This window comes from Anomaloglossus baeobatrachus, chromosome 4 (genome assembly GCF_048569485.1).
Source record: "Anomaloglossus baeobatrachus isolate aAnoBae1 chromosome 4, aAnoBae1.hap1, whole genome shotgun sequence".
NCBI classification, from domain to species: domain Eukaryota; kingdom Metazoa; phylum Chordata; class Amphibia; order Anura; family Aromobatidae; genus Anomaloglossus; species Anomaloglossus baeobatrachus.
This window is the reverse complement of record NC_134356.1, coordinates 35,781,908-35,853,996: the sequence shown is the minus strand read 5'-3', so window position 1 is coordinate 35,853,996 and position 72,089 is coordinate 35,781,908. Positions and strand designations below refer to the sequence as shown.

At 48.2% G+C, this 72,089-nt stretch overlaps 1 protein-coding gene across 1 annotated transcript; it reads left to right on the top strand.

Annotated features, from left to right (window-relative positions):
* Window positions 1-19,832: 19,832 nt before the first annotated feature.
* Window positions 19,833-43,304, top strand: BPGM (bisphosphoglycerate mutase). The gene is made up of 3 exons (XM_075344244.1): window positions 19,833-20,183; window positions 27,007-27,662; window positions 40,350-43,304. Exons 2-3 carry the CDS (start codon window positions 27,062-27,064, stop codon window positions 40,526-40,528), a joined length of 780 nt encoding a protein of 259 aa, XP_075200359.1. The 5' UTR covers window positions 19,833-20,183; window positions 27,007-27,061; the 3' UTR covers window positions 40,529-43,304.
* The last annotated feature ends 28,785 nt before the right edge of the window (window positions 43,305-72,089 follow it).

Sequence of the window (72,089 nt, the reverse complement as noted above, 5' to 3'; positions counted from 1 at the left end):
TAAACCAACTCCTTCACTGCCCTAGACTACAAGGAATACAAAAATCAACTCCTTTGCTGCCCTAGACTACAAGGAATACATAAATCAACTCCCTCACTGCCCTAGAGTTACTAAGAAAACTAAATAACTCCTGCACTGCCTTAGACCACTCAAATCCTTTACTGTCCTAGATCCTTACACTTCCCTCCACGATGGATCATAAATTAACCCTTTGGCTGAATACAAGGGATTATTTTTTTTTATTAAACCTTTTACAGCCCTCGATCACCAGAAAAAACAAAATCAACTCCCTCACTGCCCTAGATTACTAAGAATACCTAAATCAACTCCCTCAATGCCCTAGACCACTAAGAATACATAAATTGACTCCTTTATTGCACTAGATCACCAGAAAAACCTAAATCAGCTCCATCAGTGCCCTAGACTACTAGGAATACCTAAATTGACTCCCTTTTTGCTCTAGAGCACCAGTAAAGCCTAAATCAACTCCCTCAATGCCCTAGACTACAAGGACCATCTAAATCAAGTCTCTCACTGCCCCAGACCACTAGGCTAGCCTAAATAAATCAACTCCATCACTGTCCTAGACTGCAAGGAATACCTAAATCAATTCCCTCACTGCCCTAGACCACTAAGAATACATAAATTGGCTCTTATTGCTCTAGACCACCAGAAAAACCTAAATCAACTCCCTCAATGCTCTGCATCACTATGAATACCTAAATCAACTCCATCAATGCCCTAGACCACTAAGAGTACCTAAATCAACTTCCTCACCGCCCTAGACCACTAGGAATACTTAAATCAACTCCCTCACTACCCTAGACTACAAGGAATACCTAAATCAACTCCCTCACTGCCCCCAGACCACTAGGATAACCTAAATCAACTCCCTCACTACTCTAGACTACAAGGAACACCTAAATCAACTCCCTCACTGCCCCAGACCACTAGGATAACCTAAATCAACTCCCTCACTGCCCCAGACCACTAGGATAACCTAAATCAATTCCCTCACTGCCCTAGACTGCACGGCATACCTAAATCAACTTCCTCACAGCCCTAGACTGCAAGGCATACCTAAATCAACTCCCTCACAGCCCTAGACTGCAAGGCATACCTAAATCAACTCCCTCTCTGCCCTAGACTGCAATGAATACCTAAATCAATTCCCTCACTGCCCTAGACTGCAAGGCATACCTAAATCAACTCCCTCACAGCCCTAGACTGCAAGGCATACCTAAATCAATTCCCTCACTACCCTAGACTGCAAGGAATACCTAATTCAATTCCCTCACTGCCCTAGACTGCAAGGCATACCTAAATCAACTCCCTCACAGCCCTAGACTGCAAGGCATACCTAAATCATTTCCCTCACTGCCCTAGACTGCAAGGAATACCTAATTCAATTCCCTCACTGCCCTAGACTGCACGGCATACCTAAATCAACTTCCTCACAGCCCTAGACTGCAAGGCATACCTAAATCAACTCCCTCACAGCCCTAGACTGCAAGGCATACCTAAATCAACTCCCTATCTGCCCTAGACTGCAATGAATACCTAAATCAATTCCCTCACTGCCCTAGACTGCACGGCATACCTAAATCAACTTCCTCACAGCCCTAGACTGCAAGGCATACCTAAATCAACTCCCTCACAGCCCTAGACTGCAAGGCATACCTAAATCAACTCCCTATCTGCCCTAGACTGCAATGAATACCTAAATCAATTCCCTCACTGCCCTAGACTGCACGGCATACCTAAATCAACTTCCTCACAGCCCTAGACTGCAAGGCATACCTAAATCAACTCCCTCACAGCCCTAGACTGCAAGGCATACCTAAATCAACTCCCTCTCTGCCCTAGACTGCAATGAATACCTAAATCAATTCCGTCACTGCCCTAGACTGCAAGGCATACCTAAATCAACTCCCTCACAGCCCTAGACTGCAAGGCATACCTAAATCAATTCCCTCACTGCCCTAGACTGCAAGGAATACCTAAAGCAACTCCCTCACTGCCCTAGACCACTAAGAATACATAAATTGACTCTTATTGCTCTAGACCACCAGAAAAACCTAAATCAACTCCCTCAATGCTCTGCAGCACTATGAATACCTAAATCAACTCCATCAATGCCCTAGACCACTAGGAATACTTAAATCAACTCCCTCACTACCCTAGTCTACATGGAACACCTAAATCAACTCCCTCACTGCCCCAGACCACTAGGATAACCTAAATCAACTCCCTCACTGCCCTAGACTGCAATGAATACCTAAATCAATTCCCTCACTGCCCTAGACTGCACGGCATACCTAAATCAACTTCCTCACAGCCCTAGACTGCAAGGCATACCTAAATCAACTCCCTCACAGCCCTAGACTGCAAGGCATACCTAAATCAACTCCCTCTCTGCCCTAGACTGCAATGAATACCTAAATCAATTCCCTCACTGCCCTAGACTGCAAGGCATACCTAAATCAACTCCCTCACAGCCCTAGACTGCAAGGCATACCTAAATCATTTCCCTCACTGCCCTAGACTGCAAGGAATACCTAATTCAATTCCCTCACTGCCCTAGACTGCACGGCATACCTAAATCAACTTCCTCACAGCCCTAGACTGCAAGGCATACCTAAATCAACTCCCTCACAGCCCTAGACTGCAAGGCATACCTAAATCAACTCCCTATCTGCCCTAGACTGCAATGAATACCTAAATCAATTCCCTCACTGCCCTAGACTGCACGGCATACCTAAATCAACTTCCTCACAGCCCTAGACTGCAAGGCATACCTAAATCAACTCCCTCACAGCCCTAGACTGCAAGGCATACCTAAATCAACTCCCTCTCTGCCCTAGACTGCAATGAATACCTAAATCAATTCCGTCACTGCCCTAGACTGCAAGGCATACCTAAATCAACTCCCTCACAGCCCTAGACTGCAAGGCATACCTAAATCAATTCCCTCACTGCCCTAGACTGCAAGGAATACCTAAAGCAACTCCCTCACTGCCCTAGACCACTAAGAATACATAAATTGACTCATTGCTCTAGACCACCAGAAAAACCTAAATCAACTCCCTCAATGCTCTGCAGCACTATGAATACCTAAATCAACTCCATCAATGCCCTAGACCACTAGGAATACTTAAATCAACTCCCTCACTACCCTAGTCTACATGGAACACCTAAATCAACTCCCTCACTTCCCCAGACCACTAGGATAACCTAAATCAACTCCCTCACTGCCCTAGACTGCAATGAATACCTAAATCAATTCCCTCACTGCCCTAGACTGCAAGGCATACCTAAATCAACTCCCTCACAGCCCTAGACTGCAAGGCATTCCTAAATCAACTCCCTCTCTGCCCTAGACTGCAATGAATACCTAAATCAATTCCCTCACTGCCCTAGACTGCAAGGCATACCTAAATCAACTCCCTCACAGCCCTAGACTGCAAGGCATACCTAAATCAACTCCCTCACTGCCCTAGACTGCAATGAATACCTAAATCAACTCCCTCACTGCCCTAGACTGCAATGAATACCTAAATCAATTCCCTCACTGCCCTAGACTGCAAGGCATACCTAAATCAACTCCCTCTCTGCCCTAGCTCACCAGGAAACATAAATCAGCTGCATCAATGCCTGGGACCACTAGGAATACCTAAATCAATTCTGAAACTGCCCTGGAGCTCCAGACCTATGGTTTAATAGACCTATTGTTTAATACTTTTGCATGAATGCTATGTGGTCCTGTATCTCTGGCAGTTCTATAGCCAATTATTCAGGTGCTGTACATTGATATTACATATATTTAATGCGGTTAGGTACAGCTGTGATTACCCGGAACTGTACACAGGAACCTAGCTGTCCAAAATTTTTTGTGCCGAAATCATTGTAAAATAAAGAATTGAAAGTGGCACTTACCGCTCATTACTCAAGCGCCACCACTGTCCCCTTACTGCATAGGCCACTGATTGGCTGCAGTGGTCAGGTGACTGATGAACTGGATGTCATCACACCGAAAACGATGTCACCTGACCACTTCAGCCAATCAGTAGCCTTGTATTGTCACGTATGTCCTGATGGACAGGACATTATCAGCTCTGGTCCCAGCAAAGACCTGTGTAGTGGAAAGTGATCCTGGTGGTAAGTAAAACTTAGGTATGGAGTCTCAGGAATCTTCAGGGCAACTCGAATTTAAAGGGGTATTCCATTAAACAAAAATGATTGCCTTAGACAAGTTAATAATAATCAACAAACTGATACTCACCTGCATCAGCCCCTTGCGGAGCCAGTTCTGGACCATCACTGGTCTGGTGCTCAAAACATAGGAATTTGCCTTGATAGATGGTCATTTTTCCACTTACAATGATGCCATGTTGGAGGGTTGGACCTCCCATGGTAATGTCGTGCCCAGGGATATGAGGTACTTGGTTATTATTATTATTATTATTTATTATTATAGCGCCATTTATTCCATGGCGCTTTACAAGTGAAAGAGGGTATACGTACAACAATCATTAACAGTACAAGACAGACTGGTATAGGAGGAGAGAGGACCCTGCCCGCGAGGGCTCACAGTCTACAGGGAATGGGTGATGGTACAATAGGTGAGGACAGAGCTGGTTGCGCAGTGGTCTACTGGGCTGAAGGCTATTGTAGGTTGTAGGCTTGTTGGAAGAGGTGGGTCTTGAGGTTCCTCTTGAAGCTTTCCACGGTCGTGGAGAGTCTGATGTGCTGAGGTAGAGCGTTCCAGAGTATGGGGGATGCACGGGAGAAATCTTGTACACGATTGTGGGAAGAGGAGATAAGAGAGGAGCAGAGAAGGGCGGTATGCGTCTTGGGAATGTCACGGTGGTGGCCGTTACCCGGGTCTGTGCCCTGGGGCTTTTTTGTAATGGGGGATATTTACAGGGAAGAATAAAATAATGGTCACTTGTGACGCCACTTGTGGTGTTGTGGCTAAGTGTAGGGAGCCACCGCTGCAGAATGTCTCTACTGGGGCTGGTGGTATTGGCAGCTAGAATGGTAGTCCCTCCGTAAGTAGGGTTTTGCCCCAGAGGGTGCGGTGGGCGTCGGAAGAAGGAGTCCACGCAGGTGTTCAGTGCAACTGGTTTACTCACTGCTGGTAGGTGTTGACTCGTTGCCCGAGGCCGGCTGATTTCGCTTCCAGGTTCCCTTCGTCCCAGTGCCAGTCTGGTTCTCTGGTACCTTCTTCCCCTGCACCTGTCTCTGGTAAATGGGTCCCCGTGGTATGGAACAACTGGGGGTCCCCGTTCTGTGGTTTGTCCACCTGACAGTAGGGTGAACCCTGTGGGGTTGGAGTCTCTGGTCCTGTCCCTGGTTCTCCCTTTGCTACTGAGTCTTCGGATTCTTTAGGGTCAGCAAGATCCTTGATGGTCCCCTTGCTGTGCAAGTGTTTACAGGTCGGCTTGAAGCTCTTTCCTGTCCTAGGGTCATGTACCCCGTCGGTACGTAGTTCCGTAGGGAATACTCCACCGGCAACCACTTCTCCTGGGTACCAGGTCACCGTCAACCCGAGTCAGGACGTCACTTTGCTTCCACCTTCACACTCCTGCTGTCTGAAAAATTCTGACTACTCTTGATAGTCTGCCCCTCCCTCCTGGTCAACTAGTGGACTGGAGTGGCTCCACCTCTAGGCGGCCATCCATTGGTCCCACCCTAGCTGGGTACCATTCTATGGGGGATTGTTAGGTAAAAACTGGGATTACCTGGGTTCTTGGTGGTATGGCACTGGGTTTCTGGGTCCCTATGGGGGTAGGCCCTGCATTCTTGTGGGGATGCAGAACCTTGTAGCACCCTGATGGTTTCAGGGGCGCTACAGTAATGTTACGTTATTTTCCATTTTCTGCCATGTTGGGGCTGTTCTATAATATCTTATTTAGTAGTTTTATACCACTATCATGTGTGTGTTTTTTGGTACAGTGTATTGAGCTGTGGTAGTGCTTGGATGGTGGCGCTTGGCCTAATAGCTCCGGACAGTATTCCGGGTTGAAAGGGAAATGGGGAAGTGGTGACCTCTGACAATAACCTACAGCATGTCCATGGTGTCCCTCACCACCAATGCACCGAGCTGGAGACCTGACCCTAGTGCTGGACCCTATAGGGAACGGATGGGATGAGCTCTTCTTCACCCCCCCTAAACAACAATATAAGACACAAGGGGTACACATAGGGGGAAAAGCATAAATTACTTATCATTGGATGAGTCAGGTAGAAGTTCAGCAGAGTTTTCAGCAACAATACCATAGAGGAGTACAAGACACCTGCTTGCAACCAGAGCTTGAATGAAATGAATATCACCAGCACCAGTCCAGGGAAGATGGGAGTATTTAAGCACCAAGAGAATACTGTGGATGGAAGTTTAGCTCCCCTGTGTCCTAAAGGAGAAGAGATGAAAATCCAGAAGGAAAGCTACCTAATCGAATGAATACTAACAGCAGAAACAACAGAAAGTCACACAGCCAAATGCTGTGACCTTCTATTGCCAGAAATCATATGACTGTCTGTCACCTGTGACACACCCGTGACATCACCACCACAGGACTTATTATACCTCTCTGTGAGTACTGATATGCTTTAGTTCACCATAACTAACACATTGTACTGTGCTGCCATGATTAATACATTTGCACAATTCTGCCCTACTGTACACATAATAAATGGAACCATACAGTATAAATGTTTATTGCTAGCCTATAGGCCTAATACCACCATACCATAGAAATTAATAATGACGCCATACTTTAATGCTACTATACAGTGTACATAGTCAATGTCACTATACTGTAGAAATAACTAATACTAACATATAGCAAATATAAATAATGCTGCCATACTGTGCACTTTTCGAAGACCAACAAACACCAACAAATTTTTGGTGACACAATGGACTCAAAGTGCACTCATGAATAACGCCGAGCTGTGAGGTATTACACTCTGGTGCCTCCTCAGACGATATTGGGGGACAAGTTGTTACCCCGCTGCCTTATACAATACACCTCTGGGCACTATCGCTTCTGGTTCCTCACTTTATAAGCTGCCATTACCCGTCTGTCTACAACACCTTATATACACACAACAAAAGTAGTTCAGAATGGTCGTCAACGAAGTAGAAGAGTCAGAAGTCCAAAGCGGTGGTGAAAGCGGTGAGCAAACAGAGAGTGAAAAATGTAGGTGCAAGGCCAAAGGCAAAGTGCAAACTCGAGGATCTCCACAAACAGGCTGCGGAGAGATACATGGAGGATAAGGCAGGATCCAGACACAGAAAACTGGCAAGATAGAGCATGTAACAAAATCATGAAGTGTCCGATATAGGGAGATAAAAAAAAATAAAACATGGACCCCATTCGCTCCATTATCTCCCCCAAGGGAAGGGAAGGGAAAGATTGCACTGTCCTTCTCCATAACAGCCCCAGGGTCAAAGGAAGAGAGGTCAGGAAGATTAGCAGAGAAATCCACTCCAGGACCCCTTCCACAAAAAGGTCCACCATGAGCGGTTTTACAGTTGGAACAGTGCGTCCCGAAGGACGTGGAAAAACCGGCTTAGGAACGGAGAAGGATGTGTATCACCGCCATTTGCCGTAGATGGTGTGATCGGCACCGAGGGAAATAGAGCGTCAACAGTAAAGTCCTGGTCGCCCCGCTAAAAGCGACCAGAACAGTGCGGGTTCTTTGGAGGGGAGAACTGCCTAGGACGAGCAGAGGATGCGCCAATAAAGAGACCCTCACGACCACAATAAAAACAGTTCCTTGTCCCACGGCGGACCGAAACCGACTGGACGCGGGAGGAGAGCACCCCCACCTACATGGACTCATCTTCCTCAATCTGTGGGACCTACACCTCCGGCATGGCTAAGGGAACCAAGGTTTTGGTGGATCTCTCCCTGAGGTGTCTGTTCACCATGATATCAATGGACATGGCGGCATCCAGTGACGTGGTTGTGGAGTACTGCAGCAAGGAGTCTCTCAGCCGAACAGATAACCTGCGGACAAACTGACTCTGGAGATCCGGGTCGTTCCATAAGGTGTCCGTGGCCTACCTTCGGATCGCCGAGCAGTACTCCTCCGCCGGGGGTGCCCCCTGATGGATCTTGCGGAGCTGGGATTCCACCAGGAAGACGCCATCAGACTCACCGTAAACCAGTTATCATTAAGGCTAATTTAAGAGGCTTTGCTTTACTTATTCATGCGCTATATGTACCCATTTATCATACTGCGTTTTGTATGGAGGCTGTGCGCATGAGCTGACTGACCGTTCCTCGGTCCTTTTTTGATGTGCTCTGTATTTGCGCGCTATTGATAAGTTCCACTTTGTGAGCCTCGGTAGAACAGCTCATGCGCCACTGTTTGTCCTCTTCATTTATATTAAGTACCTTGCTTGGTGACTATGCGCATGCGTCCCTCGCCAGCCTTTGGAATCTCTGGGCTGTTTTTTGTGGTTGCTTGCGGTCCATCACAATGAGCTTGCGTTGCATACACATGGCGAGGGAAATATACGTCAGAGGCTGTTACGTACTTCCCCGTTTGTCCATTTTGGAAATGACGCGCCTCACAGCTGACCAGCATTTAATCAGTCAGTATGTATTATAAAAGGCTAGTAATCCCCCACTATGACATGCCCCCTGGAAGAAGCCTGGGGCGAAACGATCGTCGGGGTGGAGGGACAGACCTGATTGCTGCTGTATACCAATATTCCTCACCACTAAGGTATAATTTCAATTTGCCGTATTTACTCTCATTAGCTCTATCCTCAGAACTTCATTTAACTTGTGCCTCCATGCTGACTAGCATCTAGCCATATAGCATATAACATGTGTTTTCAACATTTAGGGGCACTTTGCACACTACGACATCGCAAGCCGATGCTGCGATACCGAGCGCGATAGTCCCCGCCCCCGTCACAGCTGCGATATCATGGTGATAGCTGCCGTAGCGAACAATATCGCTACGCCAGCTTCACATGCACTCACCTGCCCTGAGACGTCGCTCTGGCCGGCGACCCGCATACTTCCTATGGGGGCGGGTCGTGCGGCGTCACACGGCAGGCGGCCAATAGAAGCGGAGGGGCGGAGAAGAGCGGGACGTAAACATCCCGCCCACCTCCTTCCTTCCGCATTGCCGGCCGGGACGCAGGTAGGAGATGTTCCTCGCTCCTGCGGCTTCACACACAGCAATGTGTGCTGCCGCAGGAACGAGGAACAACATCGGAACATCGGTTTTTCCCAATTCATGGAAATGACCGACGCTACACCGATGATACGATTACGACGCTTTTGCGCTCGTTAACCGTATCAAATATGCTTTGCAGACTCCGATGTCGACAGCGATGCCGGATGTGCGTCACTTTCGATTTGACCACACCGACATCGCACCTGCGATGTCGTAGTGTGCAAAGTACCCCTTACCCTTGTAACCTGAGCGGGAATAACACGTGCATGATGTTTAGCGGGTATGTTAGATAATTGTCAACTCAGCCGGTATTACGCGAACAACTAAGTTTGCTGGTGTGTATTTTATATACATTAATTCAGCGGATTTTGAGAGCTAGACTTATCAGCTAAAAAATAGAATTTACCGCTGTATATTTTCTACACACTAGTATGCATCGACCCATATAACAATATATTGTGATATACCTATATACAGTTAGGTCCAGAAATATTTGGACAGTGACACAAGTTTTGTTATTTTAGCTGTTTACAAAAACATGTTCAGAAATACAATTATATATATATAATATGGGCTGAAAGTGCACACTCCCAGCTGCAATATGAGAGTTTTCACATCCAAATCGGAGAAAGGGTAGCCGGATGAATTCTGAAGTGTACCGGCATATACTTTCAGCCCAGATTCAGCCAAATGCCGCAAAGTTGATCGGACGGCGCTTCATAGTACAGATGGACAATGACCCCAAGCATACAGCCAAAGCTACCCAGGAGTTCATGAGTGCAAAAAAGTGGAACATTCTGCAATGGCCAAGTCAATCACCAGATCTTAACCCAATTGAGCATGCATTTCACTTGCTCAAATCCAGACTTAAGACGGAAAGACCCACAAACAAGCAAGACCTGAAGGCTGCGGCTGTAAAGGCCTGGCAAAGCATTAAGAAGGAGGAAACCCAGCGTTTGGTGATGTCCATGGGTTCCAGACTTAAGGCAGTGATTGCCTCCAAAGGATTCACAACAAAATATTGAAAATAAAAATATTTTGTTTGGGTTTGGTTTATTTGTCCAATTACTTTTGACCTCCTAAAATGTGGAGTGTTTGTAAAGAAATGTGACAATTCCTACAATTTCTATCAGATATTTTTGTTCAAACCTTCAAATTAAACGTTACAATCTGCACTTGAATTCTGTTGTAGAGGTTTCATTTCAAATCCAATGTGGTGGCATGCAGAGCCCAACTCGCCAAAATTGTGTCACTGTCCAAATATTTCTGGACCTAACTGTATAATGATGCGCTTTTTTGCTGTTGTTTTTTCACACTTATAATACTTCCTCATTTTGACATTGAATGCCGTTGTATTTCTATATACTAATGTAGCGGCTTCAGAGCGATAATTATCAGTTAAATATCCAAATCTGTGGCTCTGTATGTGTTCCATTTTTTTTATATTTATTTTTGGTGGTATTATCATTGGCTGGAGAGCGACAGTATTATACTGTATTCATATATGTATCTTTTTGCTCTTAGCGATATTAATATATGGTTATTAAATTTCCATCAATTAATTATTAGAGTTTACAACCATGCTGTTAATTTGCCTAGCCATATGATTAATACCATTGAATAATGCTGTTTCCGGAGGTTTTATATCTAATGCTCCTTATTTAGATTGATCTCATGGGATACTACTTGCATGGCACTTGAGGCTTAATTTGCTTCCCAAGGGCATATCTTTGCTTATTCATTTTGTACATTAGCCATGATTATCCCTACTACGGCGATGATTTCCGCTGATACCTTTTAAGCATACAATGATTTTGTGGAATACCATCGCAGCTTTTTTTGCTTGGTAAAGTATGTGTATATGTGCATGTAGCACAGCCTCGCCACTCTGCCAATCCCTTCACTGGCTTCCCATCGCCCAACGACTGCAGTTCAAAACACTAACCATGACCTACAAAGCCATCCACAACCTGTCTCCTCCTTACATCTGTGACCTGGCCTCCCGGTACCTACCTGCACGCAACCTCAGATCCTCACAAGATCTCCTTCTCTGCTCCCCTCTTATCTCCTCTTCCCACAATCGCGAACAAGATTTCTCCCGTGCCTCCCCCATACTCTGGAATGCTCTACCTCAGCATATCAAATGCTCCCCTACCGTGGAAAGCTTCAAGAGGAACCTCAAGACCCACCTCTTCCAACCAGACTACAACCTAATATAACCCTCAGTCCAGTATACCACTGCGTAGTCAGCTCTGTCCTCACCTATTGTACCATCACCCATTCCCTGTAGACTGTGAGCCCTCGCGGGCAGGGTCCTCTCTCCTCCTGTAGACTGTGAGCCCTCGCGAGCAGGGTCCTCTCTCCTCCTGTAGACTGTGAGCCCTCACGGGCAGAGTCCTCTCTCCTCCTGTAGACTGTGAGCCTTCGCAGGCAGGGTCCTCTCTCCTCCTGTAGACTGTGAGCCCTCGCGGGCAGTGTCCTCTCTCCTCCTGTAGACTGTGAGCCCTCGCGGGCAGGGTCCTCTCTCCTCCTGTAGACTGTGAGCCCTCGTGGGCAGGGTCCTCTCTCCTCCTGTAGACTGTGAGCCCTCGGGGGCAGGGTCCTCTCTCCTCCTGTAGACTGTGAGCCCTCACGGGCAGGGTCCTCTCTCCTCCTGTAGACTGTGAGCCCTCGTGGGCAGTGTCCTCTCTTCTCCTGTAGACTGTGAGCCCTCGGGGGCAGGGTCCTCTCTCCTCCTGTAGACTGTGAGCCCTCGCGGGCAGGGTCCTCTCTCCTCCTGTAGACTGTGAGCCCTCACGGGCAGGGTCCTCTCTCCTCCTGTAGACTGTGAGCCCTCGTGGGCAGGGTCCTCTCTCCTCCTGTAGACTGTGAGCCCTCACGGGCAGGGTCCTCTCTCCTCCTGTAGACTGTGAGCCCTCGTGGGCAGTGTCCTCTCTTCTCCTGTAGACTGTGAGCCCTCGGGGGCAGGGTCCTCTTTCCTCCTGTAGACTGTGAGCCCTCGCGGGCAGGGTCCTCTCTCCTCCTGTAGACTGTGAGCCCTCACGGGCAGGGTCCTCTCTCCTCCTGTAGACTGTGAGCCCTCGTGGGCAGGGTCCTCTCTCCTCCTGTAGACTGTGAGCCCTCGGGGGCAGGGTCCTCTCTCCTCCTGTAGACTGTGAGCCCTCGCGGGAAGGGTCTTCTCTCCTCCTGTAGACTGTGAGCCCTCGCGGGCAGGGTCTTCTCTCCTCCTGTAGACTGTGAGCCCTCACGGGCAGGGTCCGCTCTCCTCCTGTACTCACGGGCAGGGTTCTCTCTCCTCCTGTAGACTGTGAGCCCTCGCGGGCAGGGTCCTCACTCCTCCTGTAGACTGTGAGCCCTCACGGCAGGGTCCTCTCTCCTCCTGTAGACTGTGAGCCCTCACGGGCAGGGTCCTCTCTCCTCCTATAGACTGTGAGCCCTCACGGGCAGGGTCCTCTCTCCTCCTATACCAGTCTGTTTTGTACTGTTAATGATTGTTGTACGTACACCCTCTTTCACTTGTAAAGCGCCATGGCATAAATGGTGCTATAATAATAAATAATAATAATAGTAATAATAATAATGTGTATATATATATATATATATATTTTTTTTTTTATTTTTTTTTCTGTAGAAATCTATTCCTTGTAGTAAAGCAATTTGATGAGAAATACATTTTTGCATTGGATATATATATTACTTGCCGCCTTGTGTAAAGCAAATTATTAATTTGTCAACTGTTTCTGGCGGCATCTAAACTGTCTCTCTATGGAATGTCCTTGTTTTTACTCACTTATTTCTATGTTTGAGAAATCACAATAAAAAAAATTTCAATTTTGCATGAATCTCCTGTTTCCATTGTCTTATTGGCATAATGGAGTTGTTGTTAGATCACCGTAAACCAGGGCTACAGGCACAAAAAAAAAATCGTCCATCGACTGCATAGCCTTCAAATCGGTCGGTAGAGAGAAGGTCCAGAATTGAGGATTGTCCCGAAATGACGACCCCCACATGCTGGGCCTCAGTCCCAGAAGAATGGGGATAGAGCCTAAAATACCGCTGACAGGCCCCCTCAAAAACTCGGAACCTATTCCACCCCCTGAAAACTTGTCAGGGAGGGTCACCTTAGGTTCTGGTCATGCTTGGGCCGCCACAAAAATGCCCACCACCTGTTGCAGCTGCTGCGCCATCTCCGATCGCAGACCCCTCAGCTTGTCTGCAATCTTCTGGGCAAGATGGGCCCACCCAGCAGCCTGAGTCATACCAATTTTTACAAAAAAAGGGAAAAGGTAGGGGCTGGATATTATGTGACGGGGAGACAAGAATGGCACAGGGATCCCTAAGACTGTGGACCCTGTACTGTCCCTTATCCTGACAGCAGATCTGAAGGTAGTCAGGATCGAGCCTCCAACGTGGCCCTGTCTCCTATTCTGGCCCTGATAACTCTGTCCCCACCATCCAAGGGGCTGACTGGGACGGAGATTCCAAAAAACCTACCAACACAGCACAACAGACAGGCGTAAACAAAAACTCATACACATCAAAACCTGCACCAGGTAACCCAAAGGTGGACAGGTAAGAGTATCAAGAAAAGGGGGTAATAGAAACAACTTACCACAAACACAGCTGATAGCAACAGACACGAAATACAGCAGAAAGCAACTGAAACGTCCTCACTGCTCCTGGGCTAGCACCAACTGAGTTGAATATACAGCAACCTCTCCAGGAAGCAGAGAGATTAAATGGGGCGCCCCTGACCTGGTGAGGCACCACTGAGTACTGCACTCAAGCTGAGTGAGCACAATACAGGTAATCCTAAAGGCTGACTAGGGTGTGGACACACAAACACGAAGTAACTAGGAACACACACACAGCTAGAGGGGACCCCTGAGCAGACTCAGGGAGGGGGAGGAGCGCTCGCCTCCCAGCTAGTGGTGGGTGGTGGGACTAGAAACAGGAGTTGTGCAGAGGCAGTCAGAGGAGGAGGACGTGGAACAGCTGTGTCTGGAGGGTAGAGCGGAGGAGCAGGACCCTGTCAGACCCTGCACCTGTAGTGGCTGCTGGCGGGGGAGAACGGTTACCTTGCAGTGCCGCCTGAAAACCACCTAATGCCAAAGTGCTGAGAGGTGGCTGAGTAAGGGGACTGCCGGTAGACCAGGCCCGCACGGGAAAACAGGTTCCCAGAGCAGGAGCCCATCTACTTGGCCTGCTAAACTTGCTGGTGGGGGTGCTGTATGTGTACCGCCCCGCGCTCAGCTGCAGCCGAGCCGCTCGGATCCAGGCTGGTTTGTGGGTGGCTTGAGCGCCTCCGGACCGGGGGTCACTTCGCTCTGAAAGGAGCTGGCGCTTTGAAGGGGTTTTTATGGGTACGGCCGAGGCCGTGGTTTTCGTGTTAGAGTTCGTGACGCCACCCACAGGTTGTGGTGAATGTGGGCACCACTGCTGCGGTTCACTAGGCACCCGGGGAAGATGTTGCGCAGCAAAGGTGTTAACCCCTCCGCGGGCAGGGGTGATGGTCCCGGGGCCCATTTGCGATGGTATTTGGGTGCTTGGCGGTGCAGGGCGGTGCGCAGCCCGAGGGCACAGTTGTACTCACTATTAAAGATGCACAAGAGTCTCTGGTAAACCAAAAAGATGGTGGCCGGTGCCCACAGCCGGCTGCGTCTGGTCCCCCACTCGGGTTGGTGGTCTCCGCCTTTCTCCTGCACCTTCTTTGTTGCTGTGGACAGCCCGTGCTTCAGCAACGGGAATCCGCTCCCCAGCTTTGTGGATGTCGGGAGAGCCCGTTTGCCCGCAGACGCTGGACCGTGGGATCTCTAAGCCTGAGCTGTGGCGTTTATCCCCCTCGGTGGGCTGTTGTCTTCGGGACTTGGGTGGGAAAGGACCTAAAGTCCAGACCTCAATCAGTTAATTAACTTAGTCCGGTAGTTTCGGGACCAAGTTTCAGGGTCTGAGTACTCCCCTTTGTGCTTCGGTTTCCGGTCGGTTCCCCGGTACGGTACCGGCGGGCCCCTACCCTGCCCCGGTCCCTTACGGTTCCACCTGGCTGTCTTCCCGGCTCCTGCAGGCTGAGGCCACCGTATGCCTCCTAGCCAGAGGTGACTGGGCTCCAACCCAGACACCTGGTTGTTAGACTGCGGCAGACCTGGGCAAAGGCCCGCCTCTGCACTTAAACTTCACTCCTCTCCACTTCACTGTCAAAACTATATAACTGGTTTTTCCTGCCTCAGGGCCTGTGAACTCCTCGGTGGGCATGTCCAACCCCCTGGTGTGAACATCAAACCCTGAGGGAGGTGACTAGGGTTTTAAGGGTGGCTGGTGTTACCCTTTTTAGGGGACGGGTGTTTGTGCAAGGGCCTACCTGTGACTACCTGGCTAGTCCAGGGCGTCATATATGCACTTCACCAAACCACACAGAGTCCGGAGCCATGCAGCAACGAGGGGATCCATAACTGACAGAAGGCAGCAGCCGGAATTACTTGGTCCACGCTGCCATCAAACGGGCCAGAAAGGGGAGAACAGGCGGAAGCAACTTCCCTGGGTGATTCCTACAAGACTTCAAGTCGGGGTCACCCCAAACAAAGACGGCTAGGAAGGCGAGTCAGCAGTCACCCCTAAGTCAGCCTGAAGGTTCCTGGTTCCTCTCTTGGAGTATCACAGCATCGCCCGGGTTGTCTCACTTCACCAACTAACAGTGAGTAAAAACCCTGAAAGACATTACTGGACTGTGTGTGAATCACTCTGCGACCTGCTGCAGTACACACCTACACCTGGGCCCTGGGGCCAGCCCCACTCTCGGGGAGCCACATCGTCTACCATCAGCCCCAGGCGCTTCCCAAACTGACTCACTGACCGCAATACCGAGAGTGGCGTCACGACTAATAACAAAACCTACCTACCTGTTGTCCTGCTGACCGAGCACTGTGGCGTCACCGAACAGGATCACCGATCACAGGCCGTAATGAGCAACTGCCGGCAGCTGAGTAAGTCTGCTGCTGCACCAGAGAAGAAGTTTAACTCAAAAGTGCCCAAAGAAAAACATCACCGTTTAAATGTGCATGGTGTAGGTGGTAATAGAGAACTCTGATCCTGAATACAGGTGACACCAATGTAATGTATATACAGCAGTCTCTATGTCTCCTATGTAATGTATATATAGCAGTCTCAGTATATCCTATGTGATGTATATACAGCAGTCTCAGTGTCTCCTATGTGATATATATATTTAAACGGCCAGCACAAACTTGTGCTCTTTGTATATAGTTGCGCCCAGTGCGCCCACCAGAGTCGTCTTTTATGCCTCTAGGACTTCAACCCTGTCACGGAACCAAGTAGGAAGTGGTGGGCTTCAGATTGTTTTGGTGGCGGGTTGAAGGGAGAGGGACATTGGTAACGGACAGTCGAAGGAATGTGCTGCAGTGGAGTAGGCTGAGCCACCGAATACCGCTACAACCGATAGCGTTCCCAGGGTTCTACTAATAAAAATGAACTCTAAAGGCTCTGTCACACACACAGATAAATATTTGGCAGATCTGTGGTTGCAGTAAAATCATGGACATATTGTTCCATTTGTACACAGCCACAAACCTGGCACTGATTGTCCACAATTTCACTGCAACCACAGATCTGCCGCATAGTTATCTCTGTGTGTGACAGGGCCTTAAGAGTTTAAATGTAACGTTTGAGTAATGTGCCTCCCCTGTGTTAAGAGAAATTGTTGATTAAACTTGTTATTTTTCTCTTTTTCTAGTTAACAAAATAAACCTCTGGATGTCCTGTAGCTCGGGGACAAGCTACGTTTAACCAAGGGGGAATGTGACGCTCCTGGACTATTTAGGTCGTCACAGGGTACTGCACGCTCTTTCTCTCCCAATGCAGGACTCAACCCCCATGGTTCTGGGTCTCCATCATGCAGTACTGCTTCCACCAGCATTCACAAATCCTAGTGACATTTCGCACCACACCCTGTCAGGCACACCAGTGGGCTGCTAAGCTGGAATAGGGCCGCCCACCTAGGAGTCAGGCAGGGAGGTGGGAGGTTTCAAGTTAGAAGGGTGTAGCCCTCAAGCTGTGAGGAGCTCGGAGGAAGCTGGGTGTTGGAGCTCCCAGGGGAGAAACAGAACCACTTGAACACTTTAAAATATGGTGCCAGGAGGCAGGCCACAGACCACCAAGCAGTGCTGCAGGAGACGGGACCCGGACGAGCTCCCCCAAGAGGGCAGCAGCACCCAGAGACTTGATTTACCACGTTGTCAGCGTCTGCTTTTGTGCTGAGAGAGTACCTGATTAACCCCTGCAACCACCGAGCCTGCGCTCCCCCTGCACTCCATGCCACCATCCAAAGTCCCGGGGCCTTTCCCTACCCGTGGAGGGTAACGTCATCTAGCTGCCCCACTCCATCACCCCGGGTATTCCCAACGGCAGCGGCGGTACTCCCTATTACCGCACACCACAGGTGGCATCACAAACTATCTAACTCCCCTTTTTACATTTAAGAGTTTCCCCTAGCCCCCGGGTCTGGAGACCCTCGAGCCACGAGTAATCACCCCCGGATCCGAGAGGTTCGACCGCTGCAGTGGCGGCACATATAAAGCAGTCTCAGTGCCTCCTATATGATATATATATAGCAGTCTCTGTGTCTATGTAATGTATATACAACAGTCTCAATGTTTCTTATGTGATATACTGTATATACAGCAGTCTGTCTCCTATGTGATGTATATATAGCAGTCTTTGTGTCTCTTATGTGATGTATATACATCAGTTTCAGGGTTTCTTATGTGATGTATATACAGCAGTCTCAATGTCTCCTATGTGATGTATATATAGCAGTCTCTGTCTCCTATGTGATGTATATACAGCAATCTCAGTGTCTCCTATGTGATGTATATATCAGTCTATTTCCTATGTAATATATATGCAGCAGTCTCAGTGTATCCTGTGATGTATATACAGCAGTCTCTGTCTCTTATGTGATGTATATACAGCGGTCTCAGTCTCTTCTATGTGATGTATATACAGCAGTCTCAATGTTTCTAATGTGATGTATATACAACAGTCTCAGTGTCTCCTATGTGATGTATATACAGCAACATCATCAATTCCACCTAACATCACACCCGCACCAAAGAGAAGCAGCTCGGCCATCACATTAGAGGGAGTTTATTAAATCTTTGACTAAATATAGCAGGATACATTTCAAGTTGATAATTTTGTGCGGCCCCAGAATCATTGCTATGAATTATCCAAATGGCCATTGACAGAAAAAAAAGTTCCCCACCTCAGATTTAGGGGGTCTGGTCTATATTAACCTAGGAGTCTGATGTTTTATGTTCGGGGGTCTTCTCTATTGTTTGTACTAATTTCAGAGGCCTCTGGAGTCTATATCATCTTAGGGGGTCTGAGAAAGTTTATGGCGGGGGGGGGGGGGGTGTCTATGTTTATTTAAGTGGTCTGGTTCTTGGTCTGTATTAATTGGGGTGGGGGTGTCTGTGGCCTGTAATACCTTAGAGCCTGCTCTGGGGTCTTCGTTTATTTAGGGGCCTGTATTCATTTAGCTGTCCTGCTCCGGGGTCTGTATTAATTTAGGAGTTCTGCTCTGGGGTCTGTATTCATTTAGGAGTTCTGCTCTGGGGTCTGTATTCATTTAGGAGTTCTGCTTCAGGGTCTGTATTCATTTAGGAGTTCTGCTCTGGGGTCTGTATTCATTTAGGAGTTCTGCTCTGGGGTCTGTATTCATTTAGGAGTTCTGCTTCAGGGTCTGTATTCATTTAGTTCTGCTCCAGGGTCTGTATTCATTTAGGAGTTCTGCTCCGGGGTCTGTATTCATTTAGGAGTTCTGCTCTGGGGTCTGTATTCATTTAGGAGTTCTGCTTCAGGGTCTGTATTCATTTAGGAGTTCTGCTCTGGGGTCTGTATTCATTTAGGAGTTCTGCTCCGGGGTCTGTATTCATTTAGGAGTTCTGCTCCAGGGTCTGTATTCATTTAGGAGTTCTTCTCCGGGGTCTTCATTCATTTAGGAGTTCTGCTCCGGGGTCTGTATTCATTTAGGAGTCCTGCTACGGGGTCTGTATTCATTTAGGAGTTCTGCTCCGGGGTCTGTATTCATTTAGGAGTTCTGCTCTGGAGTCTTCATTCATTTAGGAGTTCTGCTCCGGGGTCTGTATTCATTTAGGAGTTCTGCTCCGGGTTCTGTATTCATTTAGGAGTTCTCCGGGGTCTTCATTCATTTAGGAGTTCTGCTCTGGGGTCTGTATTCATTTAGGAGTTCTGCTCCGGGGTCTGTATTCATTTAGGAGTTCTGCTCCGGGTTCTGTATTCATTTAGGAGTTCTTCTCCGGGGTCTTCATTCATTTAGGAGTTCTGCTCCGGGGTCTGTATTCATTTAGGAGTCCTGCTCCGGGGTCTGTGTTCATTTAGAGCTTCTTGGTCCATTATTCAGCCGCCTGCTCGTCTGTAATCATTTCGGGGGTCCCTGTGAGGAGGCTCGGTCACACTGCGCGGCTTCCTCTCTGCTGCTCCATTGAAATGTGACAACAACAACACCGCGGCCGTTATCTTCCTGGGCGCCCGCAGCCCTCGCACGCCATTGGCTGACCGCGCTGTCTATCAAAGGGACAGTGGGGCGGGGCTAGAGCAGCACGTAGGACAGAGCAGACGCCGAGGCTGCAGAGCAGGAGGAGGAGAGAGAGCGGGTCCTGCAGCGCAACAACCCCGGCTCTGCAGCGCAATACCACGGCTCTGCAGCGCAACAACCCCGGCTCTGCAGCGCAATACCACGGCTCTGCAGCGCAACAACCCCGGCTCTGCAGCGCAACAATTCGGGCTCTCAGCGCAACAACCCCGGCTCTGCAGCACACAGCCTGCTCCGGTCCCCGAGCACCGGGCGCGTGCACTGCAGCCGCACAGCCCTGCTCCCCGCACAGCCCGGGCCGATCTGTGAGCCGGAGATCCCTCCACCTGTGCTGATCCGGCTGCAGGAGGTGAGTGACCCGGAGCTGCTGTCTGCTCTGCTGGATGTGTCTGCGTAATAAGGCTCTGTGGAGGTCATCAGCGACCACATTATCTGTATCTATTTAGGAGTTCTGCTCCGGGGTCTGCATTAATTTAGGAGTTCTGCTCCGGGGTTAGTATTCAATTAAGAGTTCTGCTCTGAGGGTCTGCTTTTAGTTAGGGGTTCTGCTTCTTGAGCCTGTTTTCAGTTAGGGGTTTTGCTCTGGGAGCCTGCTTTCAGTTAGGGCTTCTGCTCCGGGAGCCTGCTTTCAGTTAGGGCTTCTGCTCCGGGAGCCTGCTTTCAGTTAGGGCTTCTGCTCCGGGAGCCTGCTTTCAGTTAGGGCTTCTGCTCCGGGAGCCTGCTTTCAGTTAGGGCTTCTGCTCCGGGAGCCTGCTTTCAGTTAGGGCTTCTGCTCCGGGAGCCTGCTTTCAGTTAGGGCTTCTGCTCCGGTAGCCTGCTTTCAGTTAGGGGTTCTTCTCCGGGGGTCTGCTTTCAGTTAGGGGTTCTTCTCCGGGGGTCTGCTTTCAGTTAGGGGTTCTTCTCCGGGGGTCTGCTTTCAGTTAGGGCTTCTGCTCCGGGAGCCTGCTTTCAGTTAGGGCTTCTGCTCCGGGAGCCTGCTTTCAGTTAGGGCTTCTGCTCCGGCAGCCTGCTTTCAGTTAGGGGTTCTTCTCTGGGGGTCTGTTTTCAGTTAGGGGTTCTTCTCCGGGGGTCTGCTGTCAGTTAGGGGTTCTTCTCCGGGGGTCTGCTTTCAGTTAGGGGTTCTTCTCCGGGGGTCTGCTTTCAGTTAGGGGTTCTTCTCGGGGGTCTGCTTTCAGTTAGGGGTTCTTCTCCGGGGGTCTGCTTTCAGTTAGGGGTTCTTCTCCGGGGGTCTGCTTTCAGTTAGGGGTTCTTCTCCGGGGGTCTGCTTTCAGTTAGGGGTTCTTCTCCGGGGGTCTGCTTTCAGTTAGGGGTTCTTCTCCGGGGGTCTGCTTTCAGTTAGGGGTTCTTCTCCGGGGGTCTGCTTTCAGTTAGGGGTTCTTCTCCGGGGGGTCTGCTTTCAGTTAGGGGTTCTTCTCCGGGGGTCTGCTTTCAGTTAGGGGTTCTTCTCTGGGGGTCTGCTTTCAGTTAGGGGTTCTTCTCTGGGGGTCTGCTTTCAGTTAGGGGTTCTTCTCCGGGGGTCTGCTTTCAGTTAGGGGTTCTGCTTCGGGAGAATGCTTTCAGTCAGGGGTTCTGCTCTGAGAGAATGCTTTCAAATAGGGGTTCTTCTCCGGGGATCTGCTTTCAGTTAGGGGTTCTTCTCCGGGGGTCTGCTTTCAGTTAGGGGATCTGCTTCGGGAGAATGCTTTGTCAGGGGTTCTGCTCTGAGAGAATGCTTTCAAATAGGGGTTCTTCTCTGGGGATCTGCTTTCAGTTAGGGGTTCTTCTCTGGGGGTCTTTCAGTTAGGGGTTCTTCTCTGGGGATCTGCTTTCAGTTAGGGGTTCTTCTCTGGGGGTCTTCTTTCAGTTAGGGGTTCTGTTCCTGGGGTCTGCTTTCAGTTAGGGGTTCTGCTCCTGGGGTCTGCTTTCAGGTAGGAGTTCTGCTCCTGGGGTCTGCTTTCAGGTAGGAGTTCTGCTCCTGGGGTCTGCTTTCAGGTAGGAGTTCTGCTCCTGGGGTCTGCTTTCAGTTAGGAGTTCTGCTCCTGGGGTCTGCTTTCAGTTAGGAGTTCTGCTCCTGGGGTCTGCTTTCAGTTAGGAGCTCTGTTGCTGCAGGGGTCTGCCTTCAGTTAGGAGCACTGTTGCTGCGGGGGTCTGCCTTCAGTTAGGAGCACTGTTGCTGCGGGGGTCTGCCTTCAGTTAGGAGCACTGTTGCTGCGGGGGTCTGCCTTCAGTTAGGAGCACTGTTGCTGCGGGGGTCTGCCTTCAGTTAGGAGCACTGTTGCTGCGGGGGTCTGCCTTCAGTTAGGAGCACTGTTGCTGCGGGGGTCTGCCTTCAGTTAGGAGCATTGTTGCTGCGGGGGTCTGCCTTCAGTTAGGAGCACTGTTTGCTGCGGGGGTCTGCCTTCAGTTAGGAGCACTGTTTGCTGCGGGGGTCTGCCTTTAGTTAGGAGCACTGTTTGCTGCGGGGGTCTGCCTTCAGTTAGGAGCATTGTTGCTGCGGGGGTCTGCCTTCAGTTAGGAGCATTGTTGCTGCGGGGGTCTGCCTTCAGTTAGGAGCATTGTTGCTGCGGGGGTCTGCCTTCAGTTAGGAGCATTGTTGCTGCGGGGGTCTGCCTTCAGTTAGGAGCATTGTTGCTACGGGGGTCTGCCTTCAGTTAGGAGCACTGTTGCTGCGGGGGTCTGCCTTCAGTTAGGGGCTCTGCTCCGGGAGCCTGCTTTCAGTTAGGGGCTCTGCTCCGGGGGGGGAGGGGGGAGGTCTGCGTTCATTGGGGGGTCCTATCTATCTGTTTATCTGTCTATACATGTATATCTTTCTGCAGTCCCATGTAAGACAGGTCATCACATCTATGTCTTGCTCCAAATACAGTACGGCTCTGCTACATCACATCGCTGCAGCAAAGCTGAATGTCGGTTATTTCCCCTTATGATGTTTTCGTGACGTCCAGTGAAAACCACAAGAGCCCTTTCTGTTGTGCAACATGACAAGCTCCGCTCTGCGTTTCCCCACAGCTCCTTCTCTTCCTCCTCTGGTGTTGGGGTCGTTTCCTCGCCGGAGCGTCTGCACGTTGTCTTTATTATTGTTATGATTTTTCTTGGTGGTTAAACAGGAATTGTCGGCGTCCTGCTCCTGCTTTATGCCCTGACTCATGTGGATTTTTGCTGATCTCGGCTCAGATGGGGTGAAGTTTATAAATGGGAAGAACGTGTGATGTACTTAAAGGGACGGCGATAACTTAGTCATCAGTGGGGGCCCGACCACACTGCTCGCCAAAATGGGGCACGCTGTGGACCTGTTGGACCACCGCTAGATTTAGTCCCTATAGGGCTGTCAGAGCAGTGAATTCAGCTTTCTCCAGTGACAGCGGAGCATGTGCTTTAGTCGGACCTACCTTCGCTCTTTCCTGTGGGTAGGTGATCATTCCTTCTAGCAGGATAGCCATTTAAGCTGGCAAGATCAGTAAACCACTATGGACACTTTATAATGGATGAATCCAATCAACATATCTTCCTTGGAAAACTCTGGAGACCCCTATATATGTAAGCCGATAGTGATATAATCTATTAAAGGGCGCGTAGACATCATGGAGGGGTCTTCCCACTCTGGACACTCCTCCATAATCCAGAGGGGTTAGCGCCTAACAAGCAGTGGCTCTTGCTCTGGCTGGGAATGTTTGACCTAGTTGCCCATCCATCTCGGAGTATGTTCACACAGTTTGTTTTTTTGTTTTTTTTTCTTTTTGAGCAAATCCTCTCCAAAAACTTCCTAAAAAACGCATGAAAATCCAATCAAAAGTCTAAAAACTTATTATTGTTTTAAGAAACAAAAACTTCCCGAAAACAGGAGCGTTTCATGATCCTTGAGTAGACCGTTTTTTTGAGGAGGCTTTGGAGCAAAAACTGAGCCGAAACTCTCAATCCTCCTCACAAACTTCTGCTCCATGACTATGTGCACATGGAGTGGGTTTTTTTGTACTGTTTTTCGGAGCAGAAACAGCGAAACCTACACACGCTCTAGCCTGGATGGGAAGTAGCGCGGAACCTACGATGGGCAATGCTGACCCATCTGTCAGAGTCCTCTCGGCAGAGTGCACCCGTGTACCTCTTCCCTGTTTCACGCCCTCTCGAACTCTACCTTCGAAGTTCTTCCCTCGCGGTACTTGTCCGCTAACGGTCTTACGGCGGTATTTCGTTTTAGATGGAGTTTAGTACCCTCTTTGGTCTGCATTCGAAAACACCGCGACTCCGGGGAGAACGGGTCCTGCCGCGCCGAGGGTTTCTACCGGCCTACCACAGTTCGCGGGCTGGGGCCATTCTGTAGGACTTGGGTCTCCAAGCTACGTCGGGGTGGTCCGGTCTCGCGTACACCACATTTTCTGCTGCCCTCTGGGTGGATGGGGATCCGGCACTTGACTCTTTGCTCATCATTACTGAGGGAATCTTGGTCTGACCCACAGGAAACCCCCCCTTGATCATTCCTAAAAACCTGGCCTCACACAACGGACGCTCCCATGCAGGAAAAGGCCATTCTGGGTACCGCTCATCTGTTGGCCCGCTTTTCCCCCCTTCCGTTAAAGGTTTAGGACCAGTGGTTGGTCAAGAAGCCTCAAGCCCTCCTCCAGTCCACTACCCACTGTGTGGGGAGGCCAAATGGCTGGTGGAACAGGGCCTGAAAGAAACCAGTCCTTCTCACTTCAGGAGAATAAAGTTGTGTAGTGATGAGTGATGTAATGTTCGGTTCTCGTAATGATGAGTGATCACTACGATGCTCGGGTGCTCGTTACTCGAGCAGGTCAGACACTCGGGTGAGTAACAAGTATAATGGAAGTCCGTCCACATACAGCCAGCCTTTTTTTTTGGACACAGTCTATCTGAAAATGTTGTTTTTGTCCCCAGTGAGAGTCATTCAGATACTGCGAGTGACTCCCATCACTCACTGAAGGGAGACGGCGCTTTGTGTTCTTGTTTCATGGAAGACCCATCCGAGCACCCGCGATACTCGGCCGGGCACCCCGATGCTCGATTGAGTGCCTAGCACCCTCACCCATCAATAACTATGTGCATAATCCTCCTGAAACAGTGCCAGTTAGGAGTTCTGCTCCGGGGTCGGTATTCATTTAGGGCTTCTGTTGGCCTGACTGACTACCACGATCTCCTCCATCTGCCTCCATACACCGGAAGGCTCTGCTCTCGATGAAGGAGCCACTGGCTGAATCCTCTAATACCGGCTTATCTCTCCCTGCCTAAAATACACTCAGAAACCTATTAATAGTTTGTTCACACAACGTCTTATGGACGCACCAGCATCGATTTTGCTATAGGAAGAGAGAAAAGACACTATATTTCCTGAGGTGTCATCTGTGACTTCTTATACCGTTGTTTTTTGGGGTTTTTTTTGTATAGAAGATAGTTTTGGCTTCCAAGTGGACATTGACTGAAGAATGGATCGATCGTGACTACTGATGAGTGGGCACTACCATGCTCGGGTGCTCAGTACTCGTACCTAGTGATGAGCGGGCACTACCATGCTTGGGTGCTCAGTACTCGTAACTAGTGATGAGCGGGCACTACCATGCTCGGGTGCTCAGTACTCGTACCTAGTGATGAGCGGGCACTACCATGCTCGGGTGCTCAGTACTCGTACCTAGTGATGAGCGGGCACTACCATGCTTGGGTGCTCAGTACTCGTAACTAGTGATGAGCGGGCACTACCATGCTCGGGTGCTCAGTACTCGTACCTAGTGATGAGCGGGCACTACCATGCTCGGGTGCTCAGTACTCGTACCTAGTGATGAGCGGGCACTACCATGCTCGGGTGCTCAGTACTCGTACCTAGTGATGAGCGGGCACTACCATGCTCGGGTGCTCAGTACTCGTAACTAGTGATGAGCGGGCACTACCATGCTCGGGTGCTCAGTACTCGTACCTAGTGATGAGCGGGCACTACCATGCTCGGGTGCTCAGTACTCGTACCTAGTGATGAGTGGGCACTACCATGCTCGGGTGCTCGGTACTCGTAACTAGTGATGAGCGGGCACTACCATGCTCGGGTGCTCAGTACTCGTAACTAGTGATGAGCGGGCACTACCATGCTCGGGTGCTCAGTACTCGTAACTAGTGATGAGTGGGCACTACCATGCTCGGGTGCAGTACTCGTAACTAGTGATGAGTGGGCACTACCATGCTTGGGTGCTCGATCCTTCTCAATGCAAGATCTTGTGGATGTCCCACAGGGTCAGAGGGTTTGACGCAACACGATTATGCAGATGTGGCAGAGCTGGGTTTATCATTTTGGTACCCACCACCTTACCGATTTTTCGATTGCGCCCCACACCAATGGTGACCGCTTTTCCCTCAAGTTAGTTACCCCTATACTATCACTTTGGGGTATAAGAGTTATCCGAAGGCCATAAGAGCTAAGCAACAACTTCCACTCTGCTACATCAGCCTGTATAGTTCTGCTATCTGTATGGGTGTGTGGTGTTGGATAAGCCCTCTCCATACACCCAGCTTTACTGTTCCCTGTACATGAGATCTCAGATATTGACTTTATATATGGAGCGTGTTGGATGCTGCACAATTCGGCCTCAGGCTTTTTTTTTTTTTTTTTTGTTTTATTTGTTCCAAGTCCACGTGCCTGATATTCCGGGTTCACAAATGTCAGATACTATTAAGCGGGACATATGCCTGCACGTGTACAATATGGACGGCCTGTCACTTTAAATACGTTGTCAAACTCTTTAAAAGGGTATACTGTTCTCATAATATAGCACGAGGTTATGCTATACCATTAAGATTATGGGGGGTCTGGCTTTAGGCACCATCGCTAATTAATGAAGGGGCCGAGGTGACTTATTCCTTGCATAGCTTGGCTCCTAACCACCCGCCTGTCTTAAAATTTAAAGGTGCTGCTTGATGTATAAAATCTATTTTTGTGTATATAGGACCCTAACTCGTTAAAAAAAAACCCCAAAAAATCATCTCCGCCTGTGGATGACCCAAGGGTGTAATACTCAATTTCCCCTGTGGAGGCTCTGCAGAGAAACACAACAGCTGCTGCAGTTTATTCAAACTACTTCTTAAAGGGGAACTGCACAATTAATTTGATGAAGCGTAGGGATGTGGTTGTAGAATTTTGATTGCTGCTTTTGGATGTGACTAGAGTCTAAGGAATAATGTAATGTCTTGTTCTCAATCAGGTGACGACCTTCAATCATACCTTCCACGGTGAAGAAGTGATCCACACAACCCAACATGTCCAAATATAAACTGGTAATGCTGAGGCACGGGGAAGGTGCCTGGAACATCGAGAACCGATTTTGCAGTTGGGTTGACCAAAAGTTGAGCGAGGACGGACTGCGAGAAGCTGAGGCGTGCGGAAAACACTTAAAGTCTCTGGGGTTTGAGTTTGACCTGGTCTTCACGTCAATCCTAAGCCGTTCCATCCAGACGGCTTGGCTTATAATGCGAGAACTGGGGCAAGAATGGGTCCCTCTAAGGAGTTCATGGAGACTCAACGAGAGACATTACGGGGCGCTCATTGGTCTCAATCGGGCCGAGCTGGCCCTAAACCATGGAGAGGAGCAGGTGAAGCTCTGGAGAAGGAGTTACGATGTGGCGCCTCCCCCCATAGATGAGAGTCACCCTTATTATCAGGAGATCCATACGGATCGGAGGTACACGTTTTGTGATATTCAGAAGGATAAGCTGCCGAAATCCGAGAGTTTGAAACAAGTTCTGGAAAGGCTCCTTCCCTTCTGGAACGAGGAGATCGCGCCTGAAATCAAAAAAGGGAAAAGCGTCCTCATATCGGCGCACGGGAACAGCACAAGAGCTTTATTAAAACACTTGGAAGGTACGGTGGCTTTATTTCTGTAACATTCCATTAATCTGGCATCTGATAATTCAGCATTAGAGAAACCAATCTGGAAACTCCTCTAAGATCGAGTTATACATTAGATGATTTTGTTTTAACTTTTTTGAAAACTCCTTTACGCTAGTTGGTTTTATATACCGTATTTTTGGGATAAGACACACTTTTTCGTTTCAAAAATTTGGGAGGAAAATGAAGGGTGCGTCTTATAAGCTAAATATAGCTTACCCGGGGTGCTGGAGAAGGGGTCACAGGAGGCAGGGGTCTTGCTGCCGGCGGCTGCGCGGTGGGCCTTGCCGGCGGCTGCGCGGCGGGCCTTGCCGGCGGCTGCGCGGCGGGCCTTGCCGGCGGCTGCGCTGGTGGCCTTGCCGGCGGCTGCGCTGGTGGCCTTGCCGGCGGCTGCGCTGGTGGCCTTGCCGGCGGCTGCGCGGTGGGCCTTGCCGGCGGCTGCGCGGTGGGCCTTGCCGGCGGCTGCGCGGCGGGCCTTGCCGGCGGCTGCGCTGGTGGCCTTGCCGGCGGCTGCGCTGGTGGCCTTGCCGGCGGCTGCGCTGGTGGCCTTGCCGGCGGCTGCGCACTGGGCCGTGCCGCTGGCTTTGTTGCGCTGCGGGCGATGAGGCAGGGGCCGCCATCCTGAGTGTTGGCGATGCGGGTTTCAAACAATGGCGCCCGGAGTCAGCATGTGCGCAGATGGAACTCTCGCTCAAGATCTCATCTGTGCACGCGCCACCTCCGGCCCATTGATCTCCTAGCAGCGGACTTAGAGGAAAATCACGCCCGTGTGCGCATATGAGATCTAGACTTGTGATTGGGCCAATAGCTCAATCTGCGCATGCGCCAACTCCGGGAGCCATTTCTTTGAAGCCCGCACTGCCCACATTCAGGATGGCAGCGTCTGCCTCACCGCCCGCAGCGCAGAAGATCCTCTAAGCGCAACAGAGACTCTCAGCACCGCCGTCCACAGCGAGCATCAGGGACACCCGCAACACCGACTCCAACACCGCCCCTGCCTCTTCCAACCCCGCTCCACCACCACTGCCGCCCCCCCTCCGGTAAGACACCACCAGATTATAAGAAAGACGAACCCTATGGTGTATTTTTTTGCCCCTCTTTAAATTTGGGGTGCATCTTATAAAAAAAATACGATATTTTCTATAACTGTCTGCTAATCTGGTATCTATCACGCGCCATCGATTTTTTTTTTTTTTTTTTTAATATTTATTTATTTATTTATTTATTTATATATATATATATATATATATATAAACTCACACACTATAATTTTATTTCTCAATTTTATGTAATGATAAATTCTCCTCCCAAAACTAGACAGGTACACAGATAGCCTTGCAGTGCTCAAAAATAATAGCAACATACAGTGACTAAATACCAGTTACTTAAGGGTGTTATTCCCATTTTCATGATTGGGCATTTTTGGATAGTGCTTGTAAATACAAGCAATTTTGCAATTTACTGCTTATTAAAATTTTCATCCGTTCTTTAGCCATTAACACTTTTCATTTTGTTTACAACCCGTTGCCTTGGAAACAGACCACCATCACTAGGCCTCTGAACTTTCTCAGTACTCACAGTTTCTTATTGTTATTGAGCTTGTAAGCGTTGTTTTGAAGCTGGAGAGAATCGTTGCAGCCACGCCGTAACTTCCTAGTTCCAGCCACTTTCAGCGGTGGTTATAAGTTACACAACAGCTGTGGTCGGTCTCCAAGGCAACGAGCTGTAAACAAAATAAAAGTATTAATATCTCAAGAACGGCTAACAATTTTAATAGGCAGTAAATTGTAAAAGTGCTTGTCTTTACAAGCACTATGCGACAATATCCATTTATGAAAATGGGAAGAACACTTTAAAGGGATAACTGCAGGCCCCACTGGTGGTTAAGAGCGCTTTGTTCCTTCTTAAAGCGCAACACAGTAGATTAAACTTTTTCAGTGGTCCAACATATGTGCTACTGCTCCATTAAAAGTCTATAGGACGTATGAAGACAGACACTTAATTATCTCGGTCAGTCTCATAGATTTTACGGCTGGACTCCTCCATCGACCAGAAATGTATCATCCTTTACCTCAACATGGTAAACATTGATTGTGTGAAAACCCCTTTAAATGGGTCACAATCTGAAGTAACCCACCTGCCTGTATTTCTACTACCATAGGCTAGTGAAGAGAAGCTGCCGCTACCATATTTTCTTACCTTTGATTCACTCTGAATTTTACCCTCATTCATATAGGAAGACTTTTATATAATTTTTTTTATTTTCAGATACATATATATTTTATAGAACTATTGAACATATATATGTTGTAATAATTTTAATATATGTTAAAATATCATCATATTTTAAAATATATATATTTTTTAAAATAGAATATAATATTTTTTCAAAATTACATACCCCTCCATAATAATAATATATATATATATATATATATATATATATATATATATATATATATATATATATATATATATATATATATATATGATAGAGATTTATTTTATATATTTTTTTTTTTATATATATAATATATATGTGGTTAGCAGTGCAGCCTTGCAGTGCTGGGGTCCTGGGTTCAAATCCCACCAAGGACACTATCTGCAAGGAGTTTGTATGTTCTCCCCATGTTTGCGTGGGTTTTCTCCGAGTACTCCGGTTTCCTCCCACACTCCAAAGACATAAGCCCCAATGGGGACAGTGTTGCCAATGTATGTAAAGCGCTATGGAATTAATAGCTCTATATAAATGAATACAATTGTTATATATATATATATATATATATATATATATATATATATATATATATATATATATATATATATATATATATATATATATATATATATATATATATATATATATATATATATACATATAGATATATAATAGTAAAAAAATATATATATATATTATGGGGGGTATATAATTTTGAAAAATATATTCTATTTTTAAAAATATATATTTTAAAATATGATATTTTTAATATATTAAAATTATTACAACATATATATGTTCAATAAATTATAGAATAAGTACTTATTAAAAAATATATAAAAAAAAAAAATATATATATATATATATATATATATATATATATATATATATATATATATATATATATATATATATATAATTTTTTTTTTTTTTTTTAATTTTAATAAATATATATTTTTTTTTTTACATTTTACTTTATATTTTTCTAAATTATACACCTCCCCCCCAGCTAGTGTGAGGGGAGCATCGTTTTTCTCTTTTTCCAAATATATTCTAAAGGACACCGGGTAGAAGATTCTGTTTTTGCAGGTTAGGATATTGGCAGCTGTGTGTTGGCAGCAGCTGCCTCCGATCCTTGGGCGGGCATCGAGTTTTTCGTTCTTTTTTTACCTTTAATGCCCCTTTTGTTCAGGTTGGCAGCATGACACAAGCCTAAGCTTGGATGATCACTTGAAATAATTTGGAGTCAGACCATGCACACATTCCTAGCAGGCAGCAGACCACAAATGCTGACTGATCGCTTCTATTGTGTGATACTGGCGGGGGCCAAAAAACATTGTTTTTGTTGTTTTTTTTTTATGTGTGTTGTACTTTTTTTTTTTTTTTTTTTTTTTTATCAAAATAAGGACATTTAAAGTAAAACGGGAATTTGTAACCATTTTATTAATTATTCTTATAGGGTATGGACACTGATACAATATAGAGCAATCCAAAAATATGCCGCTGTCCGGCAGGCACCGTCTTGCCGGCTAGTATTTGGTCAGAGGCAGTCAGAATGGGTTTTTATTGAAGCAATGGGGCGATATTTTAGCCAATATTAGGTTTTGTTCCCCTTTTTTGACCTCTGGAGTAGACGTACAGCGTTATGGGATTCCCATTAATATCAGTGAGCTATCATTTAGTAAGTTTTTCCAAAAAGATGCCTTGTGCTTGAGTTGGGTGGGGACTGTCCTCTCTCGCTTTAGTCGGGTAGGGAGACAGCCCCCCCTCGCGCTCTGGAGTCCGGTGGTGAGGGGGACGGCCCCCCCTCGCGCTCTGGAGTCCGGTGGTGCGGGGGACGGCCCCCCCCTCGCGCTCTGGAGTCCGGTGGTGAGGGGGACGGCCCCCCCTCGCGCTCTGGAGTCCGGTGGTGAGGGGGACGGCCCCCCCCTCGCGCTCTGGAGTCCGGTGGTGAGGGGGACGGCCCCCCCCCCCTCGCGCTCTGGAGTCCGGTGGTGAGGGGGACGGCCCCCCCTCGCGCTCTGGAGTCCGGTGGTGAGGGGGACGGCCCCCCCTCGCGCTCTGGAGTCCGGTGGTGAGGGGGACGGCCCCCCCTCGCGCTCTGGAGTCCGGTGGTGAGGGGGACGGCCCCCCCTCGCGCTCTGGAGTCCGGTGGTGAGGGGGACGGCCCCCCCCTCGCGCTCTGGAGTCCGGTGGTGAGGGGGACGGCCCCCCCCCCTCGCGCTCTGGAGTCCGGTGGTGAGGGGGACGGCCCCCCCCCTCGCGCTCTGGAGTCCGGTGGTGAGGGGGACGGCCCCCCCTCGCGCTCTGGAGTCCGGTGGTGGGTGGACGGCCCCCCTCGCACTCTGAAATCGGGTGGTGGGGGGGACAGCCACCCTCGCGCTGGAGTTGTCGTCCTCGCCTTGGGACGGGGGGATTACGAAACCCTCGAGCTCGCCTTGGGTCGGGAAGGGGGGGGGGGGCGACCACCTCGTCCTGCGGCGGTTGTGTGGGGATGGCCCCCTTGCTCTGCGGTTGTCGTCCTCGCCTTGGGACGGGGGAAGACGATGACCCCCTCAAGCTTGACTTGGGTCGCAGCATGTAAACGACCCCCTTGAACTAGCCATGAGGGGGACGACCTCCTTGTGCTTGCCTTGGGTGGGGGGTGGGGGCAGATGACCACCTCGAGCTCGCCGAGGATATCGGGTGGGTAGGGATTGAGCTGTAAGATTTCAGATTTCAACAAAGGATATGGACACATCGCACTGATATTCTCTTTGGTGGTCTTTGAACCTCTGTCTTGCTCTGCCCCCCATCTCCCACATATGCCAATGTCCCTCATTTATCAGGGCTACCTTCCAGCCCACATCCATTATATAAGAGCTAATCTTTCAATCCTTACATTGCTTTGGGAAATTGAAAGTTGCTCTGTGACTTGTTGCTAGCGGCAACAGAGGCCATTTTACTCTTAGTTTGGAAATGGTGGCCTAATAAAGTAGATTAATAAGTAAATCTCTGTCCTCCTTGCTGGTGCCCGTACTCCTCTCCTGTCATTGGCTTAAATGTCTACATTACACCAGAGGCCGTAATGTCTGGATAAAAAGGAAATAATTTTCTATTAAAGGTGAAAAGTCGTCCTCCGGGCATAATTAAACCTTACACTTGAGCCAGTCTTCATGCATGGGAGCCTTTATAGGAAGTAATTGCTTTGCCCATATAAATAAAATAAACTGGAATTCCTTGTAACATTAGTTGTGCAATTTCGAGTCCGGGGAGTGTTGTGGGCATGCTCTGTGACCTGTGCAGAGGTCATTGTGCAGAGAGGCAGATGTGTTTAAAGGGAACCTGTCACCAGATTTGTCTCTTATAAGCTGTGACCACCACCACTGAGCCCTTATATACAGTATTCCAGAATACTGTATATAAGAGCCCAGGCCGCTCTGTGTAACGTAAAAGACACCTTTATTATACTCCCTTAGGGGACGGTCCGGTCCGATGGGAGTCACTGGTCTCGGTCCGAAGCCGCCTTCATAGCTCCGTGTGGAAGACTTGTCCTACGTCATCCACAGAGGCCACCATAATGCTCATGCTTACTTTGATCTGCCATGATGAGGGCAGAGCAAAGTACTGTAATGCGCAGGCGCAAGGAAAGACTAAAGACCGCCCGCGCATGCGCACTACAATACGGAGCAGCAGGGCAGATCAAAGAGCGCAACGGAGGCCTCTTTGTGGACACTTCATCCACATGGAGCTCGGAAGGAGGACGGTGACTGCGCAGGATAGAAGAAGTGCCGTACCTGAGAGCAGCAACGCCCATTGAACAGGACTGCCCCCTTGATAAGTATTATAAAGGTATTTTTTTTACATTATACAGAGCAGCCTGGACTCTTATATACAGTATTCTGGAAGGCTGTATATAAGAGCTCACTGGTGGTGGCCGCAGCTTATAGAGGACAAATCTGGTGACAAGCGGAGCAGTGCGTGCAGAGCATTGTGGGCATGTGTGTATGCTGAACATTTCTTGCGGGTGGACGTGCATGCAGGGCATTGCGGGCGGGCGTCTTGTGTGCATGTGGCAGGGCATTGCGTGCGGGCGTGTATGGAGAGCTTTGCGTGCGTGTGGCAGAGCATTGCGTGTGGGCGTGCAGAGCATTGTGGGCGTGTGTGCATGCTGAACATTTCGTGCGGGCGTGCATGCGGAGCATTGCGGCGGGCGTCTGTGTGCGTGTGACAGAGCATTGTGGGAGTGCGTGTGGCAGAGAATGGCGTGCATGCAGAGCATTGCGTGCGTGTGGCAAAGCATTGCGGGTGAGTGTGCGTGTGGCAGAGTATTCTGTGTGCGTGCGTGTGGCAGAGCATTGCAGGTGAGTGTGCGTGTGGCAGAGTATTCTGTGTGCGTGCGTGTGGCAGAGCATTGTGTGTGCGTGCGTGTGGCAGAGCATTGCGGGCGTGCATGTGGCAGAACATTGCGGGTGGGCTTGCATGCAGCAGAGCATTGCTGAACCGGAGCGTGCAAAGCACTTTGTGGGGAACACTATGCAGCTGTCCTTGGTGACACATTAGACATTTGTGGTCACCAACAAAATGGCTCTGCACTGTGATCCTAGACATCATCTTCCCTTATCCTTTTGGAAACGACCAGATTGGGAGGGGAGGTGACATCACACACAGAAGAGCAGATTCTGCCCACTTTACTGCAGCTGTAATCCAGTATAGTTCCTCAGTAGCTCTACAGTAGGATTTCAGCAGCTGCTCCCCCTAGTGTTTAAAAGTGGAAAATATCAAACGATTTAATTTTTCTTATATTGTGCGCAATTAAAAACAAATAATGTTTAAACAAAACATTAACACTTTACATTTTTTCACTTATTTAATTTTTTTATTGGACGACACCTTCCCTCTAACAATTACACGGACCATAGGAAACGGCATACTATAGATGTTCACCAACAACTAATGGAGAGTTCCACCCGTAAAATTAAAATTTCATACTCTGCTTTATTCTCCCTGTATCACCTTTCAAAACAGTTATTTACTACTTCTATATGGTCTCCTCCAACCCCCGCTCTGGTGGGCTCCCTCCATCCGGCCCCTGCTTTGGTGGGCTCCCTCCATCCGGCCCCCGCTCTGGTGGGCTCATTCCATCCAGCCCCCGCTCTGGTGGGCTCCCTCCATCCGGCCCCCGCTCTGGTGGGCTCCCTCCATCCGGCCCCCGCTCTGGTGGGCTCCCTCCATCCGGCCCCCGCTGTGGTGGGCTCCCTCCATCCGGCCCCCGCTGTGGTGGGCTCCCTCCATCCGACCCCCGCTGTGGTGGGCTCCCTCCATCCGACCCCCGCTGTGGTGGGCTCCCTCCATCCGGCCCACGCTCTGGTGGGCTCCCTCCCGATCTCAATCTGTTTTCCCCAACCCTCCCATTCTCTGCCTTGTTGTATGCATTTGTTTTTCGTGCACAAATTCTCTGAATTTTCCACAAAGTGAGAAAACATTTTTTATCTTTGCATTAACACTATTTGTTACTCTTTCACATTAAAATTTGCACATTTTTGTAAAAATGGCTCCAAAATAGGTGGCTGATATAACATTTCTCCCTTAGGCTACTTTCACACATCCGGCTTGAGCTCTGCGGCTCAATCCGGCTGTGCAAGCTATGCAATGGATGCGGTGAAAACACCGCATCCTTTGCATAAGTTTTTCCCATGCGGCCCGCCCGGTTTTTGCCGCTTGCGGCATGCTACTGAGCATGCGCAGTGGCAAAAACCGCATGCGGCGGCCGGATGCGGTATTTGCCGCATCGCGCCGCATCCGGCCGCCATAGGCATGCATTGAGAGATGCGCCGCATCGGCCGAATGCGGCGCGATGCGGGTTTTTTTGCCGCACGAAAAAACGTGCCAGGCAACGTTCCATCCAGCCGCCGCATCGACTAAATCTGCCGCATGCGGCAAAAACCGGATGGAACGCAAGGCCTTGCGGCACAATGCGGCACTAATTAAAGTCTATGCAGGAAAATCGCAACCGGCAGTAAAAAAAACCGGTTGCGATTTTCCTGCAAAGTGCCGGATTGTGCCGCAGAAGAAAAACCGGAGGTGTGAAAGTACCCTAAGGCTAATTTCACACATCAGTTTTTGGCATCAGGCACAATCCGGCGTGTGCCTGATGCAACGGATCCGGCGCAGAATATGCAAAAACTGATGTGCCTGATCCTTTTTTTTGATGGTTCCAATATACCTGATCCGTCAAAAAACTGATCCGGCGCATCAGTTTTTGCATCCTTTTCGTCCGTTTTTTTTGCTGGATCCGTTTTTTCAATACATTGGAGCATGCTCAGTTTACAAAAACGGATCCGGCGGCCGCATCCGTTTTTTTACCGCATTACGCCGGATCCGGCGTCCATAGGCTTCCGTTGTAAAACACGCCGTATCGCGCCATATCCGGCGCGATGCGTTTTTTTTGCCGGACAGAAAAACGTTACAAAATATGTTCCCTCCGGCCGCCGCTTTAGGCAATTATGACGGATCTGTCAAAAGCCGGATGCAACGCAAGGCCATCAGGCACAATCCGGCGCTAATACAAATCAATGGGGATAAAACGGATCTGGCGCCAGATCCGCTTTACCCGTTTTTTTCCGGATTGTGCCTGATGGAAAAAAAACTGATGTGTGAAATTAGCCTACGGGAGGGAAGGGGAAAAACTTGGGTACATTTGCGACAAAATTCACAATTTTTCCATAACTGGTGAATTGGGGAAAATATCTGGAAACCGAAAAAAGCCCGAAACAGGTGAAGACATATAAATTTGACTTAAGAAAAAAAAAGGCGCCAATGTAAAAATGAATATGTCGCAAACAAGCAAAAAAAAGGTGCAAAACGCTATGAACTGTACAAAAAACAGGCACAAATGCAATAATTATTCGGGACGGATCGATGATCTGTATACTTTCAGCCGGATTCTGCTGTACATGTGATGGCCCCTGGTATTTCTTACTAATTGATGGCTGCAGCTGTGAAGTCCTCTCCTATAGAAGTGTGCCAACAGGAAGGCCTGCGGGGCGCCCCTTTATCCTGTTTTTCTAGTAAGACGTATTGTTGGCCAGTGCATCCCAGAATCCTTTTACCCCCGTCATTGGGATCACATAACCGCTACTGACACTACAAAGACAATCCTGTGAGGAAGAGCCGGTGACATTGACCCGACAGACGACGGAGCTCCGGAGTCCACCGATGCCTCGTGCTCCCTTATTTTACATCCTACCATAGATCATAACATTTCCTCACCGTCCTCGTTCTGATCGGCCATTGTTTTGGAGGGTGGAAAGTTGGGTTAACACCCAGCTGTCCCGAATTTCGCAAGTTTTTAAGAATTTGAGAAAGCGGAGTGCCAATCAGCAGAATATACACTATAGGAAGGCGGCCATCTTCCTGATTTTGGAGGGTAAAAATAACTTTCTAAAATCAGCATCTAGGCACTGTGCGAGTGAGGTGAGCGACCCAATCCATATACTTCTATATATACAACCCCGGCCTGTGTGACATAGATCTGAGACCGCGATATAAATATGTACGTGGCTCAGCTGTATATCATATCTGCCTAGTTACACATTCTTCAGTATACGTTTTTCTATATACAGTGTTGGATCGCACCTCTTTACTTATTGATTTCCGTTTTTTCCGTTCCATCCTATTGCCCTGGTTTGTAAAATCGACACATCGCCCCCAGTCTGTAAAATCCGGCTCGTTGACCTCAGTATGTAATCTCTGTCCCATCTCCCCGTCCCCCAGTGTCAAAAATCTGGCCCGTATTCCTCCCCCACCCGGTGTGTAAAATCTGGCCCGTATTCCTCCCCCACCCGGTGTGTAAAATCTGGCCCGTATTCCTCCCCCACCCGGTGTGTAAAATATGTCCCGTGTTTCTCCCCCACCCGACGTGTAAAATATGGCCCGTCGTCCTCCCCAAGCCGGCGTGTAAAAGCTGGCCCGTTTCTCCCCCCCCAGTGTGTAAAATTCAGCCCGTATTCCTCCCCCATCCGGTGTGTAAAATCCGGCCTGTATTCCTCCTCCACCTGGTGTGTAAAAGAGTCTAGACCTCTTTTGGTAACCTCAGCACCAGGGGAGGTCTTCCTTTATCTTGTACATCGCCAAGCACAATGCCGAGCCGTACATCGCCAAGCACAATGCCGAGCCGTACATCGCCAAGCACAATGCCGAGCCGTACGTCGCCAAGCACAATGCCGAGCCGTACGTCGCCAAGCACAATGCCGAGCCGTACGTCACCAAGCACAATGCCGAGCCGTACGTCGCCAAGCACAATGCCAAGCTGTACGTCGCCAAGCACAATGCCGAGCCGTACGTCGCCAAGCACAATGCCGAGCCGTACGTCGCCAAGCACAATGCCGAGCCGTACGTCGCCAAGCACAATGCCGAGCCATACATCACCTCGGCCTTGGCTCCTTAGTTCCAGTGAAAGGAAATTTTTAATACTTCAGCACAACAGATTTTGGACAATTGTAGCCTCCAGCTTTGTGGGAACAGTTTGGGGAAAGCACTTTTCTGTCCCCCATAACTGCACATGGTCCATAAAGAAATGATTTGTGGAATTTGGTGTAGAACATGACAGTCTACAGAAAACCTGGACCTCCAGTCCCATCCAACACCTTTTGGGATTGGAATTGTGAGCCCGGCCTTTCCCCCTACATCAGACCTAACAATGATCTTCTGGATGAAGGGGCAAAAATTATCACAGACTTCTGCAAAATCTTTTAGAAAAACCTTCTCAGAAGATGTATCTGCTGTGGGGCTGGTGCCATATTAACTGGAATCTGTCTCCCATCTGAGAGCAGCAACATGTAGAGACAGAGACCCTGACTCCAGCGATGTCACTTACTGGGCTGTTAGCTGTCATTTTGATAGTCATCAGTGTTTTTTCTGCTGTAGTTATACAGAGCTGATGAATATGCTGGACTACCTGCAGCACGCCAAGTGGTCCTGTGATGATAAACTACTGCTGAGTACACAGTGGTTTTATCAAAACTCCACTAAGCAGCAGCCCAGTAAGTGACACATATGCTGCTCTCATATTAGGTGACAAAAACCTGGTGACAGATTCCCTTTAATGACTATGGGATGTCATAAAGCTCTTGTAGGAGCCAGGAGTGGAACTTACAGAAAAAAGCACTAACTGAAAGATTAACACCTGTCCTGTGTTTTGGAGCCGCTTCCGATTTTGGCATAGAAATACTGATGTGTGAATGAGGCCTAAAAAGTGCGTGTCTGTGACCATGCCCTGTGCAGCACCACTCCTAGGAAGGCTTGGGAGATTTCTGGCCAGCGCCGGACCAAGACCGTACGAGTGACCTTTATCCTTGTGTCAGACGACTAGCAAGAAAAGTTCAAGGTGTAACTGAATCTGTATCTGCCCCATCCCCTCCCGAGTGACCTTTACTAAGTATAGAATCCATCACTCTATGATCCTCTCTCCCCTTTTATCCCCTTTTTCTTTTTTCGCCTGATTTACTTCCTTTATCCCTTTTGCCCACTTGGGTCCTTTATCACTTTTGCCCGCTTTCTTCCTTTATCATTTTGCTCGCTCTTCTTTTATCCCTTTTACCTGCTCGCTTCCTCTATCCCTTTTGCCTGCTCGCTTCCTCTATCCCTTTTGCCTGTTCGCTTCCTCTATCCCTTTTGCCTGTTCGCTTCCTTTTATCCCTTTTGCCTGCTCGCTTCCTTTTATCCCTTTTGCCTGCTCACTTACTTCCTTGATCCCTTTTGCCCGCTTTCTTCCTTTATCATTTTGCTCTCTCTTCTTTTATCCCTTTTACCTGCTCGCTTCCTTTTATCCCTTTTGCCCGCTCTCTTCCTTCCTTTATCCCTTTTGCCCGCTTTCTTCTTTTATCCCTTTTGCCCTCTCGCTTCTTTTATCCCTTTTACGCTCTCGCTTCTTATATCCCTTTTGCCCTCTCGCTTCTTTTATCCCTTTTGCTCTCTCGCTTCTTTTATCCCTTTTGCTCTCTCGCTTCTTTTATCCCTTTTGCTCTCTCGCTTCCTTTATCCCTTTTGTCCACTTGCTCGCTTCCTTCCTTTATTCCTTTTGCTCACTTCCTTCCTTTATCCCTTTTGCCCTCTCGCTTCCTTCCTTTATCCCTTTTGCCCTCTCGCTTCCTTCCTTTATCCCTTTTGCCCTCTCGCTTCCTTCCTTTATCCCTTGTGCCCTCTCGCTTCCTTCCTTTATCCCTTGTGCCCTCTCGCTTCCTTCCTTTATCCCTTGTGCCCTCTTGCTTCCTTCCTTTCTCCCTTTTGCCCTCTTGCTCGCTTCTGTCACCTGTGTTGATCCTTTGTTAATCCAGCAGCAAGTGTTCAGTTCTCCAATAGCGCCTCTACAGGAAAAATTAAGAATTACACCAGTCGCCACATGCAAAAATTATATATAATTCTTCGGCACAGATGTTCCTCATTGTTTTCTTTTCTTGCAGGGATCTCGGATGACGACATAATCAATATTTCGCTTCCCACCGGGGTTCCTGTGCTGCTTGAACTGGATGAAAACCTGCGGGCTGCCAAGCCTCATGAATTTCTGGGCGACCAACAAGCTATTCAGGCTGCTATAAAGAAAGTGGAGGATCAAGGCAAAGTCAAACCCGTTAACAATTAAGATGTTTCCGTCACCGGAATTAGACAAACCCCGAAACAGCGCCACACCTGTCCACAGGTAGTATCAGGTACTGCAGCTTCTCTCCATTGAAATGAATGGTGCTGAACTGCAATCCTACAAACTACCTGTGGAAATGCGTGGCGCCATTTTTTTTTGTCTAATGGTATAAAGCCCCATTAACCAGTGGTGCGTCACAGGCATTTGCTTCTTATTTGTAGCAGGCTTTGTATATAGATTGTCTTTCTGTTGGCACAAACGTCGAACAAAATGTATTTTTACTTTTTTTTTTTTTTTACCTGTATAATTGCAGATTATGTGTACTGAGATCTCCCTTCTATATTTTATTAGCAGGCACTTACCGTAAATAGCAAAGCTCAATTATTGCACCTTAAATATATAGTATTTTATTTTTCTCGTCAAGAATTTTGGGTTTCTTTCTTAAAAATTGTATGATGCAATTTTAATTTTTTTTTTTTTTTTTTTGGTGCATTTTTTCAGCATATAGAATGCCAAAAATAATGAAAAACAAAATTATTTATTTACCTATATTTAAATACAAATTTTTAAAATGTGGTAGTTTTGGATTTACCTAACGCCCCCTCTGTAAATTGAACAAAATGTATTTTTGTATATTGTGTGTGTGGAGTTTTGTCTTCCTTTTTTGGGTAAAGTTGAGCAAAACCTTTTTTCTTAGGACCTTGGTCCAGTGTCCACATCGGTAGTCCATGGCTGCCAGACTAGAGCCTTGTGAACCTAGGTAAGAGGAGGGTTACAGAGCGCTAGCCTGGCTACCATAGACTATTGACTTTGCCTCTGGACCATGGCCCTGCTTACCTAGGTAAGAGGAGGGTTACAGAGCGCTAGCCTGGCTACCATAGACTATTGACTTTGCCTCTGGACCATGGCCCTGCTTACCTAGGTAAGAGGAGGGTTACAGAGCGCTAGTCTGGCCACCACTGACTACTGACTTGGCCTCTGGCACAGGGACCTGCGAACCTAGGTAAGAGGAGGGTTACAGAGCGCTAGTCTGGCCACCATGGATGACTGGCTTGGCCTCTGGACCAGGGCCTTGCAAACCTAGGTAATATGAGGGCTACAGAGCGCTAGTCTGATCACCACGGACTACTGACTTGGCCTCTGAACCAGGACCCTGCAAACCTAGGTAAGAGGAGAGTTACAGAGCACTAGTCTGGCCACCATGGACTACTTATTTGGCCTCTGGACCCGGGCCCTGCGAACCTAGGTATGAGGAGGGTTACAGAGCGCTAGTCTGGCCACCATGGATAACTGGCTTTGCCTCTGGACCAGGGCCTTGCGAACCTAGGTATGAGGAGGGTTACTGAGTGCTAGTCTGGCCACTACTGACTTGGCCTCTGGCCCAGGGACCTGCAAACCTAGGTAACAGGAGGATTACAGAGCACTAGTCTGGCCACCATGGATTACTGGCTTGGCCTCTGGACCAGGGCCCTGCGAACCTAGGTATGAGGAGGGTTACTGAGTGCTAGTCTGGCCACTACTGACTTGGCCTCTGGCCCAGGGACCTGCAAACCTAGGTAACAGGAGGATTACAGAGCACTAGTCTGGCCACCATGGATTACTGGCTTGGCCTCTGGACCAGGGCCCTGCGAACCTAGATATGAGGAGAGTTACAGAGACCGTGTCTGTCCACCATGGATTACTGACTTAGCCTCTGGACCAGGGTCTTGCGAACCTAGGTAAGAGGAGGGTTACAGAGACCTAGTCTGGCCACTACTGACTTGGCCTCTGGACCAGGGCCCTGCGAACCTAGGTATGAGGAGGGTTACAGAGACCTAGTCTGGCCACTACTGACTTGGCCTCTGGCCCAGGGACCTACGAACCTAGGTAACGGGAGGGTTACAGAGACCGTGTCTGTCCACCATGGATTACTGACATAGCCTCTGGACCAGGGACCTGCGAACCTAGGTAACAGGAGGGTTAGAGAGCGCTAGTCTGGCCACCATGGATAACTGACTTGGCCTCTGGACCAGGCTCTTGCGAACCTAGGTAAGAGGAGGGTTACAGAGACCTAGTGTGGCCACCATTGACTACTGACTTGGCTTCTGGACTAGGGCCCTAAGAACCTAGGTAACAGGAGGGTTACAGAGACCTAGTCTTGTCACCATGGAAAACTGGCTTCGCCTCTGGACCAGGGCCTTCCGAACCTAGATATGAGGAGGGTTTACAGAGACCTAGTCTGGCCACCATGGACCTTCTGACTTGGGCTCTGACCCAAGGTCCTGAAAAATGTTTTATTCTACTCTACCTTTTAGGTCATGTTTTCTTGTTTCTTATGACGTTACATTTCAGTGATGTACACATTATTTTTTAATTGGGGAAGGGATTTCTTTACCTAATGATTTACTAGATAAATCCTTAATAACGGCACATACCTTTTTGTTTTGCTTTCTTGCTTTAAACCATGTGTGGAGGGGTAGCCTTCCAAAATTGGAAGAAAAAAAAGAAAAAAAAAAGTTGCCTCCTTAATGTAGCATTCTATAAGAAAGTATTGCAGAATTTCAAGGTTTAGGATTGTATTTATTAATAAAGTACATTTTAAGGATATGTTGACAGATTAGTTGCATAATCCTGAATGCATAGCATTGTTTTTACTATTTATATATTTTTTTTTCGTGGCATTTTCCGATGTTTTAGGCTGTTTGTTTGCTTCTCTTGGTTAGAAAAAATGAAATTTGCAGACATAGATTTATTTTTTTTCCTGATTGTGTAATAAAAGTGCAAACCTACTGTATATAAAGTTTGACTGTGCATTTGTCTTTTTTCTTTTCATTTAAAAAAAAAAAAAAAAAGGATTCCCTGGTGCCATCTGCGAGGTGTTAGGCTTTAGGGGTGGCGCCACCTGCGCAGTGTCGGACCGTGGGGGTGGCACCACATGCGGGGTTGCGGGCAGTGGGGGTGGCGCCACTTGCGCGGTGTGGGGCCGTGGGGTTGGCGCCACCTGCGCGGTGTGGGGGTGACGCCACCTACAGGGGTTGGGCCATGGGGGTGGCGCCACCTGCGCAGTGTCAGACCGTGGGGGTGGCGCCACATGCGGGGTTGCGGGTAGTGGGGGTGGCGCCACCTGCGTGGTGTGGGGTCGTGGGGGTGGCGCCACCTGCACGGTATCGGGCCGTGGGGGTGGCGCCACATGCGGGGTGACGGGCTGTGTGGGTGGCGCCATCTGCATTTTCGCAAAGATTTGCCACTGATTTTTAGAGAAGCCCCCTTCCGGATGTGGGGATACAATAGTAAAGCCTACATTGAATCAGCATGTACGGAGCAAGTCCAGGAGCTGTACTTGCACCATATCCAGCATATGCCAACTGTGTTATACAGCTGACATCTGTAACAGCAGCGAATGGGGTGAGCTCAGATTGCTGCTGTTTCACCATTTAAAGGCTGCGGGATTTACATTGACTGATTGCCAATGAGTGCTCTCATTTGGACCCCATTTCCTGCTCCTCTCGCAATTACAGCATGGAGTAAAGATATGTTGGCATGGCTGCCGATCCCTACTGAAGTTTGAATACCCCCATTCCATTGGCCATTTTAAAAAAAAGAAAACAAAAACAACATATTTGCCATTGCCACATCTGTAAGACTATGTCCGCCCACTGGATTTTAGTGCAGCTTGTAGCCCAAAGAACACTTCTTTTTTTTTTAACAAAAAAAAAAAAGTGCAGTCTCCCCCCAATATTTCATATCCAGCACAGCTGCAGGCTGCAACCCTCAGCTGTGTGCTGTACCTTGGCTGGTTATGAAAAATAGAGGGGATCTTGCGTTTTTTGTTTACAAATTTGATTTATTTAGAAAAATTTTTTTAAAAAAATGACGTGAGGGACCCCCCATTTTTCTAAAACCAGCCAAGGCACAGAAGACAGCTGGGGGCTTATTTTATTAGGGTGGAAAGGACCATGGTTATTTGGCCCTTTCCAGCTTAAAAGTGGCAGCCCGCAGCCGCCACAGCAGTGGCGCATCCATTAGATGCGCCAATTCTGGCACTGAACCCGGCTCTTCCTGTTGCCCTGGAAATCGGCGTAATCAATGGGGTTGATGCCAGCTATAAAGTGCAAGCTGGCATCAAACCCTGGTATTAGTAATGGATGGGCATCTAGCAGACACCCCCATTACTAATTCCAGTATTTGGAAGTAATAAAAAAAATAAAAATTAGAACCCCCCCCCCACCCTCCCCCGACTCCATCTCTCGTTGACCAATTAATATTAAAATACAAAAGGTCCGCCATAATGCATTTCAATGTCCACCAAAGTCTAACATGAAAAGACATAAAAAGAGAATTTTAATTAAATTAACACGAAATACGCCCTCTTTTCCAATTTAATTCCTTGTCAAATCCCTAATCCAGATCCGCTGTAATCCAAATCTGGGGTGCCAACATTAATCCCATACTTGCTGGCACATTCAATGGAAACATAATGTTCCCCCTTGATTGTGCCAGCAGTCACTGCTTGTGTGCTTCCCTACAGTGACCTGAGATGACCTCATAAGGTCAGCCCAGGTCACCACAGGGGCGCACACAGTGTGTGTGTGTGCGCCTGCCACGACCGGGTGGTGCGGCACTGATGTCACTGGGTTAGGTGAGTCCATTGTGAACTCTTCTCACCTGACCCAGTCCTGTGCGATCCGGTACCGATGTCGCGAGTCAGTGGGTCGCTCGACAATGACGTCACGGGGTCAGCGCCGGGCAACTCTCTATCGACACCGCATGCACAGCACTGGGTCAGGTGAGGTGAGTTCACAATGGACTCACCTAACCTAGTGACGTCACTGCCGAGCAACACCGACACCGGATCGCACGAAACTCACGGCACGGGGTCAGGTGAGTTGATTGTGTTCCTAAAACGCAATGAAAAACGCAAAAAGAATGGACATGCTGCGTCTTGTTCAAGTCCACGGACAAAAGTTTTGTGCATTGAGCAGATTCATCACTAGAGGCCACCGGCGTTCTACTACAGTCAGTAGTGTATAGTGCGGTTGTATTATGTTTTACTCTTTTTTTTTTTTTTCTTACCAAAAATATTAGGATATGTTATAAATATCCAACAGGTGTGGGGTACGTACCTCTTGTAGAATCTTCACTTTTCAAAAAGTCGGAGGGCTTTTCTACTTTTTTTTTTTTTTTTAATTTCTTTTTTTGTACCTTCTAAAAACACCAGTGTCGATACCTCTCTATATATGCAAACGCTACTAAACCCCATCTTAAAGAGGCGCTGTCTACAAGTAAAAGGTGGTTGATTTTGTTCCCCCTCCCAAGTGTTTGTCATACGAAGTTGTACACAAAACTCACCGACTGTCATAGTGGCGTCAGGCGCTGTTCACATTGCAGATCCTGACACTCCACTCAATGGTTTCTGTGGTGTTTCTGATCTACTCGGGCGTCAGCCAGCTGTGTGTTCAGTCATAGACAGGCTAGTAAGGCTATGTGCCCACGCTGCGGAAAATGCGCGGAATTTGCCGCGGATTTTTCGCGGAAATTCCGCTGATTTTTTCAACAATCTGCAGCACAGCTACTCCCCAGCCATTTCTATGGCATTTGGGAACTGCTGTACCCACGCTGCGTTTTTTTTCCTCAGCGGAAATGATGCGGATTTCCCTGCGGAAAAATCAGCAGCATGGGAATTATTCCTGTGGACTTCTCCGCAGGGTCCCATATACTTACCTGCCTTGATAGAAGACAACGATGTCACTTTCTCCGTCCAGTGCACAGGAGCGCTGTGACAGCCGGAGCTAGTTCAGGCCCGCCCACCTTCTCCAGCACAGTACACCAGACGCTGACAGAGTGACCCGGCCGCCGGAAAGCGAGGTGCTGCACGATGGAGGTAAGTAATATGAACGCCCCGATCACTGCAGCACTTGTTCTGCATTGAGGATGCAGTGCCGAAGCCATGGTACTGTATCCTCAATGCAGAATGTCCGCACCATATCCGCAGGACATTCTGCAATACATCCGCAGCATGGAAACAGACAGAAGTTTTGCTGCAGATTTCTGGGAGCACCTGCAGAATGTCCTGCGGATATAACCGCAGGACACTGTTCCCGTGGGCACCTAGCCTAAGAGTTAGCGTCTGCTAGCCTGCTTTTTAGGCTTCTGGAATCACATGTAAGGAAGCCAATCACTTCTGCTCCTCTCATACTTAAGTTGGAGGAGATCTTCCACCCACACCAACCATAGTTTCTTCTGTTTTAGTCTGTGTGCTGTGGTGTCCTAGATTTGCTGGAAAGAGAGTAGCTTGTGCTTGGAGTTATTGTGGAGTTAACCTGTCATTTTGTTGTTTTCTCCCTGCTCTTGTTTTCCTCCTTATCTCTTATTGTGTGTGCTGTGTAATAGTTATGGTTTCCTCTGTCTATTCATGATGGTAATCACACTCCTGTCCTAGCCCCCTTGGGGTAGTAGGCAGGGTGTAGAAGATCAGGGCTGGTCAGGAGCAGGGCCATGAAAGAGACTCAAACATCCCCACCTTTATGAGTATTTTTGAGATTAAGGATAGTACAGAGCCTGTCAGCCTAGGAGCCCTGATTTCCTACTATTCCGATAGTCCCCGTGACAATATTTCATTTATGCGGTTCCAGAGATACGGGGCCTTTTTTGTGCTAATTTTTATGGTCTTTTACAAAGGGCCGAGGCTCACAGGGTAATTATACACGCGTGTCATGCACAATCGTTACTTCCATGTCTGACTCTGTCCACGTTACCGAGTCCCAAAAACAACCTGTTTCGGCACCCACAGTTTGCTACTACCAGGTTGGACCTTGTACACACTTCAGAATCCAACAAGCAACCTGGCTTCTATTGAGGACCTCTGCTTTGCCGGGTGTCGGCTGTTTAATGCCACTGCTTTATGCACTGTAGGAGTTAATGCCTCCTGGAGCATTGTGTGGCTTCTCAGAGAACCAAGTTGCTAATCGCCACCTTTAGTTGGTCTCCTCCTACTTAAGTCTGGGACGTTTTCTGAGTTATTGCCGAATATAGCCTCTGCTTAGCTGTTGCGATATCCCGGCATCCGTCAGTGATCTTCCCTTTGGTGACCAGCGATTTGTTGTCTGCGCTGTATGAAAGTTCCCTTTTGTGACTTTCTCCTTCTACTTTGGTTTATCCCCTCCGGTGTCTTTTTGTCTTCCCTCTGTGAATATTTGTGGTGTGGTGAGTTTTACACCCTTGTCTTTGTCTTCTTGGAGGTGTATTACTGTGTGTTCTGCTCACCCCAGGGTTAGGGGTGCGGCGGTATTAAGTCAGGGCCCGGCAGGAGACAGGGCTGGGTCAGGGGGTATGACGGTATTAGGTCAGGGCCTGGCAGGAGACAGGGCTGGGTCAGGGGGTACGACGGTATTAGGTCAGGGCCTGGCAGGAGACAGGGCTGGGTCAGGGGCATGACGGTATTAGGTCTGGGCCTGGCAGGAGACAGGGCTGGGTCAGGGGCACGACTGTATTAGGTCAGGGCCTGGCAGGAGACAGGGCTGGGTCAGGGGGTACGACGGTATTAGGTCAGGGCCTGGCAGGAGACAGGGCTGGGTCAGGGGCATGACGGTATTAGGTCTGGGCCTGGCAGGAGACAGGGCTGGGTCAGGGGCACGACGGTATTTGGGCCTGGCAGGAGACAGGGCTGGGTCAGGGGCACGACGGTATTAGGTCAGGGCCTGGCAGGAGACAGGGCTGGGTCAGGGGCATGACGGTATTAGGTCTGGGCCTGGCAGGAGACAGGGCTGGGTCAGGGGCACAACGGTATTTGGGCCTGGCAGGAGACAGGACTGGGTCAGGGGCACGACGGTATTAGGTCAGGGCCTGGCAGGAGACAGGGCTGGGTCAGGGGCACGACGGTATTAGGTCAGGGCCTGGCAGGAGACAGGGCTGGGTCAGGGGCACGACTGTATTTGGGCCTGGCAGGAGACAGGGCCAGGTCGGGGGCCCAGACCTGCCTACCTTCAAGTTTACCTCCGGGGAGAGATTGAGCACCAGGGTTCCAGTCTTAGGGCCAGTATAGGTCACCCGTGACAACACCCCAGTGGATCCTGTGAGAAACGCCCACCTTGATAAAGACAGTAAAATGCCCTTATCTCTAGAACCATATGGCGGATTTAATTAAGAAACATGGGATACTTATGGGGAGCAACCGGTGTAAAATAAGAGCAAAGATTGACCACCCCACCTAGTGTCAAATTCCATAATTTCTTGTCTATAAGAGTTAATATAAGGGGCTTAGAAGTGGATACCAGGACCCTGTACTCTTTATTGGCTTTCTAGAATGTTTTTTGTTTTTTTTTTTTCATTTTTTGTTACGCCATACATAAGAGAAAAAAAATACAGCCAAAAATACAGCTACAGGTACACGGAGACCACGACTGAGGGCTTCCTTACCCAGTGCTTCTTCCAGTGTGGACATTTTGGCCATTTCTCAGTTGTTCTTCAGGTTGGAAATACGAATCTCATGTAATAAATGATAATTATTTCGCTATTCTGGAAAATATCTGTATACAAATTCCATCAGATGCCTCGGTAGATACACATACTAAGAGCTGAAAGTGTTCGCTGTCGATAAAATTAGTGCAGGGGTATACAAGGGAGCCAAGTCAGATATTGCGTGTGTGCAACGTCTACACATAGAACGCACACACCTATAGAAACCCTGATTATAAAGTGAAGGGATGTCACTATATGGAGGAGGGGGAATCATACCGCCAAACTTACCCTAAACCTTACTTTATAGATTTCGTTAATGCTACTATAGTGTACCTGTAAAATATACTGCAATATGGTGTAACTGTTTATTGCTATCATACCATACATGTGAATAATACAGCCATACTGTACACCTAATACCATCATGCGGTGTAATACTTATTCGCATGTATGGTATGATAGCAATAACTTACACTGCATGATGGCATAATGAGTACAGTGTACAGTATGGCTGCATTATTTACATGTATGGTATGATGGTAAAAAAATGCAGACATACTGTACACATGATATCATGTGATGGAATACTTATTGCTATCATACTATAGATGTGAATAATGCCGCCATACTGTACACATAATGCCATCATGCGATGTAATACCTATTGCTATCATACTATAGATGTGAATAATGCAACCATGCTGTACATAATGCCATCATGCGGTGTAAAACCTATTGCTATCATACTATAAATGTGATTAATGCCGCCATACTGTACACATAATGCCATCATGCGATGTAATACCTATTGCTATCATACTATAGATGTGAATAATGCAACCATGCTGTACATAATGCCATCATGCGGTGTAAAACCTATTACTATCATACTATAAATGTGATTAATGCAGCCATACTGTACACATAATACCATCGTGTAATGTAATACTTATTGCTATTATACCAAACTAACACTACTTTATTATACAGTGTATCCACCCATATCCTGTCCACCGCCATTAACTTGAGAACGGCGGCAGCTATAAGCATAGAAGTGGTGTCTAGGTATAGTAAAGTAGCCATGCACTACACAATGAAACCACCTATAGCGCCACCTGGTGGAAAACAACGGAGTTAGCATTTTTATCTCGAAAACGGAACAAGATAGAGAAAAAAATTTAATTACAGAGTTACATGAGCGCCATATGCGTGACCAGCATTCAATGTTTTGGGGGCGTCATGGGTTTCATATCATAGCATTTCTGTATGCAAGGTGTCGATTCGTATTGAATTGATGATGCCCGACAACTTTGTAATTCACTTTTTTTCTTCATCTCGTTCCGTTTGAGATAAAAATGCTAACTCCGTTGTTTTCCACCAGGTGGCGCTCTAGGTGGTTTCATTGCGTAGCACATGGCTACTTTACTATACCTAGACACCACTTCTATGCCTATAGCTGCCGCCGTTCTCATGTTAATGGCGGTGGACAGGATATGGGTGGACACACTGTATATTTCAACAATGCCATTATATTGTGTACATCCCGCTATGCAGTGTAACTTCTTATTGCTATTATACTGCATACAGATCTAATACCGCTATACCATACATATGACTAATGCCATTATAACATACACCAAACTAATACTACTATATGATATATTTCAATAATGCTACTATACTGTACACATAAGCACCGTTATACAGTGTAACATATGGCTATCATACTGTACACGTTTTATACCACCATATCATACATGAGCATAATGCTGCTATAACATACATCAAACTAATACTACTATATGGTACATTTCAATAATGCTACTATACTGTGCATATAATAAATACCACCAGGGAGTGTAACTACTAATTGCTATCATACTGCACACATATTGAACACAACCATTTGTTACATAAGGAATAATGCCATATAGTGAACATACTCAATGCTGTTATTCTGTACACATAATGTATACCACCATAAACAGAGTATAGTCATACTGTACATCACAGCCACCATATAAAACATTTGTAATGGGATTTTCTCACAAAAGTGACACAAAATGCACCAATGTATAATACTGCCATATTGTACAATACCTCCAGACTGTACACACCTTCAACAATGTTATACTGTATAAAATATACACACAAATGGTGTACAAATTCCTGCCACTCTACTGTACATTTATACAACAGCCATGAAATAGAAATATAAAATACTGCCATATAGTACATGCGTATAATGCTGCCCCATTGTACAAATATGATACCGTACAGTACGTAAGTATGGTGTCGGAATAAATAATGTTGCAGGAAGGAGTTTCTAATTAAGGCCATGTGCTAAAAGATCAGCAGTGAAATTTGCAGGTGCGGTATACTGTCCTGTGTGAATGCGGACCAATGCGTGACCAAAGTTTGCTTTGTCTCTAGGCCTCCATGCATTCATTTCCTTGTACTTGACCATGAATATCAGTTCGTTGGCTCCCGGCACCCTCACTCATATAGCCGATTGTGGTGGCCGAATGTGAACAGGGTAAAGAAGTGATTCAGCCTGGCTCTATGCGCTCTAGTGGCCGTTGACTGGTACTGCAGTTCTGCTGAGCTGCAACCGAAGTCTCTGGAACAGTGCTGTGCTCTAATCTATCACATAAAGTGTAGTATCTTCCTCTCTATGTAGTAGCACATGTTCAATATCAGCAGCACAATGGAGGACATTATACAGCAGCACTGAGCAGTGTAGCTGTGAATCCAGATAGCAGCAGCATGGAGGACATTATATAGCAGTACTGAGCAGTGTAGCTGTGAATCCAGATAGCAGCAGCATGGAGGACATTATACAGCAGCACTGAGCAGTGTAGCTGTGAATCCAGATAGAAGCCGCATGGAGGACATTATACAGCAGTACTGAGCAGTGTAGCTGTGAATCCAGATACATTCAGCAGCATGGAGGACATTATACAGCAGTACTGAGCAGTGTAGCTGTGAATCCAGATAGCAGCAGCATGGAGGACATTATACAGCAGCACTGAGCAGTGTAGCTGTGAATCCAGATAGCAGCAGCATGGAGGACATTATATAGCAGTACTGAGCAGTGTAGCTGTGAATCCAGATAGCAGCAGCATGGAGGACATTATACAGCAGTACTGAGCAGTGCAGCTGTGAATCCAGATAGCAGCAGCATGGAGGACATTATACAGCAGCACTGAGCAGAGTAGCTGTGAATCCAGATAGCAGTAGCATGGAGGACAGTATACAGCAGCACTGAGCAGTGCAGCTGTGAATCCAGATAGCAGCAGCATGGAGGATATTATACAGCAGTACTGAGCAGAGTAGCTGTGAATCCAGATAGCAGCAGCATGGAGGACATTATACAGCAGTACTGAGCAGTGCAGCTGTGAATCCAGATAGCAGCAGCATGGAGGACATTATACACCAGTACTGAGCAGTGTAGCTGTGAATCCAGATAGAAGCCGCATGGAGGACATTATATAGCAGTACTGAGCAGTGTAGCTGTGAATCCAGATAGCAGCAGCATGGAGGACATTATACAGCAGTACTGAGCAGTGCAGCTGTGAATCCAGATAGCAGCAGCATGGTGGACATTATACAGCAGCACTGAGCAGAGTAGCTGTGAATCCAGATAGCAGCAGCATGGAGGACAGTATACAGCAGCACTGAGCAGTGCAGCTGTGAATCCAGATAGCAGCATGGAGAATATTATACAGCAGTACTGAGCAGAGTAGCTGTGAATCCAGATAGCAGCAGCATGGAGGACATTATACAGCAGTACTGAGCAGTGCAGCTGTGAATCCAGATAGCAGCAGCATGGAGGACATTATACAGCAGCACTGAGCAGAGTAGCTGTGAATCCAGATAGCAGCAGCATGGAGGATATTATACAGCAGTACTGAGCAGAGTAGCTGTGAATCCAGATAGCAGCAGCATGGAGGACATTATACAGCAGTACTGAGCAATGTAACTGTGAATCCAGATAGTAGCAGCATGGAGGACATTATACAGCAGTACTGAGCAGAGTAGCTGTGAATCCAGATAGCAGCAGCATAGAGGACATTATACAGCAGTACTGAGCAGGGTGGCTGTGAATCCAGATAACAGCAGCATGGAGGACATTATATAGTAGTACTGAGCAGTGTAGATGTGAATCCAGATAGCAGCAGCAGGGAGGACATTATACAGCAGCACTGAGCAGTGTAGCTGTGAATCCAGATAGCAGCAGCATGGAGGACATTATACAGCAGCACTGAGCAGTGTAGTTGTGAATCCAGATAGCCGCAGCATGGAGGACATTATACAGCAGTACTGAGCAGTGTATCTGTGAATCCAGATAGCAGCAGCATGGAGGATATTATACAGCAGCACTGAGTAGAGTAGCTGTGAATCCAGATAACAGCAGCATGGAGGACATTATACAGCAGTACTACTGAGCAGTGTAGCTGTGAATCCAGATAGCAGCAGCATTGAGGACATTACACAGCAGCACTGAGCAGTGTTGCTGGGAATCCAGATAGAAGCCGCATGGAGGACATTATATAGCAACATTGAGCAGTGTTGCTGTGAATCCATCACAGAGCAAGGAGAAAGCTGCTAGGTGGACTGTCTGCTTGTTTCTGCTCCTCTCTCTCCATAGACCTCAACAGGCAGCTGTAATCTTATCCCTCACTGAGCTCTTGTTTTAGGCAGGAGGAATTTTTTATTGTTTTTCAAAGTGAATACTAAATCTGGGAGGCAAAGGGCGGAGAAGTGGCTCAAGAGTGGAGAAAGCAGATTTCTCAGATAACCTATTATAAAGTCCTATACAATGCTGTGTTTGTATTGAGCGAGGCCATGCATGTCTAGTCAGACTGTGTAAGGAAGTATGTAACTCACATATTTGGAGTCACGTGAGTGCCCACATTTGCTGCTGGTAAGGCTTCAGCAGTGATATAATGCTGTCATTAAATCCCCTCCCCTCTAATATAATGAGATGACTCTGCTCATTCTTCCCCAGTCTGCACAGGAAAGCTGAAAAGTCTGTTGTGTGTGCGCGCTCTAGTGGCCAGTGTGAAAACTGCAATATTTCATGATTATTTTTTATCAACAATCACACAAAAAGAGATCTAATTTTATGATATAGTCTCTTTAAAGATATATAGGGTATCTTAACAACCGTACTAGTGGATAACTTGTGTAGCCTTAGTATTTAAGACAATACGGGCTCAAAATGGATCTGGCTCGTCTCCATTTTCCTCTTGGCAGTGATGTCAATGATTTATGCATGATATACTTTTGATGGTGTTTCCTTATCGCCAGCGTTGGTTTAATATATTAATATACTATCACGAGTGACACAGTCCTGTGGTGTCCAGCAACAGAAGGTCACAGCGTTTAGCTGCGCAAAATGCTCCCTGACTTTCCATTGTTCCTGCTGTCAGTATTCATGTACTTTTATCCTTTCCCCTTTAAGACCCTGGGGAGCTTCTCTTCTCTTCAGCTTCTAATCATCTGTATTTCCCCTTGAATTTACAATCTCTCATTTACCCTGGACTGGTGCTGGTGATATTCAGTTCATTCAAGCCTTGGTTGCAAGCAGGTGGCTTGTACTCCTCTGTGGTATCGTTGCTGAAACTTTGCTGAACGTCCACCTGAGTCATCTGTGGATAAGTAGTTCATTCTTTTCCTCCTGTGTGTCCTCCTTGTATCTTCTCTAGTGTTTAGTGGGGTTGACAAAGAGCTCATCCCATCCGTTCCCTATTTAGGGCCCAGCACTAGGGATACCTAGGGTCAAGTATCCGGCTCGGCGCATAGGTGCAGAACCTATCTAGGGTGGTGAGGGACCCAGATGGACGGGCATGTCGCTTGGTAGCAGGGTGATACAAGGAATGTAAACATTAGCATTTCCCATAAGAATAGTGGGTGCTGCAGTGGCATTCCAGGAGGCTCCAAAGAATTTAGGAACTCCAATGGGTACACTATGGCTTGGTCACTATCCATGGCTGAATCAATCGTCAATTCCCAGGGACCGCAGTACTCGGGCAGCAGCCGGGCGTTGCTGGCTGCCGGCCCTCTAAACCCCTCACACAACGTTTAATGCTGGATGCTGTAATGCATACACTGAAGGATTACATTTTCATACTGGCCAATGCCAGCATGAGGACATACTTTGTGGGCGTGGTAAGCGCGCAATGCACACTACCATCCCATATAAGAGGAGCTGATGCTCCAGAGCCACCAGTACTGTTTGTGCCCCCCATGGCGGTCTATGCCCCTCCAACATACCCAGAGCTGTCTGTGCTCCACCCAGCGTCCTGAGGGTGTGTGCACCCCCAACATCCCCAGGGCTGTTTGTGCCTCCCTTGCACTCTCAGGGCTGTCTGTGCCACCCCAGAGATTTTTGTGCCCCCAGCTATGCATATAACCCTTTTGATGTATGTGCTCCCTCAGTGATGTTTATACCCCTCAGTGATGTCTGTGCCCCCAGTGATGTTTATACCCCTCAGTGATGTATGTGCCCCCCAGTGATGTATGTGCCCACAATGATGTTTATGCCCCCCAGTGATGTATGTGCTCCCCAGTGATGTCTGTGCCCCCAGTGATGTCTGTGCCCCCAGTGATGTATGTGCCCTCAGTGATGTTTATGCCCCCCGAGTGATGTATGTGCTCCCCAGTGATATGTGCTCCCCAGTGATATATGTGCCCCCAGTGAGTGATGTATGTGCCCCCAGTGATGTTTATACTCCTCAGTGATGTCTGTGCCCCCAGTGATGTCTGTGCCCTCAGTGATGTATGTGCCCCCAGTGATGTTTATACTCCTCAGTGATGTATGTGCCCCCCAGTGATGTCTGTGCCCTCAGTGATGTATGTGCCCCCAGTGATGTATGTGCCCTCAGTGATGTCTGTGCTCCCAGTGATGTTTATACCCCCCCAGTGATCTCTGTGCCCCCAGTGATGTCTATGCCCCCAGTGATGTATGTTTTTTGTCAAGTGCATCAGAGAATAAAGTTCTTGTGTCAATGTTGGGTAGGACACACATGGGCAAAAGGAACAGCAACCTAAAGGTGACCCCCTATAGAACCAAAAGGATTGGTTGAATTGTTTTTTTATATAGTGGCTGCGTACAAGAAGATCCTTTCAATTTTTAGATTATCTGTAGGTAATGTATGGTTTAGACGTTATTAAGTATTCGGTAACTATAGGATTTAGTTGTAATAATGGCCAAAGACTGGAGAGAACATCATAGACCTCAAGCCACCTTGAGTTGTAAGCTGATGAATCATCCCTTATCATGAGCCTTTGATGTTTGGTGACAGAAAGTGCTTGATGTCTATTAGCTTTTGCTCACAAATAACCACCTTGAATTGATGAATGGGAGTCGCCTCTTTCCATAAATCTTTTACTTACATCCGCACTCTGTTTTTCAAATGATTGCTCATCAAATGCGGCGCATCCTTAAAAACTGTTTAATAAGCTTACCTCAGATGAGGCTCTGTTGATGTGAGGAAGAAGCAAGGTGTTGGCTTAGGTGGGTTATTCGAAAACATCTGTATGGATTCGTCCAGTATCATCCACATGTAGCATAATGTCCAAAAATTCCATATTTGTTGTGCCAAATTTGTAGGTTAGACGTACATTAATTTGGTTGTGATTCATAAAGTAGATCCTTCAGGGATTCCTGCCAGATACAAAGGACATCATCAATGTACCTGCCCCAGAAATGTACTTTGTCTATGACATGAACAGGTTCGGAGAAAAAATATAGAAAGTACATTTCTGAGGCAGATACATTGACGATGTTCCCACAGCCAAGGAAGAGATTAGTGTGAGAGGGTGCAGATGACGCCCCCATGGCGGTCCCCTGGAGCTGTAGGTAAATATTGGTATTAAATAGAAAAAAAAAAATAAGATTCAGTACGAATTCAAGGTGCTCGAAGATCAAGTTGTTAAACTCGCCATCCGGGCTTGATATGATGAAAAATTGATTTACAGCTTCCAATCTATCTTTTTCTTATGGAGCTATACAAGGATTCATTATCACAAGTCACTAGTAACAAATCATTCTCCAGCTGCAAGCCATCTAGTTTATGCAATAAACTGATGAGCAAAAGGGTAACAATGTTTTGAACTTTTGATTTTAAGTCTCCATATCTCACCATCCTCTACAGCTTTGAGCGTGAGACAACCTTCATTTTATAGACCATCATCTTGGCTATCTCATATATAAATTTGACTTGTAACTATCAAGCATATGATTTGTTATACAGATTCCTGTCAGGTCACTGCATTGTTACTGTTTTGCTCCTGGTGGTGGTAAAATCTTTTCCTTCCTGTATACTACAAATTACATCCTGTTCTCACATTCCCTAATAGCTCAGTGTGTTATTAGGTTGGTTCCCAAGCCAAAGTCACTGGTCTGAATCGTGGTGTACCCATGAAGATTTCCCAAGAAGAGAGAAACAGCCCCATCCAGCTCATAGATAGTGGTCTCTAAGCCAAGAAAATTGCCAAACTGCATCATGTGAGGCCATCACGGTTGGAAGAATACAACATGACGTCCGTCCATCCATTCAAAAGCCAAGAGGTGACGTCCAGGAAAATATCGGAGCCAACAAGTCGCTCATCACAAGGTCTATCAGTTCTGAGGTGACAAACCCGGCAGTGGAGGCGGCTCATATGCTCCATAATAGTGACATCACAGAAGGCCATACAAGCACCGAGCGACGCACGTTACACAAGTCTGGAATGGTGGTCCGAAAAAGGTGAAGCATTGTCCTTACTGATGGGTGAGCGTGCTCGGCACGGTTCATTACTTGATTGAGTATTGTGGGTGCTCGGATGTGTTGTTCATAAAATACCAAAGACAAAACACAGGCTCAAATCACTAAATGATGGGAGCCGGCGCCCCAGTGAGAGCTACTTGCAGTCTCTGAATCACCCACACTGGGGATAAAAACAGTTTTTGGATGTAGTGCGTCCCCCAAAAAAACAAACAAAAAACCCATCCTCCCCCTGGAAATGCTCTGTTTATGGCTGTATGTGGGCCGAGAGCCGGACTGCCCAATCATTCACTTTCCATAATGCTCATTACTCGAGTTGAACACTTTCAGAGCATCTGACCCGTTCGACTTGAGTACCGATCCCCCGAGCATGGTAGTGCTCGCCCATCCCTATTCGTTACGAGTACTGAGCACCCAAACATGGTAGTGCTAGCTCATAACTAATGTATACTGAATGGTATAATTATTAGTGATGAGCGGGCACTACCATGCTCGGGGGCTCAGTACTCGTAACTAGTGATGAGCGGGCACTACCATGCTCAGGTGCTCAGTACTCGTAACTAGTGATGAGCGGGCACTACCATGCTCGGGTGCTCAGTACTCGTAACTAGTGATGAGTGGGCACTACCATGCTCGGGTGCTCAGTACTCGTAACTAGTGATGAGCGGGCACTACCATGCTCGGGTGCTCTGTACTCGTAACTAGTGATGAGCGGGCACTACCATGCTCGGGTGCTCGGTAGTCGTAACTAGTGATGAGCGGGCACTACCATGCTCGGGTGCTCGGTACTCGTAACTAGTGATGAGGGGGCACTACCATGCTCGGGTGCTCAGTACTCGTAACTAGTGATGAGCGGGCACTACCATGCTCGGGTGCTCAGTACTCGTAACTAGTGATGAGCGGGCACTACCATACTCGGGTGCTCGGTACTCATAACTAGTGATGAGCGGGCACTACCATGCTCGGGTGCTTAGTACTTGTAACTAGTGATGAGTGGGCACTATCATGCTCAGGTGCTCAGTACTTGTAACTAGTGATGAGTGGGCACTACCATGCTCAGGTGCTCAGTACTTGTAACTAGTGATGAGTGAGCACTACCATGCTCGGGTGCTCGGTACTCGTAACTAGTGATGAGCGAGCACTACCATGCTCAGGTGCTCAGTACTCGTAACTAGTGATGAGCGGGCACTATCATGCTCAGGTGCTCAGTACTGGTAACTAGTGATGAGCGGGCACTACCATGCTCGGGTGCTCAGTACTGGTAACTAGTGATGAGCGGGCACTACCATGCTCAGGTGCTTAGTACTCGTACCTAGTGATGAGCGGGCACTACCATGCTCAGGTGCTTAGTACTCGTAACTAGTGATGAGCGGACACTACCATGCTCAGGTGCTTAGTACTCGTAACTAGTGATGAGCGGACACTACCATGCTCAGGTGCTTAGTACTCGTAACTAGTGATGAGCAGGCACTACCATGCTCAGGTGCTTAGTACTCGTAACTAGTGATGAGCGGGCACTACCATGCTCAGGTGCTTAGTACTCGTAACTAGTGATGAGCGGGCACTACCATGCTCGGGTGCTCAGTACTGGTAACTAGTGATGAGCGGGCACTACCATGCTCGGGTGCTCAGTACTCGTAACTAGTGATGAGCGGGCACTACCATGCTCGGGTGCTCAGTACTGGTAACTAGTGATGAGCGGGCACTACCATGCTCGGGTGCTCAGTACTGGTAACTAGTGATGAGCGGGCACTACCATGCTCAGGTGCTTAGTACTCGTACCTAGTGATGAGCGGGCACTACCATGCTCAGGTGCTTAGTACTCGTAACTAGTGATGAGCGGACACTACCATGCTCAGGTGCTCAGTACTCGTAACTAGTGATGAGCGGGCACTACCATGCTCAGGTGCTTAGTACTCGTAACTAGTGATGAGCAGGCACTACCATGCTCAGGTGCTCAGTACTCGTAACTAGTGATGAGCGGACACTACCATGCTCAGGTGCTTAGTACTCGTAACTAGTGATGAGCAGGCACTACCATGCTCAGGTGCTTAGTACTCGTAACTAGTGATGAGCGGGCACTACCATGCTCAGGTGCTTAGTACTCGTAACTAGTGATGAGCGGGCACTACCATGCTCGGGTGCTCAGTACTGGTAACTAGTGATGAGCGGGCACTACCATGCTCGGGTGCTCAGTACTCGTAACTAGTGATGAGCGGGCACTACCATGCTCGAGTGCTCAGTACTCGTAACAAGCAGTTGGACGCTTGGTTGGGTGCAACTTGATTACTGAATATATTGGGAGTCAATGAGTAATTCGAGCATTATTCTGAGAAATTTTCCAGAAAAATGCTTGAGCTCCCGATTGACTTCCATTATACTCAATTCATGAGTTGAGCCTGTCTGCATGTCCAACTGCTCATTACAAGTACTGAACACCCGAGCATGGTAGTGCCCGCTCATCACTAGTTACGAGTACTGAGCACCCGAGCATGGTAGTGCTCGCTCATCACTAGTTACGAGTACTGAGCACCCGAGCATGGTAGTGCCCGCTCATCACTAGTTACAAGTACAGAGCACCCGAGCATGGTAGTGCCCGCTCATCACTAGTTACTAGTACTGAGCACCCGAGCATGGTAGTGCTCACTCATCACTAGTTACGAGTACTGAGCACCCGAGCATGGTAGTGCCCGCTCATCACTAGTTACGAGTACAGAGCACCCGAGCATGGTAGTGCTCGCTCATCACTAGTTACGAGTACTGAGCACCCGAGCATGGTAGTGCCCCCTCATCACTAGTTACTAGTACTGAGCACCCGAGCATGGTAGTGCCCGCTCATCACTAGTTACGAGTACAGAGCACCCGAGCATGGTAGTGCCCCCTCATCACTAGTTACGAGTACAGAGCACCCGAGCATGGTAGTGCCCCCTCATCACTAGTTACGAGTACAGAGCACCCGAGCATGGTAGTGCCCGCTCATCACTAGTTACAAGTACTGAGCACGGTAGTGCTCGCTCATCACTAGTTACGAGTACTGAGCACCCAAGCATGGTAGTGCCCGCTCATCACTAGTTACGAGTACTGAGCACCCGAGCATGGTAGTGCCCGCTCATCACTAGTTACGAGTACTGAGCACCCGAGCATGGTAGTGCTCGCTCATCACTAGTTACGAGTACTGAGCACCTGAGCATGGTAGTGCTCACTCATCACTAGTTACGAGTACTGAACACCCGAGCATGGTAGTGCCCGCTCATCACTAGTTACGAGTACTGAGCACCCGAGCATGGTAGTGCCCGCTCATCACTAGTTACGAGCACTGAACACCCGAGCATGGTAGTGCCCGCTCATCACTATTACAATAACATTCATTGGATGAGACACCAGTTAAAAACTTTGTCAATGTGTATCCTACTCACCCCTTGAGAAAGCCTCAAGCGAAACGTGCGTCAGAGTCTATGTGCTCTTCACTTCTCTGATAGTTTCTATTATATGTTATGTTTGATATTGCATTACATGTTACACTTTATAGCATTCATTGTCCATTATTTTATGCCTTATCATACTATTTCTCAACCATAATGTCTACTATGATACCACTTTAATAATCCCGGTTCCAGATACGTCTTTTCTTGACCTTTTTTATGTATACGTTAAACTATTTTATATTAAAAAGAAAATTCTTTTTAACTGTACATGAATAAAATTAATATTTGTATAATTTGTATAATTATATTTTGTGGGATCATTCACCCTCTTCATATAAAAATCGCAAAATGTGCCAAATTGATAACTATTACAGAAACCTTCGCCCGGGTAAAGGGGGTGAGGGTTGAGGATGCAGCCAAAAAGGTGATGTTTACCAAATGTCGCCTTTTTTTGGGCACGTGTCACTCCAGTCCCTGCCTAGAGTAAAGTTTGTGCAATTTTTCATAGCATTAGGTGCTGAAAAGTCAGAAAAAAACAGTAATAGACAAAAATAAAGAACATTTTGCGCCGAATTTGGGAACCACATGCCCTTCACTCTAGTGACCCCTACAGGTAACTGTGTGGAAAATCATTGTCCACCCCTTTGAAAAGTCTTGAAACTCAACTTACTGGTGTTGATCAAAGAATATGACATGGAGCAGCTCACACCAATGGGGTCTCATTTCTCTTTTAGTATTATTTTGGACGTTCCATAAAGAAATGTATCCAAGGCATCAAAGCGATCCCCTGATTAATCCTCTATTGGTGCAATAACACCAATAGAGCAAATGCTTTGGGAACCCTGATGAAGCCCAACAGAAACATATGGACAGCGTCGGCATTGGGCCCTTTGATGCCCTAGACCTCCAGGGCTATTGCAAAACACTTCTTCTATACTCTACACCACCAAATATAATGACATTAATACACTCAGCACTGTAGACAACCAAGTATGCCAATCCTGATATTAATCCCTTCTTTACTCTAGACCCCCAGGAATACTATCAGTACCCCATCGTCCCATAACATAGGGACAACGTTGGCATTGGGCCCTTTGATGCCCTAGACCACCAGGGATAGCTCAATAGTTTTTCCAATACCCTAGACCACCGAATATACTGACATTAATACACTCACTTCTGTAGATAACCAAGTATCCCAATCCTGATATTAATCCCTTCTTTACTCTAGACCACCAGGAATACTAACAGTACCCCATTGTCCCATAACATAGGGACAACGTTGGCATTGGGCCCTTTGATGCCCTAGACCACCAGGAATATTGCCAATAGCTCAATAGCTTTTCCAATACCCTAGACCATTGAATATACTGACATTAATACACTCACTGCTGTAGACAACCAAGTATCCCAATCCTGATATTAATCCCTTCTTTACTCTAGACCACCAGGAATACTAAGAGTACCCCATTTACTGCCCAAGACCCAACCCACCTCCCAGTGAAAGAGCAATGTCAGTATCCCTGCTAGGCTAGACCAGTGAAGGGGTTAATATTAACTTCTGCACTCTTCACTGCTCAATATCTACTTTAATACACTAGACCACACTAGACCATCAGGGAACCTATTGTATATACCAAAACACCAGTGATGCAGATATCAATCATTTCACTTCCACTATGGATACTGATCCTTTTACTACCCTAGACCACTAGGGATACAGTGATTTATAGTATCACTGCACTGGGGTTTTTAACCTGATAAAGAAAGGAACTCTAGCCCACCAGGCATATTGACATTAAACCAATGACTGCCGTAGACCACCACTGAATACCCTAGACCAGCAGGATTACTTAAATTAACTCTTTCATTACCCTGGACAACCAGATATCCTGACATTAATCCCTTCCATACTGTAGACCTCCAGAGTGCTGGTATTTAGGCCTTCACTGCCCTAGACCATCAAGTTTCCACACATTAACTCTTCCATACTGTAACCTCCGGGGTGCTGGTATTTAGGCCTTCACTGCCGTAGACCATCAAGTTTCCTCACATTAGCCCTTCCATACTGTAACCTCCAGGGTGCTGGTATTTATGTGTCGCCCTGGGCAAGCCAGGGGACACAGGTCACACACCACCACACCCCACATCCCAGGTAGGCACACCTAAGCTGAACCAAAAATCCTTGTTGCCTTCCTCCAGGAGTCTGATGATGCACACCAGGGGGTGGGCCAGGCGGTTGGCTCCGCCCACCAAGGAGCTCACAGCTCTGGAGGCAGGAAGTGTCAGGCAGTCTAGTAGTCAGGGAGGAGGAAGTGGAAGGAGTGAGGAGTAGCCCAGGCAGGGGCTAGAGTAAACAACTAAGAAGTGAAAGTGGACCTGGCCCACCAGGCCCTGCACCTCACAAGCCATCACCGGGCCCCGGGATCACCAACCCCTACCCACGGAGGGGCAACACAACACCTGGCTGCTCCCCATCACCATCCCCGGGATCCCCGCATTGAGCAGCGGTGGTGCTACACATCACCACAACCGTGGGTGGCGTCACGGACATTATCCCAACACCCCAAACAACCCCCCTTTGACTCACGGGCGAGGAGTGCCGCTCGAGAAACCCCGGGATCCGGCCTACGGCTCGAGCCACCACTGAGCAGCTGCCGGACCCGAGCAGAAGGGGTGAGCGCGGTGTGCTGACACCCTCCTCCCCGCCCGCGACAACTTGGCGTCACGAACAGGATCTTACCGCTCTGCCGTCTGGTAGAGGTGCGCCTTGTTACCGCCGGAGGTATCCGGCAGAAAAATTTCAGAAGCCGCCATCTTTGGCGCGAAAAGTTCCCGCTCGAGCGTCTTCTCGAGCAGTAGAGGCGCGAAGGCCAAAACCCCGCCCCGAGAGAGGAGGGGCCGGAAAGAGCTAAGGGGGACGCGATGGCGGCTGGCTGCATGTGAGAGCAGCTATAGAAGCAGGGACGCCAGGACCCTGCGGCCATTGACTGGTTCCTGGAAGAGGCCGCTGCTAAAGATGCTGAGTCCGACCAACAACACCGTGGTCCCCGCGCCCGGCATGGCGGCGTGGGTGGAAGTCCGGACCGCCCAGCTAAGCAGCCGTCTGCAGGTCCGCATGCAGCTCCTCCTGGAGGAGTGGGAGGCCGACATGGTGGAAGTGGTGGCTGCTATGTGGAGATGCGAAGTGGAGGAAGATTTGGAGGAACGGGTAAGAGACCCACGTCCCTGTATTCCCGAGGGATCGGCCGCTGCGGCTGAGGGGCCCGGCCTACACCCGTTCACCCTGCTGCCTCTCCCGCTACCCGCGTTAGCTGCTGCTGCCCCGCCACTAGGCCCGCTACCACCACCACCGGTAGCGGTACCCTGCCAATCCGCCCCGGCGGACCGACCTGCGGCAGAAGCTCATGACCACCCTGAACCGCTTCTATGGAAGAAGCCAAAGGCTGAGCCCGTCAGCAAAGATGCACCGGAGGCACGGCGGGGATGCAGCTGCCAGGAGGCAGAGGAGGCCATGTCACAGCGGGGTCCCTCATTACTGAAGGTGCCGGTTGTAGCCGACACGGAGGGACTCTGGCTGGGTCCGTCCCCCGCACACGCTGAACCGGAGCAAACAGAAAGTACTCCCGGCTGGGAGCGGCGGCAACAGCAGCTGCGCAGGGAGATCGATGCCCGAGAGGGGTATAGAGCGGATGTGCATGCCCGCATGAATATGGAAGAAGATCGCCTGCAGCGAGCTACCATTGGGGTCTAGAGCGGTGCACCATGTGAAGGTGGCACTAGAGCCCCACGAGTGAGAATGGACTGCTGAGCCGCAAAAAGTGCAGCGGATGCCCGCAGCACCGTCCCCGTTGGGACCACCTGCTTGTTTGAAAAAGTTTGAAAATTTGCCAAAGTTGAAAGATGATGAAAAATGATTATCCGAGTTTTCACCTGATTCACCGTGTGATTTGCAACCGGCTGGAGCCGGCACCGTTGTCCCCGTGGGGACCGTTTTAAAGTTAAAAAATGCATGGGAACTAGCCATGGACAAGCCCGTGAACTCTGCAGGGCAACCACAAACGTTAGTGGCTTGTAAATATGTTGGGTACCGTTACCGTTTCCGCAATGCCGCCTCCGGAGAGGCAGGTTGGAGGGAGGGCCCTGAGCAGAGCAGGCCAGGGCCCAGCCACCAAAGGAACCGGTGGCTACCCTCTGGAGGGAAGGACAGATCCCGCTCGGGTACTGTGTGCTGGACTGTGGGTCAAGGGGTGCTGCCTGGGTTTTAGGGGCAGCATCAGGGCCAGGTTACTTGGGTGGGAGAGGGCGGAAACCGTGACCGTATACCGTTGAAACGTTAAAAGTAAATGTGCCTCCCGTCTTGGGAAGAAGTTATTTGAAAATGTTATGTTTGTTTAACCCTGTTATCCCCTTTTTCAGAAAAATAAAACCGGTGTAGGACGGCAGCCCGCGGACGGTCTGCGTTTTGCTAAGGGGGAATGTGTCGCCCTGGGCAAGCCAGGGGACACAGGTCACACACCACCACACCCCACATCCCAGGTAGGCACACCTAAGCTGAACCACAAATCCTTGTTGCCTTCCTCCAGGAGTCTGATGATGCACACCAGGGGGTGGGCCAGGCGGTTGGCTCCGCCCACCAAGGAGCTCACAGCTCTGGAGGCAGGAAGTGTCAGGCAGTCTAGTCAGGGAGGAGGAAGTGGAAGGAGTGAGGAGTAGCCCAGGCAGGGGCTAGAGTAAACAACTAAGAAGTGAAAGTGGAGGAAAGAAAAGGAGTAAAGGAGGAAAGCAAGAAGTGGTGACAGAGCAGAGAGTGTGCAAAGCCTGAGAGCCCAGCTGTGTGTAGGGCTAGAACAGCAAGGTCAGCGACGGCGGTGACTGTCCGGAGGGGGACCGTTTGGAAGTTCCTGGAAGGACCCCGTTGGCTGTGTGCCCGGTGGTCTGGAGCAGTGTTCCGAAGGACAGTCAGCACCAGGGCAGGGGCCTCTCGGACCCCGGCAAGGCTAGGAGTCGCCAAATTTGCCGAATCCGTCAGTGAAGGGGACGTAGATTCCCCCAACAACCAAGTCCCGATTGAAGGCAACAGCCCAACCCGTACAACAGAGGCACCGCCACCGCCAGGGCACCAGTCTCTGAGGGCCAGCGCCTGCGGGCAAAGTGTAGTGCTCCTCCGGCCCAGCTTGAAGCCGGGGAGCGGGTTACCGGTGGGGACCCATCGCAACCATCCGTACATACAGGTGCAGGGAAGAGGGACATCACCGTCACCTGCCGGGAAAGCAAAGCAGCCGTCTGTGGGACCGTCCTACCAGCCGTTTGGTTTACCGTACAAACTGTGTCCAAGTCTCAGGCTGAGTGAGTACCATAGTGCCGCAAGGCACAGCGCTGCCCCCGCGTCCCTGCGCCCACCAGGCCCTGCACCTCACAAGCCATCACCGGGCCCCGGGATCACCAACCCCTACCCACGGAGGGGCAACACAACACCTGGCTGCTCCCCATCACCATCCCCGGGATCCCCGCATTGAGCAGCGGTGGTGCTACACATCACCACAACCGTGGGTGGCGTCACGGACATTATCCCAACACCCCAAACAACCCCCCTTTCACTCACGGGCGAGGAGTGCCGCTCGAGAAACCCCGGGATCCGGCCTACGGCTCGAGCCACCACTGAGCAGCTGCCGGACCCGAGCAGAAGGGGTGAGCGCGGTGTGCTGACACCCTCCTCCCCGCCCGCGACATTTACACCTTCACTCCCCTAGACCATCGAGTTTCCTCATATTAGCCCTTCCATACTGTAACCTCCAGAGTGCTGGTATTTACACCTTCACTCCCCTAGACCATCAAGTTTCCTCATATTAGCCCTTCCATACTGTAGACCTCCAGGGTGCTGGTATTTACACCTTCACTCCCCTAGACCATCGAGTTTCCTCATATTAGCCCTTCCATACTGTAGACCTCCAGAGTGCTGGTATTTACACCTTCACTCCCCTAGACCATCAAGTTTCCTCACATTAACCCTTCCATACTGTAACCTCCGGGGTGCTGGTATTTACACCTTCACTCCCCTAGACCATCAAGTTTCCTCACATTAACCCTTCCATACTGTAACCTCCAGGGTGCTGGTATTTACACCTTCACTCCCCTAGACCATCAAGTTTCCTCACATTAACCCTTCCATACTGTAACCTCCAGGGTGCTGGTATTTACACCTTCACTCCCCTAGACCATCAAGTTTCCTCACATTAACCCTTCCATACTGTAACCTCCGGGGTGCTGGTATTTATGCCTTCACTCCCCTAGACCATCAAGTTTCCTCACATTAACCCTTCCATACTGTAACCTCCAGGGTGCTGGTATTTACACCTTCACTCCCCTAGACCATCAAGTTTCCTCACATTAACCCTTCCATACTGTAACCTCCGGGGTGTTGGTATTTATGCCTTCACTGCCCTAGACCATCAAGTTTCCTCACATTAACCCTTCCATACTGTAACCTCCAGGGTGCTGGTATTTACACCTTCACTCCCCTAGACCATCAAGTTTCCTCACATTAACCCTTCCATACTGTAACCTCCGGGGTGCTGGTATTTATGCCTTCACTGCCGTAGACCATCAAGTTTCCTCACATTAACCCTTCCATACTGTAACCTCCGGGGTGCTGGTATTTATGCCTTCACTGCCGTAGACCATCAAGTTTCCTCACATTAACCCTTCCATACTGTAACCTCCGGGGTGCTGGTATTTATGCCTTCAGTGCCCTAAACCATCAAGTTTCCTGACAGCAGGGATATTGGCATTAACCCTTTCACTACCCTAGACCACCAGGGATAATATCTTCTCTGTCTGGGGGTCTAGTATATTTACTATTGGAAAAAGAACAGAACAGTAATGACCGGCCACGTTCTGTATTGGAATATTCTTATCATTGGGCGCAGGATTAATGGCATTTTCCCGTATTCAGGTGGACTTTTTTCTTTTATGTTTTAGAAATTTGTACATTTGATTACAACTTACTTCTATTTTTATGGCTTCCTAAGCCTGAAGGAATGTCCCGTGTTTTATTGGATAACCCCGAGGTTTTGTTTGGTTGAAAAAGGCAAAAAAATCTTTCTCCAATACATGTCGGAGATTTACGGGCCCTGCAGATGCGATCTTTACAAGGCTATAAAAGCGGCATGGTCTATATCAAACGTTCTGCTGCCGCCACCAATACTGCTTTATAGGGGACGGTAGGGGTAAGAAATGAAGAGAGCGGGGAACATTGAAGACGGATTAGTCCCAGTACCTTTCCAGCATGATAAGACCAGCTCCAATGGAATTATTCACTTTCAGATGTTCCCAAATACATCTACATACGGGAGGGTTTCTTCTCACTGCGGAACATTAGAGTACAGGATTATCTCACAGGAGCTCATCTCTGCTGGTCTACTTGATAGTCTCCTTTGGTCACATGTGGTGTAGAGGCCAATCACATCTGCTCCCCTCCTATTTATGCTGGATGAAATCTTCTACCCATGCCAGCTATAGTTTCTATGTTGATTTGTGAGGTGTGGTGTCACATATTCTCTGGCAAAAGTTGTGCCTATATTGTTTGGTGCGGTTATAAAGTTTACCCCTGTTGTTTTGTAGCTTCCTTCCTGCTCTTGTGTTTGCTCCTGAGTCTCTTACTGTCTTTACCTTTGTGTGTGCGTCCTGTGTGACAGAGGTTTGGTTTTCCCCTGTCTGTCTGTATCTGTGATTTTCGTTACAATCCTGTCTGATCCCTCTTTGGAGGGAGGGGGAATCAGATCAGGACTGGTCAGGAGCAGGGCCAGAAGGAGACTCAAGCATCCCCACCATTAGGTGTATCCCTGAGATTAGTGATGGCATAGAGCTTCCTAGCTTGATGGTGACCTTAGGAGACTCGATTCGCCGCTATATCAGAGTCATCGTGACATTAAGAATGGGGCTCAAAACTGTATTATGTGAGATTTTGTAACGCTCAAAGTGATGTGAGCACAGTAATGTTATGAGTGGACGAACCATGCAGCATTATAATGTCAGTGCAGGGATAATGCACACAGTGCTATCATAATTAAAGTATAATGCATATATTTATGTGACAGTAGAGGTATAGAGCACATAACCATGTTATAATACAGGTATCATGCACACAGTGATGTCACTGGACAGAGATAGGGCAACAGTTATGTCACAATTTAGGGATAATGCACACAGTGATATATAGTAATGAAAAATGCAAACAGTGATGTCACAGTACAAGAATAACGCACACAGTGATGTCGCAGTACAGGGATAACGCGCATAGTGATGTCGCAGTACAGGGATAATACACACAGTGATGTTACAGTACAGGGATAATACACACAGTGATGGAGCAGTACAGGGATAACGCGCACAGTGATGTCACAGTACAGGGAAAAAGCGCACAGTGATGTTGCAGTACAGGGATAACGCGCACAGTGATGTCACAGTACAGGGATAATGCACACAGTGATGTTGCAGTACAGGGATAAAGCGCACAGTGATGTCACAGTACAGGGATAACGCGCACAGTGATGTCCCAGTACAGGGATAACGCGCACAGTGATGTCACAGTACAGGGACAATACACACAGTGATGTTACAGTACAGGGATAATGCACACAGTGATGTCACAGGACAGCTCACCTGGATATTCCCTGCTGGTATAGGGGTTGTGAATAGCACAAACTCTATAGGTGAGTGTTCACATTTAATCTCCTTCCCAGTGATGTCCCAGTACAGGGATAACGCGCACAGTGATGTCACAGTACAGGGATAATGCACACAGTGATGTTACAGTACAGGGATAATGCACACAGTGATGTCACAGTACGGGGATAATGCACACAGTGATGTTGCAGTACAGGGATAAAGCGCACAGTGATGTCACAGTACAGGGATAACGCGCACAGTGATGTCCCAGTACAGGGATAACGCGCACAGTGATGTCACAGTACAGGGACAATACACACAGTGATGTTACAGTACAGGGATAATGCACACAGTGATGTCACAGTACGAGGATAATGCACACAGTGATGTCACAGTACGGGGATAATGCACACAGTGATGTTGCAGTACAGGGATAAAGCGCACAGTGATGTCACAGTACAAAGATAACGCGCACAGTGATGTCCCAGTACAGGGATAACGCGCACAGTGATGTCACAGTACAGGGACAATACACACAGTGATGTTACAGTACAGGGATAATGCACACAGTGATGTCACAGTACGAGGATAATGCACACAGTGATGTCACAGTACAGGGATAATACACAGTGATATTACAGAACAGGGATAACACGCACAGTGATGTCCCAGTACAGGGATAACGCGCACAGTGATGTTACAGTACAGGGACAATACACACAGTGATGTTACAGTACAGGGATAACGCGCACAGTGATGGCGCAGTACAGGGATAACGCGCACAGTGATATCCCAGTACAGTGATAATGCGCACAGTGATGTCGCAGTACAGGGATAAAGCGCACAGTGATGTCACAGTACAGGGATAACGCGCACAGTGATGTCCCAGTACAGGGATAATGCGCACACTGATGTCACAGTACAGGGATAATGCACACAGTGACGTTACAGTACAGGGATAATACACAGTGATGTTACAGTACAGGGATAATGCACACAGTGATGTCACAGTATGGGGATAATGCACACAGTGATGTCACAGTACAGGGATAATACACAGTGATATTACAGAACAGGGATAACACGCACAGTGATGTCCCAGTACAGGGATAACGCGCACAGTGATGTCACAGTACAGGGACAATATACACAGTGATGTTACAGTACAGGGATAACGCGCACAGTGATGTCCCAGTACAGGGATAATACACACAGTGATGTTACAGTACAGGGATAATGCACACAGTGATGTCCCAGTACAGGGATAACGCGCACAGTGATGTCCCAGTACAGGGATAACGCGCACAGTGATGTCCCAGTACAGGGATAACGCGCACAGTGATGTCACAGTACAGGGATAATACACACAGTGATGTTACAGTACAGGGATAATACACACAGTGATGTCACAGTACAGGGATAATACACAGTGATGTTACAGTACAGGGATAATGCACACAGTGATGTCACAGTACGGGGATAATGCACACAGTGATGTCACAGTACAGGGATAATACACAGTGATGTTACAGAACAGGGATAATACACACAGTGATGTCACAGTACAGGGATAATACACACAGTGATGTTACAGTACAGGGATAATGCACACAGTGATGTTACAGTACGGGGATAATGCACACAGTGATGTCACAGTACAGAGATAATACACAGTGATGTTACAGAACAGGGATAATACACACAGTGATGTCACAGTACAGGGATAATACACACAGTGATGTTACAGTACAGGGATAATGCACACAGTGATGTTACAGTACAGGGATAATGCACACAGTGATGTCACAGGACAGCTCACCTGGATATTCCCTGCTGGTATAGGGGTTGTGAATAGCACAAACTCTATAGGTGAGTGTTCACATTTAATCTCCTTCCCAGTGATGTCCCAGTACAGGGATAACGCGCACAGTGATGTCACAGTACAGGGATAATGCACACAGTGATGTTACAGTACAGGGATAATGCACACAGTGATGTCACAGTACGGGGATAATGCACACAGTGATGTTGCAGTACAGGGATAAAGCGCACAGTGATGTCACAGTATAGGGATAACGCGCACAGTGATGTCCCAGTACAGGGATAACGCGCACAGTGATGTCACAGTACAGGGACAATACACACAGTGATGTTACAGTACAGGGATAATGCACACAGTGATGTCACAGTACGGGGATAATGCACACAGTGATGTCACAGTACAGGGATAATACACAGTGATATTACAGAACAGGGATA

Bases quoted from the DNA above. Each gene is read 5' to 3' on its own strand.
- BPGM (XM_075344244.1), top strand. From the start codon at position 27,062: ATGTCCAAATATAAACTGGTAATGCTGAGGCACGGGGAAGGTGCCTGG. The intron at 27,663-40,349 runs GTACGGTGGCTT...CTTTTCTTGCAG, and splicing joins TTTATTAAAACACTTGGAAG to GGATCTCGGATGACGACATA.